Below are 71,942 nucleotides of genomic sequence, written 5' to 3' on the forward strand. Positions count from 1 at the left end.
AGGGAGATTGCTAGTAAAGCGGCTGGAATGGCGAACCCGAGCACAAGGACATGAGAAATGAGGTGCGTTTTAGAAACCTTTCCCGATCACACGGTGTACCATCTTCTGGGTGTCTCATGCATGTTTTCGATGTAGGAAGATGCCCTTGAACCTGGAGATTTGGGACCCATGGGATGGGTACCACGCAGTATTACTTTAAAGGGTCTGCGTTTGCTCACCCAACCTCACCAAACCTCTCAGCCCCAAGAGTGTTCACCCTTATGTCTCAATCAGCAGTGGGTCTAGATATGGTCAATCCAGGTGGCATCACAGCCCCTGAACGAATTTTGTAAGAATTTCTCTCTCTTTCACTGTCTTTGTTTCACGGGTTTTTAAAAGTAGTTGATTTTTATAATGGGGTTTAGCTGCTTTTCACTGCTGTGTTTAGGCCGCTTTACACCCACTTGACTCACTTACAGAGGGATATCAACACATAGGGTTTAAGATTCTTACTAGTCAGATATATTCTTGGGCGTTGAATAGGGGGTGTTGAGTCAAGTTCACTGAGCAAGGAGTAGGTCTTGTCGATTACATATTGGGTTTATGGAACGGTATCTGAGCTAATTTGAAACCCTTCTTTTACGCATCACCCCACCTCACCTTTCCCGTTAAGCAGCCATAGTGTGTTTTCTAAACGTGTGACTCTGTTCTGTTTTGTAATTCAGTTCCAGTGTAGCGGTTTTTACATTCCCTCTATAAGTGATATCTTATGATAAGTGTCGTTTTCTGTTTGACTTATTTCACTTAGAATCGTCGTACCTAAATCCACTCATCATGCTGCCACTAGCCTTATGACGTTGATTTCATGGCTGATTGATATTCCATTGTACATAAGGACCACAACGTCTTTATCCATTTTTCTCTTTCCTGGGATATTTAAGGTGTAAGGAAGTGGAGGTTCTTGTCAGCAGAGCAGCCCTAAACTTTGGGGTGCCTGTGTCTTGCTGATTTTTAGTTTTCCCAATTTATACGCCCATGAGTGGAAGTGCCCTACGCTCTCTAAGCTGCGTTTTTTAGGTGTTTCAGGACACACCGTACACTTCTCCAGAGTGGCTGTTGGCAATTTACATCCCGCCCATCAGCGTAGCAAGGCTCCCGTTTCTCCATGGCCTGCCCTGCATTTCTGGTTTTGACACTTTATTCAGCATGGTCCTTTTGACCGATGGGGAGCGAGACTTCTTTGTATCGCTGATTTGCCTTTCCAGGTTGCTTGGTTGGCCAAAAAGGGCGTATACGTTTTTTCCTGAATATATTCAGGAAAAAACGCATACGCCCTTTTTGGCCAAGGGCATCATTGTCGAGGTTTTGCCGCTTTTCCTGTGCTTTAAAGGCGATTCGAATCTACCTCCTGAAATCAGTTTCCTGCAATTCTGCCTTGCTTTCAAATCCTCTTCGTTGCCTTCCCTCAATATATTTGTGGACGAGAGTTATCAGTTATAACTCTGCAGGTTTGTGAATTGCAGTGCCCCTGAGCTCCCTTTTTCAACTCGCTTTTTTGGGAGCTGGTCGCAAAAGCGCAGGATTGCTTCAGGCCCTATTCTGGTTCCGGGCGGCAAGCTGAGCCTCTGGTTAATTCTTCTTCCTGATGGGAAAATAGAGTGACCTGTGCCTGCCCCAACACCTAGAGCTAGTCTCTCATTGTTTGGCCCTCTTCCCGTTCATCCTCAGGACAAATGGCAACCTGGACGGAACAGGAGGTTAAAGGTGCTGATTCTTCAAGGAGGGAGATTGCTAGTAAAGAGGCTGGAATGGCGAACCCGAGCACAAGGACATGAGAAATGAGGTGCGTTTTAGAAACCTTTCCCGATCACACGGTGTACCATCTTCTGGGTGTCTCATGCATGTTTTCGATGTAGGAAGATTCCCTTGAACCTGGAGATTTGGGACCCATGGGATGGGTACCACGCAGTATTACTTTAAAGGGTCTGCGTTTGCTCACCCAACCTCAGCAAACCTCTCAGCCCCAAGAGTGTTCACCCTTATGTCTCAATCAGCAGTGGGTCTAGATATGGTCAATCCAGGTGGCATCACAGCCCCTGAACGAATTTTGTAAGAATTTCTCTCTCTTTCACTGTCTTTGTTTCACGGGTTTTTAAAAGTAGTTGATTTTTATAATGGGGTTTAGCTGCTTTTCACTGCTGTGTTTAGGCCGCTTTACACCCACTTGACTCACTTACAGAGGGATATCAACACATAGGTTTTAAGATTCTTACTAGTCAGATATATTCTTGGGCGTTGAATAGGGGGTGTTGAGTCCAGTTCACTGAGCAAGGAGTAGGTCTTGTCTATTACATATTGGGTTTATGGAACGGTATCTGAGCTAATTTGAAACCCTTCTTTTACGCATCACCCCACCTCACCTTTCCCGTTAAGCAGCCATAGTGTGTTTTCTAAACGTGTGACTCTGTTCTGTTTTGTAATTCAGTTCCAGTGTAGCGGTTTTTACATTCCCTCTATAAGTGATATCTTATGATAAGTGTCGTTTTCTGTTTGACTTATTTCACTTAAAATCGTCGTACCTAAATCCACTCATCATGCTGCCACTAGCCTTATGACGTTGATTTCATGGCTGAGTGATATTCCATTGTACATAAGGACCACAACGTCTTTATCCATTTTTCTCTTTCCTGGGATATTTAAGGTGTAAGGAAGTGGAGGTTCTTGTCAGCAGAGCAGCCCTAAACTTTGGGGTGCCTGTGTCTTGCTGATTTTTAGTTTTCCCAATTTATACGCCCATGAGTGGAAGTGCCCTACGCTCTCTAAGCTGCGTTTTTTAGGTGTTTCAGGACACACCGTACACTTCTCCAGAGTGGCTGTTGGCAATTTACATCCCGCCCATCAGCGTAGCAAGGCTCCCATTTCTCCATGGCCTGCCCTGCATTTCTGGTTTTGACACTTTATTCAGCATGGTCCTTTTGACCGATGGGAAGCGAGACTTCTTTGTAGCGCTGATTTGCCTTTCCAGGTTGCTTGGTTGGCCAAAAAGGGCGTATGCGTTTTTTCCTGAATATATTCAGGAAAAAACGCATACGCCCTTTTTGGCCAAGGGCATCATTGTCGAGGTTTTGCCGCTTTTCCTGTGCTTTAAAGGCGATTCGAATCTACCTCCTGAAATCAGTTTCCTGCAATTCTGCCTTGCTTTCAAATCCTCTTCGTTGCCTTCCCTCAATATATTTGTGGACGAGAGTTATCAGTTATAACTCTGCAGGTTTGTGAATTGCAGTGCCCCTGAGCTCCATTTTTCAACTCGCTTTTTTGGGAGCTGGCCGCAAAAGCGCAGGATTGCTTCAGGCCCTATTCTGGTTCCGGGCGGCAAGCTGAGCCTCTGGTTAATTCTTCTTCCTGATGGGAAAATAGAGTGACCTGTGCCTGCCCCAACACCTAGAGCTAGTCTCTCATTGTTTGGCCCTCTTCCCGTTCATCCTCAGGACAAATGGCAACCTGGACGGAACAGGAGGTTAAAGGTGCTGATTCTCCAAGGAGGGAGATTGCTAGTAAAGCGGCTGGAATGGCGAACCCGAGCACAAGGACATGAGAAATGAGGTGCGTTTTAGAAACCTTTCCCGATCACACGGTGTACCATCTTCTGGGTGTCTCATGCATGTTTTCGATGTAGGAAGATGCCCTTGAACCTGGAGATTTGGGACCCATGGGATGGGTACCACGCAGTATTACTTTAAAGGGTCTGCGTTTGCTCACCCAACCTCAGCAAACCTCTCAGCCCCAAGAGTGTTCACCCTTATGTCTCAATCAGCAGTGGGTCTAGATATGGTCAATCCAGGTGGCATCACAGCCCCTGAACGAATTTTGTAAGAATTTCTCTCTCTTTCACTGTCTTTGTTTCACGGGTTTTTAAAAGTAGTTGATTTTTATAATGGGGTTTAGCTGCTTTTCACTGCTGTGTTTAGGCCGCTTTACACCCACTTGACTCACTTACAGAGGGATATCAACACATAGGTTTTAAGATTCTTACTAGTCAGATATATTCTTGGGCGTTGAATAGGGGGTGTTGAGTCCAGTTCACTGAGCAAGGAGTAGGTCTTGTCTATTACATATTGGGTTTATGGAACGGTATCTGAGCTAATTTGAAACCCTTCTTTTACGCATCACCCCACCTCACCTTTCCCGTTAAGCAGCCATAGTGTGTTTTCTAAACGTGTGACTCTGTTCTGTTTTGTAATTCAGTTCCAGTGTAGCGGTTTTTACATTCCCTCTATAAGTGATATCTTATGATAAGTGTCGTTTTCTGTTTGACTTATTTCACTTAAAATCGTCGTACCTAAATCCACTCATCATGCTGCCACTAGCCTTATGACGTTGATTTCATGGCTGAGTGATATTCCATTGTACATAAGGACCACAACGTCTTTATCCATTTTTCTCTTTCCTGGGATATTTAAGGTGTAAGGAAGTGGAGGTTCTTGTCAGCAGAGCAGCCGTAAACTTTGGGGTGCCTGTGTCTTGCTGATTTTTAGTTTTCCCAATTTATACGCCCATGAGTGGAAGTGCCCTACGCTCTCTAAGCTGCGTTTTTTAGGTGTTTCAGGACACACTGTACACTTCTCCAGAGTGGCTGTTGGCAATTTACATCCCGCCCATCAGCGTAGCAAGGCTCCCGTTTCTCCATGGCCTGCCCTGCATTTCTGGTTTTGACACTTTATTCAGCATGGTCCTTTTGACCGATGGGAAGCGAGACTTCTTTGTAGCGCTGATTTGCCTTTCCAGGTTGCTTGGTTGGCCAAAAAGGGCGTATGCGTTTTTTCCTGAATATATTCAGGAAAAAACGCATACGCCCTTTTTGGCCAAGGGCATCATTGTCGAGGTTTTGCCGCTTTTCCTGTGCTTTAAAGGCGATTCGAATCTACCTCCTGAAATCAGTTTCCTGCAATTCTGCCTTGCTTTCAAATCCTCTTCGTTGCCTTCCCTCAATATATTTGTGGACGAGAGTTATCAGTTATAACTCTGCAGGTTTGTGAATTGCAGTGCCCCTGAGCTCCATTTTTCAACTCGCTTTTTTGGGAGCTGGCCGCAAAAGCGCAGGATTGCTTCAGGCCCTATTCTGGTTCCGGGCGGCAAGCTGAGCCTCTGGTTAATTCTTCTTCCTGATGGGAAAATAGAGTGACCTGTGCCTGCCCCAACACCTAGAGCTAGTCTCTCATTGTTTGGCCCTCTTCCCGTTCATCCTCAGGACAAATGGCAACCTGGACGGAACAGGAGGTTAAAGGTGCTGATTCTCCAAGGAGGGAGATTGCTAGTAAAGCGGCTGGAATGGCGAACCCGAGCACAAGGACATGAGAAATGAGGTGCGTTTTAGAAACCTTTCCCGATCACACGGTGTACCATCTTCTGGGTGTCTCATGCATGTTTTCGATGTAGGAAGATGCCCTTGAACCTGGAGATTTGGGACCCATGGGATGGGTACCACGCAGTATTACTTTAAAGGGTCTGCGTTTGCTCACCCAACCTCACCAAACCTCTCAGCCCCAAGAGTGTTCACCCTTATGTCTCAATCAGCAGTGGGTCTAGATATGGTCAATCCAGGTGGCATCACAGCCCCTGAACGAATTTTGTAAGAATTTCTCTCTCTTTCACTGTCTTTGTTTCACGGGTTTTTAAAAGTAGTTGATTTTTATAATGGGGTTTAGCTGCTTTTCACTGCTGTGTTTAGGCCGCTTTACACCCACTTGACTCACTTACAGAGGGATATCAACACATAGGTTTTAAGATTCTTACTAGTCAGATATATTCTTGGGCGTTGAATAGGGGGTGTTGAGTCAAGTTCACTGAGCAAGGAGTAGGTCTTGTCGATTACATATTGGGTTTATGGAACGGTATCTGAGCTAATTTGAAACCCTTCTTTTACGCATCACCCCACCTCACCTTTCCCGTTAAGCAGCCATAGTGTGTTTTCTAAACGTGTGACTCTGTTCTGTTTTGTAATTCAGTTCCAGTGTAGCGGTTTTTACATTCCCTCTATAAGTGATATCTTATGATAAGTGTCGTTTTCTGTTTGACTTATTTCACTTAGAATCGTCGTACCTAAATCCACTCATCATGCTGCCACTAGCCTTATGACGTTGATTTCATGGCTGAGTGATATTCCATTGTACATAAGGACCACAACGTCTTTATCCATTTTTCTCTTTCCTGGGATATTTAAGGTGTAAGGAAGTGGAGGTTCTTGTCAGCAGAGCAGCCCTAAACTTTGGGGTGCCTGTGTCTTGCTGATTTTTAGTTTTCCCAATTTATACGCCCATGAGTGGAAGTGCCCTACGCTCTCTAAGCTGCGTTTTTTAGGTGTTTCAGGACACACCGTACACTTCTCCAGAGTGGCTGTTGGCAATTTACATCCCGCCCATCAGCGTAGCAAGGCTCCCGTTTCTCCATGGCCTGCCCTGCATTTCTGGTTTTGACACTTTATTCAGCATGGTCCTTTTGACCGATGGGGAGCGAGACTTCTTTGTAGCGCTGATTTGCGTTTCCAGGTTGCTTGGTTGGCCAAAAAGGGCGTATGCGTTTTTTCCTGAATATATTCAGGAAAAAACGCATACGCCCTTTTTGGCCAAGGGCATCATTGTCGAGTTTTTGCCGCTTTTCCTGTGCTTTAAAGGCGATTCGAATCTACCTCCTGAAATCAGTTTCCTGCAAATCTGCCTTGCTTTCAAATCCTCCTCGTTGCCTTCCCTCAATATATTTGTGGACGAGAGTTATCAGTTATAACTCTGCAGGTTTGTGAATTTCAGTGCCCCGGAGCTCCATTTTTCAACTCGCTTTTTTGGGATCTGGTCGCAAAAGCGCAGGATTGCTTCAGGCCCTATTCTGGTTCCGGGCGGCAAGCTGAGCCTCTGGTTAATTCTTCTTCCTGATGGGAAAATAGAGTGACCTGTGCCTGCCCCAACACCTAGAGCTAGTCTCTCATTGTTTGGCCCTCTTCCCGTTCATCCTCAGGACAAATGGCAACCTGGACGGAACAGGAGGTGAAAGGTGCTGATTCTCCAAGGAGGGAGATTGCTAGTAAAGCGGCTGGAATGGCGAACCCGAGCACAAGGACATGAGAAATGAGGTGCGTTTTAGAAACGTTTCCCGATCACACGGTGTACCATCTTCTGGGTGTCTCATGCATGTTTTCGATGTAGGAAGATGCCCTTGAACCTGGAGATTTGGGACCCATGGGATGGGTACCACGCAGTATTACTTTAAAGGGTCTGCGTTTGCTCACCCAACCTCAGCAAACCTCTCAGCCCCAAGAGTGTTCACCCTTATGTCTCAATCAGCAGTGGGTCTAGATATGGTCAATCCAGGTGGCATCACAGCCCCTGAACGAATTTTGTAAGAATTTCTCTCTCTTTCACTGTCTTTGTTTCACGGGTTTTTAAAAGTAGTTGATTTTTATAATGGGGTTTAGCTGCTTTTCACTGCTGTGTTTAGGCCGCTTTACACCCACTTGACTCACTTACAAAGGGATATCAACACATAGGTTTTAAGATTCTTACTAGTCAGATATATTCTTGGGCGTTGAATAGGGGGTGTTGAGTCCAGTTCACTGAGCAAGGAGTAGGTCTTGTCTATTACATATTGGGTTTATGGAACGGTATCTGAGCTAATTTGAAACCCTTCTTTTACGCATCACCCCACCTCACCTTTCCCGTTAAGCAGCCATAGTGTGTTTTCTAAACGTGTGACTCTGTTCTGTTTTGTAATTCAGTTCCAGTGTAGCGGTTTTTACATTCCCTGTATAAGTGATATCTTATGATAAGTGTCGTTTTCTGTTTGACTTATTTCACTTAAAATCGTCGTACCTAAATCCACTCATCATGCTGCCACTAGCCTTATGACGTTGATTTCATGGCTGAGTGATATTCCATTGTACATAAGGACCACAACGTCTTTATCCATTTTTCTCTTTCCTGGGATATTTAAGGTGTAAGGAAGTGGAGGTTCTTGTCAGCAGAGCAGCCCTAAACTTTGGGGTGCCTGTGTCTTGCTGATTTTTAGTTTTCCCAATTTATACGCCCATGAGTGGAAGTGCCCTACGCTCTCTAAGCTGCGTTTTTTAGGTGTTTCAGGACACACCGTACACTTCTCCAGAGTGGCTGTTGGCAATTTACATCCCGCCCATCAGCGTAGCAAGGCTCCCATTTCTCCATGGCCTGCCCTGCATTTCTGGTTTTGACACTTTATTCAGCATGGTCCTTTTGACCGATGGGAAGCGAGACTTCTTTGTAGCGCTGATTTGCCTTTCCAGGTTGCTTGGTTGGCCAAAAAGGGCGTATGCGTTTTTTCCTGAATATATTCAGGAAAAAACGCATACGCCCTTTTTGGCCAAGGGCATCATTGTCGAGGTTTTGCCGCTTTTCCTGTGCTTTAAAGGCGATTCGAATCTACCTCCTGAAATCAGTTTCCTGCAATTCTGCCTTGCTTTCAAATCCTCTTCGTTGCCTTCCCTCAATATATTTGTGGACGAGAGTTATCAGTTATAACTCTGCAGGTTTGTGAATTGCAGTGCCCCTGAGCTCCATTTTTCAACTCGCTTTTTTGGGAGCTGGCCGCAAAAGCGCAGGATTGCTTCAGGCCCTATTCTGGTTCCGGGCGGCAAGCTGAGCCTCTGGTTAATTCTTCTTCCTGATGGGAAAATAGAGTGACCTGTGCCTGCCCCAACACCTAGAGCTAGTCTCTCATTGTTTGGCCCTCTTCCCGTTCATCCTCAGGACAAATGGCAACCTGGACGGAACAGGAGGTTAAAGGTGCTGATTCTCCAAGGAGGGAGATTGCTAGTAAAGCGGCTGGAATGGCGAACCCGAGCACAAGGACATGAGAAATGAGGTGCGTTTTAGAAACCTTTCCCGATCACACGGTGTACCATCTTCTGGGTGTCTCATGCATGTTTTCGATGTAGGAAGATGCCCTTGAACCTGGAGATTTGGGACCCATGGGATGGGTACCACGCAGTATTACTTTAAAGGGTCTGCGTTTGCTCACCCAACCTCACCAAACCTCTCAGCCCCAAGAGTGTTCACCCTTATGTCTCAATCAGCAGTGGGTCTAGATATGGTCAATCCAGGTGGCATCACAGCCCCTGAACGAATTTTGTAAGAATTTCTCTCTCTTTCACTGTCTTTGTTTCACGGGTTTTTAAAAGTAGTTGATTTTTATAATGGGGTTTAGCTGCTTTTCACTGCTGTGTTTAGGCCGCTTTACACCCACTTGACTCACTTACAGAGGGATATCAACACATAGGTTTTAAGATTCTTACTAGTCAGATATATTCTTGGGCGTTGAATAGGGGGTGTTGAGTCAAGTTCACTGAGCAAGGAGTAGGTCTTGTCGATTACATATTGGGTTTATGGAACGGTATCTGAGCTAATTTGAAACCCTTCTTTTACGCATCACCCCACCTCACCTTTCCCGTTAAGCAGCCATAGTGTGTTTTCTAAACGTGTGACTCTGTTCTGTTTTGTAATTCAGTTCCAGTGTAGCGGTTTTTACATTCCCTCTATAAGTGATATCTTATGATAAGTGTCGTTTTCTGTTTGACTTATTTCACTTAGAATCGTCGTACCTAAATCCACTCATCATGCTGCCACTAGCCTTATGACGTTGATTTCATGGCTGGTTGATATTCCATTGTACATAAGGACCACAACGTCTTTATCCATTTTTCTCTTTCCTGGGATATTTAAGGTGTAAGGAAGTGGAGGTTCTTGTCAGCAGAGCAGCCCTAAACTTTGGGGTGCCTGTGTCTTGCTGATTTTTAGTTTTCCCAATTTATACGCCCATGAGTGGAAGTGCCCTACGCTCTCTAAGCTGCGTTTTTTAGGTGTTTCAGGACACACCGTACACTTCTCCAGAGTGGCTGTTGGCAATTTACATCCCGCCCATCAGCGTAGCAAGGCTCCCGTTTCTCCATGGCCTGCCCTGCATTTCTGGTTTTGACACTTTATTCAGCATGGTCCTTTTGACCGATGGGGAGCGAGACTTCTTTGTAGCGCTGATTTGCCTTTCCAGGTTGCTTGGTTGGCCAAAAAGGGCGTATACGTTTTTTCCTGAATATATTCAGGAAAAAACACATACGCCCTTTTTGGCCAAGGGCATCATTGTCGAGGTTTTGCCGCTTTTCCTGTGCTTTAAAGGCGATTCGAATCTACCTCCTGAAATCAGTTTCCTGCAATTCTGCCTTGCTTTCAAATCCTCTTCGTTGCCTTCCCTCAATATATTTGTGGACGAGAGTTATCAGTTATAACTCTGCAGGTTTGTGAATTGCAGTGCCCCTGAGCTCCCTTTTTCAACTCGCTTTTTTGGGAGCTGGTCGCAAAAGCGCAGGATTGCTTCAGGCCCTATTCTGGTTCCGGGCGGCAAGCTGAGCCTCTGGTTAATTCTTCTTCCTGATGGGAAAATAGAGTGACCTGTGCCTGCCCCAACACCTAGAGCTAGTCTCTCATTGTTTGGCCCTCTTCCCGTTCATCCTCAGGACAAATGGCAACCTGGACGGAACAGGAGGTTAAAGGTGCTGATTCTCCAAGGAGGGAGATTGCTAGTAAAGCGGCTGGAATGGCGAACCCGAGCACAAGGACATGAGAAATGAGGTGCGTTTTAGAAACCTTTCCCGATCACACGGTGTACCATCTTCTGGGTGTCTCATGCATGTTTTCGATGTAGGAAGATTCCCTTGAACCTGGAGATTTGGGACCCATGGGATGGGTACCACGCAGTATTACTTTAAAGGGTCTGCGTTTGCTCACCCAACCTCAGCAAACCTCTCAGCCCCAAGAGTGTTCACCCTTATGTCTCAATCAGCAGTGGGTCTAGATATGGTCAATCCAGGTGGCATCACAGCCCCTGAACGAATTTTGTAAGAATTTCTCTCTCTTTCACTGTCTTTGTTTCACGGGTTTTTAAAAGTAGTTGATTTTTATAATGGGGTTTAGCTGCTTTTCACTGCTGTGTTTAGGCCGCTTTACACCCACTTGACTCACTTACAGAGGGATATCAACACATAGGTTTTAAGATTCTTACTAGTCAGATATATTCTTGGGCGTTGAATAGGGGGTGTTGAGTCCAGTTCACTGAGCAAGGAGTAGGTCTTGTCTATTACATATTGGGTTTATGGAACGGTATCTGAGCTAATTTGAAACCCTTCTTTTACGCATCACCCCACCTCACCTTTCCCGTTAAGCAGCCATAGTGTGTTTTCTAAACGTGTGACTCTGTTCTGTTTTGTAATTCAGTTCCAGTGTAGCGGTTTTTACATTCCCTCTATAAGTGATATCTTATGATAAGTGTCGTTTTCTGTTTGACTTATTTCACTTAGAATCGTCGTACCTAAATCCACTCATCATGCTGCCACTAGCCTTATGACGTTGATTTCATGGCTGAGTGATATTCCATTGTACATAAGGACCACAACGTCTTTATCCATTTTTCTCTTTCCTGGGATATTTAAGGTGTAAGGAAGTGGAGGTTCTTGTCAGCAGAGCAGCCCTAAACTTTGGGGTGCCTGTGTCTTGCTGATTTTTAGTTTTCCCAATTTATACGCCCATGAGTGGAAGTGCCCTACGCTCTCTAAGCTGCGTTTTTTAGGTGTTTCAGGACACACCGTACACTTCTCCAGAGTGGCTATTGGCAATTTACATCCCGCCCATCAGCGTAGCAAGGCTCCCGTTTCTCCATGGCCTGCCCTGCATTTCTGGTTTTGACACTTTATTCAGCATGGTCCTTTTGACCGATGGGGAGCGAGACTTCTTTGTAGCGCTGATTTGCCTTTCCAGGTTGCTTGGTTGGCCAAAAAGGGCGTATGCGTTTTTTCCTGAATATATTCAGGAAAAAACGCATACGCCCTTTTTGGCCAAGGGCATCATTGTCGAGGTTTTGCCGCTTTTCCTGTGCTTTAAAGGCGATTCGAATCTACCTCCTGAAATCAGTTTCCTGCAATTCTGCCTTGCTTTCAAATCCTCTTCGTTGCCTTCCCTCAATATATTTGTGGACGAGAGTTATCAGTTATAACTCTGCAGGTTTGTGAATTGCAGTGCCCCTGAGCTCCATTTTTCAACTCGCTTTTTTGGGAGCTGGCCGCAAAAGCGCAGGATTGCTTCAGGCCCTATTCTGGTTCCGGGCGGCAAGCTGAGCCTCTGGTTAATTCTTCTTCCTGATGGGAAAATAGAGTGACCTGTGCCTGCCCCAACACCTAGAGCTAGTCTCTCATTGTTTGGCCCTCTTCCCGTTCATCCTCAGGACAAATGGCAACCTGGACGGAACAGGAGGTTAAAGGTGCTGATTCTCCAAGGAGGGAGATTGCTAGTAAAGCGGCTGGAATGGCGAACCCGAGCACAAGGACATGAGAAATGAGGTGCGTTTTAGAAACCTTTCCCGATCACACGGTGTACCATCTTCTGGGTGTCTCATGCATGTTTTCGATGTAGGAAGATGCCCTTGAACCTGGAGATTTGGGACCCATGGGATGGGTACCACGCAGTATTACTTTAAAGGGTCTGCGTTTGCTCACCCAACCTCAGCAAACCTCTCAGCCCCAAGAGTGTTCACCCTTATGTCTCAATCAGCAGTGGGTCTAGATATGGTCAATCCAGGTGGCATCACAGCCCCTGAACGAATTTTGTAAGAATTTCTCTCTCTTTCACTGTCTTTGTTTCACAGGTTTTTAAAAGTAGTTGATTTTTATAATGGGGTTTAGCTGCTTTTCACTGCTGTGTTTAGGCCTCTTTACACCCACTTGACTCACTTACAGAGGGATATCAACACATAGGTTTTAAGATTCTTACTAGTCAGATATATTCTTGGGCGTTGAATAGGGGGTGTTGAGTCCAGTTCACTGAGCAAGGAGTAGGTCTTGTCTATTACATATTGGGTTTATGGAACGGTATCTGAGCTAATTTGAAACCCTTCTTTTACGCATCACCCCACCTCACCTTTCCCGTTAAGCAGCCATAGTGTGTTTTCTAAACGTGTGACTCTGTTCTGTTTTGTAATTCAGTTCCAGTGTAGCAGTTTTTACATTCCCTCTATAAGTGATATCTTATGATAAGTGTCGTTTTCTGTTTGACTTATTTCACTTAAAATCGTCGTACCTAAATCCACTCATCATGCTGCCACTAGCCTTATGACGTTGATTTCATGGCTGAGTGATATTCCATTGTACATAAGGACCACAACGTCTTTATCCATTTTTCTCTTTCCTGGGATATTTAAGGTGTAAGGAAGTGGAGGTTCTTGTCAGCAGAGCAGCCCTAAACTTTGGGGTGCCTGTGTCTTGCTGATTTTTAGTTTTCCCAATTTATACGCCCATGAGTGGAAGTGCCCTACGCTCTCTAAGCTGCGTTTTTTAGGTGTTTCAGGACACACCGTACACTTCTCCAGAGTGGCTGTTGGCAATTTACATCCCGCCCATCAGCGTAGCAAGGCTCCCATTTCTCCATGGCCTGCCCTGCATTTCTGGTTTTGACACTTTATTCAGCATGGTCCTTTTGACCGATGGGAAGCGAGACTTCTTTGTAGCGCTGATTTGCCTTTCCAGGTTGCTTGGTTGGCCAAAAAGGGCGTATGCGTTTTTTCCTGAATATATTCAGGAAAAAACGCATACGCCCTTTTTGGCCAAGGGCATCATTGTCGAGGTTTTGCCGCTTTTCCTGTGCTTTAAAGGCGATTCGAATCTACCTCCTGAAATCAGTTTCCTGCAATTCTGCCTTGCTTTCAAATCCTCTTCGTTGCCTTCCCTCAATATATTTGTGGACGAGAGTTATCAGTTATAACTCTGCAGGTTTGTGAATTGCAGTGCCCCTGAGCTCCATTTTTCAACTCGCTTTTTTGGGAGCTGGCCGCAAAAGCGCAGGATTGCTTCAGGCCCTATTCTGGTTCCGGGCGGCAAGCTGAGCCTCTGGTTAATTCTTCTTCCTGATGGGAAAATAGAGTGACCTGTGCCTGCCCCAACACCTAGAGCTAGTCTCTCATTGTTTGGCCCTCTTCCCGTTCATCCTCAGGACAAATGGCAACCTGGACGGAACAGGAGGTGAAAGGTGCTGATTCTCCAAGGAGGGAGATTGCTAGTAAAGCGGCTGGAATGGCGAACCTGAGCACAAGGACATGAGAAATGAGGTGCGTTTTAGAAACCTTTGCTGATCACACGGTGTACCATCTTCTGGGTGTCTCATGCATGTTTTCGATGTAGGAAGATGCCCTTGAACCTGGAGATTTGGGACCCATGGGATGGGTACCACGCAGTATTACTTTAAAGGGTCTGCGTTTGCACACCCAACCTCACCAAACCTCTCAGCCCCAAGAGTGTTCACCCTTATGTCTCAATCAGCAGTGGGTCTAGATATGGTCAATCCAGGTGGCATCACAGCCCCTGAACGAATTTTGTAAGAATTTCTCTCTCTTTCACTGTCTTTGTTTCACGGGTTTTTAAAAGTAGTTGATTTTTATAATGGGGTTTAGCTGCTTTTCACTGCTGTGTTTAGGCCGCTTTACACCCACTTGACTCACTTACAGAGGGATATCAACACATAGGTTTTAAGATTCTTACTAGTCAGATATATTCTTGGGCGTTGAATAGGGGGTGTTGAGTCAAGTTCACTGAGCAAGGAGTAGGTCTTGTCTATTACATATTGGGTTTATGGAACGGTATCTGAACTAATTTGAAACCCTTCTTTTACGCATCACCCCACCTCCCCTTTCCCGTTAAGCAGCCATAGTGTGTTTTCTAAACGTGTGACTCTGTTCTGTTTTGTAATTCAGTTCCAGTGTAGCGGTTTTTACATTCCCTCTATAAGTGATATCTTATGATAAGTGTCGTTTTCTGTTTGACTTATTTCACTTAGAATCGTCGTACCTAAATCCACTCATCATGCTGCCACTAGCCTTATGACGTTGATTTCATGGCTGAGTGATATTCCATTGTACATAAGGACCACAACGTCTTTATCCATTTTTCTCTTTCCTGGGATATTTAAGGTGTAAGGAAGTGGAGGTTCTTGTCAGCAGAGCAGCCCTAAACTTTGGGGTGCCTGTGTCTTGCTGATTTTTAGTTTTCCCAATTTATACGCCCATGAGTGGAAGTGCCCTACGCTCTCTAAGCTGCGTTTTTTAGGTGTTTCAGGACACACCGTACACTTCTCCAGAGTGGCTGTTGGCAATTTACATCCCGCCCATCAGCGTAGCAAGGCTCCCATTTCTCCATGCCCTGCCCTGCATTTCTGGTTTTGACACTTTATTCAGCATGGTCCTTTTGACCGATGGGAAGCGAGACTTCTTTGTAGCGCTGATTTGCCTTTCCAGGTTGCTTGGTTGGCCAAAAAGGGCGTATGCGTTTTTTCCTGAATATATTCAGGAAAAAACGCATACGCCCTTTTTGGCCAAGGGCATCATTGTCGAGGTTTTGCCGCTTTTCCTGTGCTTTAAAGGCGATTCGAATCTACCTCCTGAAATCAGTTTCCTGCAATTCTGCCTTGCTTTCAAATCCTCTTCGTTGCCTTCCCTCAATATATTTGTGGACGAGAGTTATCAGTTATAACTCTGCAGGTTTGTGAATTGCAGTGCCCCTGAGCTCCATTTTTCAACTCGCTTTTTTGGGAGCTGGCCGCAAAAGCGCAGGATTGCTTCAGGCCCTATTCTGGTTCCGGGCGGCAAGCTGAGCCTCTGGTTAATTCTTCTTCCTGATGGGAAAATAGAGTGACCTGTGCCTGCCCCAACACCTAGAGCTAGTCTCTCATTGTTTGGCCCTCTTCCCGTTCATCCTCAGGACAAATGGCAACCTGGACGGAACAGGAGGTGAAAGGTGCTGATTCTCCAAGGAGGGAGATTGCTAGTAAAGCGGCTGGAATGGCGAACCTGAGCACAAGGACATGAGAAATGAGGTGCGTTTTAGAAACCTTTGCTGATCACACGGTGTACCATCTTCTGGGTGTCTCATGCATGTTTTCGATGTAGGAAGATGCCCTTGAACCTGGAGATTTGGGACCCATGGGATGGGTACCACGCAGTATTACTTTAAAGGGTCTGCGTTTGCACACCCAACCTCACCAAACCTCTCAGCCCCAAGAGTGTTCACCCTTATGTCTCAATCAGCAGTGGGTCTAGATATGGTCAATCCAGGTGGCATCACAGCCCCTGAACGAATTTTGTAAGAATTTCTCTCTCTTTCACTGTCTTTGTTTCACGGGTTTTTAAAAGTAGTTGATTTTTATAATGGGGTTTAGCTGCTTTTCACTGCTGTGTTTAGGCCGCTTTACACCCACTTGACTCACTTACAGAGGGATATCAACACATAGGTTTTAAGATTCTTACTAGTCAGATATATTCTTGGGCGTTGAATAGGGGGTGTTGAGTCAAGTTCACTGAGCAAGGAGTAGGTCTTGTCTATTACATATTGGGTTTATGGAACGGTATCTGAACTAATTTGAAACCCTTCTTTTACGCATCACCCCACCTCCCCTTTCCCGTTAAGCAGCCATAGTGTGTTTTCTAAACGTGTGACTCTGTTCTGTTTTGTAATTCAGTTCCAGTGTAGCGGTTTTTACATTCCCTCTATAAGTGATATCTTATGATAAGTGTCGTTTTCTGTTTGACTTATTTCACTTAGAATCGTCGTACCTAAATCCACTCATCATGCTGCCACTAGCCTTATGACGTTGATTTCATGGCTGAGTGATATTCCATTGTACATAAGGACCACCACGTCTTTATCCGTTTTTCTCTTTCCTGGGATATTTAAGGAGTAACGAAGTGGAGGTTCTTGTCAGCAGAGCAGCCCTAAACTTTGGGGTGCCTGTGTCTTGCTGATTTTTAGTTTTCCGAATTTATACGCCCATGAGTGGAAGTGCCCTTCGCTCTCTAAGCTGCGTTTTTTAGGTGTTTCAGGACACACCGTACACTTCTCCAGAGTGGCTGTTGGCAATTTACATCCCGCCCATCAGCGTAGCAAGGCTCCCGTTTCTCCATGGCCTGCCCTGCATTTCTGGTTTTGACACTTTTTTCAGCATGGTCCTTTTGACCGATGGGGAGCGAGACTTCTTTGTAGCGCTGATTTGCCTTTCCAGGTTGCTTGGTTGGCCAAAAAGGGCGTATGCGTTTTTTCCTGAATATATTCAGGAAAAAACGCATACGCCCTTTTTGGCCAAGGGCATCATTGTCGAGGTTTTGCCGCTTTTCCTGTGCTTTAAAGGCGATTCGAATCTACCTCCTGAAATCAGTTTCCTGCAATTCTGCCTTGCTTTCAAATCCTCTTCGTTGCCTTCCCTCAATATATTTGTGGACGAGAGTTATCAGTTATAACTCTGCAGGTTTGTGAATTGCAGTGCCCCTGAGCTCCATTTTTCAACTCGCTTTTTTGGGAGCTGGTCGCAAAAGCGCAGGATTGCTTAAGGCCCTATTCTGGTTCCGGGCGGCAAGCTGAGCCTCTGGTTAATTCTTCTTCCTGATGGGAAAATAGAGTGACCTGTGCCTGCCCCAACACCTAGAGCTAGTCTCTCATTGTTTGGCCCTCTTCCCGTTCATCCTCAGGACAAATGGCAACCTGGACGGAACAGGAGGTGAAAGGTGCTGATTCTCCAAGGAGGGAGATTGCTAGTAAAGCGGCTGGAATGGCGAACCGGAGCACAAGGACATGAGAAATGAGGTGCGTTTTAGAAACCTTTCCCGATCACACGGTGTACCATCTTCTGGGTGTCGCATGCATGTTTTCGATGTAGGAAGATGCCCTTGAACCTGGAGATTTGGGACCCATGGGATGGGTACCACGCAGTATTACTTTAAAGGGTCTGCGTTTGCTCACCCAACCTCAGCAAACCTCTCAGCCCCAAGAGTGTTCACCCTTATGTCTCAAGCAGCAGTGGGTCTAGATATGGTCAATCCAGGTGGCATCACAGCCCCTGAACGAATTTTGTAAGAATTTCTCTCTCTTTCACTGTCTTTGTTTCACGGGTTTTTAAAAGTAGTTGATTTTTATAATGGGGTTTAGCTGCTTTTCACTGCTGTGTTTAGGCCGCTTTACACCCACTTGACTCACTTACAGAGGGATATCATCACATAGGTTTTAAGATTCTTCCTAGTCAGACATATTCTTGGGCGTTGAATAGGGGGTGTTGAGTCAAGTTCACTGAGCAAGGAGTAGGTCTTTTCTATTACATATTGGGTTTATGGAACGGTATCTGAGCTACTTTGAAACCCTTCTTTTACGCATCACCCCACCTCACCTTTCCCGTTAAGCAGCCATAGTGTGTTTTCTAAACGTGTGACTCTGTTCTGTTTTGTAATTCAGTTCCAGTGTAGCGGTTTTTACTTTCCCTCTATAAGTGATATCTTATGATAAGTGTCGTTTTCTGTTTGACTTATTTCACTTAGAATCGTCGTACCTAAATCCACTCATCATGCTGCCACTAGCCTTATGACGTTGATTTCATGGCTGAGTGATATTCCATTGTAAATAAGGACCACAACGTCTTTATCCATTTTTCTCTTTCCTGGGATATTTAAGGTGTAAGGAAGTGGAGGTTCTTGTCAGCAGAGCAGCCCTAAACTTTGGGGTGCCTGTGTCTTGCTGATTTTTAGTTTTCCCAATTTATACGCCCATGAGTGGAAGTGCCCTACGCTCTCTAAGCTGCGTTTTTTAGGTGTTTCAGGACACACCGTACACTTCTCCAGAGTGGCTATTGGCAATTTACATCCCGCCCATCAGCGTAGCAAGGCTCCCGTTTCTCCATGGCCTGCCCTGCATTTCTGGTTTTGACACTTTATTCAGCATGGTCCTTTTGACCGATGGGGAGCGAGACTTCTTTGTAGCGCTGATTTGCCTTTCCAGGTTGCTTGGTTGGCCAAAAAGGGCGTATGCGTTTTTTCCTGAATATATTCAGGAAAAAACGCATACGCCCTTTTTGGCCAAGGGCATCATTGTCGAGGTTTTGCCGCTTTTCCTGTGCTTTAAAGGCGATTCGAATCTACCTCCTGAAATCAGTTTCCTGCAATTCTGCCTTGCTTTCAAATCCTCTTCGTTGCCTTCCCTCAATATATTTGTGGACGAGAGTTATCAGTTATAACTCTGCAGGTTTTTGAATTGCAGTGCCCCTGAGCTCCATTTTTCAACTCGCTTTTTTGGGAGCTGGCCGCAAAAGAGCAGGATTGCTTCAGGCCCTATTCTGGTTCCGGGCGGCAAGCTGAGCCTCTGGTTAATTCTTCTTCCTGATGGGAAAATAGAGTGACCTGTGCCTGCCCCAACACCTAGAGCTAGTCTCTCATTGTTTGGCCCTCTTCCCGTTCATCCTCAGGACAAATGGCAACCTGGACGGAACAGGAGGTGAAAGGTGCTGATTCTCCAAGGAGGGAGATTGCTAGTAAAGCGGCTGGAATGGCGAACCCGAGCACAAGGACATGAGAAATGAGGTGCGTTTTAGAAACCTTTCCCGATCACACGGTGTACCACCTTCTGGGTGTCTCATGCATGTTTTCGATGTAGGAAGATGCCCTTGAACCTGGAGATTTGGGACCCATGGGATGGGTACCACGCAGTATTACTTTAAAGGGTCTGCGTTTGCTCACCCAACCTCAGCAAACCTCTCAGCCCCAAGAGTGTTCACCCTTATGTCTCAATCAGCAGTGGGTCTAGATATGGTCAATCCAGGTGGCATCACAGCCCCTGAACGAATTTTGTAAGAATTTCTCTCTCTTTCACTGTCTTTGTTTCACGGGTTTTTAAAAGTAGTTGATTTTTATAATGGGGTTTAGCTGCTTTTCACTGCTGTGTTTAGGCCGCTTTACACCCACTTGACTCACTTACAGAGGGATATCATCACATAGGTTTTAAGATTCTTCCTAGTCAGACATATTCTTGGGCGTTGAATAGGGGGTGTTGAGTCAAGTTCACTGAGCAAGGAGTAGGTCTTTTCTATTACATATTGGGTTTATGGAACGGTATCTGAGCTACTTTGAAACCCTTCTTTTACGCATCACCCCACCTCACCTTTCCCGTTAAGCAGCCATAGTGTGTTTTCTAAACGTGTGACTCTGTTCTGTTTTGTAATTCAGTTCCAGTGTAGCGGTTTTTACTTTCCCTCTATAAGTGATATCTTATGATAAGTGTCGTTTTCTGTTTGACTTATTTCACTTAGAATCGTCGTACCTAAATCCACTCATCATGCTGCCACTAGCCTTATGACGTTGATTTCATGGCTGAGTGATATTCCATTGTAAATAAGGACCACAACGTCTTTATCCATTTTTCTCTTTCCTGGGATATTTAAGGTGTAAGGAAGTGGAGGTTCTTGTCAGCAGAGCAGCCCTAAACTTTGGGGTGCCTGTGTCTTGCTGATTTTTAGTTTTCCCAATTTATACGCCCATGAGTGGAAGTGCCCTACGCTCTCTAAGCTGCGTTTTTTAGGTGTTTCAGGACACACCGTACACTTCTCCAGAGTGGCTATTGGCAATTTACATCCCGCCCATCAGCGTAGCAAGGCTCCCGTTTCTCCATGGCCTGCCCTGCATTTCTGGTTTTGACACTTTATTCAGCATGGTCCTTTTGACCGATGGGGAGCGAGACTTCTTTGTAGCGCTGATTTGCCTTTCCAGGTTGCTTGGTTGGCCAAAAAGGGCGTATGCGTTTTTTCCTGAATATATTCAGGAAAAAACGCATACGCCCTTTTTGGCCAAGGGCATCATTGTCGAGGTTTTGCCGCTTTTCCTGTGCTTTAAAGGCGATTCGAATCTACCTCCTGAAATCAGTTTCCTGCAATTCTGCCTTGCTTTCAAATCCTCTTCGTTGCCTTCCCTCAATATATTTGTGGACGAGAGTTATCAGTTATAACTCTGCAGGTTTTTGAATTGCAGTGCCCCTGAGCTCCATTTTTCAACTCGCTTTTTTGGGAGCTGGCCGCAAAAGAGCAGGATTGCTTCAGGCCCTATTCTGGTTCCGGGCGGCAAGCTGAGCCTCTGGTTAATTCTTCTTCCTGATGGGAAAATAGAGTGACCTGTGCCTGCCCCAACACCTAGAGCTAGTCTCTCATTGTTTGGCCCTCTTCCCGTTCATCCTCAGGACAAATGGCAACCTGGACGGAACAGGAGGTGAAAGGTGCTGATTCTCCAAGGAGGGAGATTGCTAGTAAAGCGGCTGGAATGGCGAACCCGAGCACAAGGACATGAGAAATGAGGTGCGTTTTAGAAACCTTTCCCGATCACACGGTGTACCACCTTCTGGGTGTCTCATGCATGTTTTCGATGTAGGAAGATGCCCTTGAACCTGGAGATTTGGGACCCATGGGATGGGTACCACGCAGTATTACTTTAAAGGGTCTGCGTTTGCTCACCCAACCTCACCAAACCTCTCAGCCCCAAGAGTGTTCACCCTTATGTCTCAATCAGCAGTGGGTCTAGATATGGTCAATCCAGGTGGCATCACAGCCCCTGAACGAATTTTGTAAGAATTTCTCTCTCTTTCACTGTCTTTGTTTCACGGGTTTTTAAAAGTAGTTGATTTTTATAATGGGGTTTAGCTGCTTTTCACTGCTGTGTTTAGGCCGCTTTACACCCACTTGACTCACTTACAGAGGGATATCAACACATAGGTTTTAAGATTCTTACTAGTCAGATATATTCTTGGGCGTTGAATAGGGGGTGTTGAGTCAAGTTCACTGAGCAAGGAGTAGGTCTTGTCGATTACATATTGGGTTTATGGAACGGTATCTGAGCTAATTTGAAACCCTTCTTTTACGCATCACCCCACCTCACCTTTCCCGTTAAGCAGCCATAGTGTGTTTTCTAAACGTGTGACTCTGTTCTGTTTTGTAATTCAGTTCCAGTGTAGCGGTTTTTACATTCCCTCTATAAGTGATATCTTATGATAAGTGTCGTTTTCTGTTTGACTTATTTCACTTAGAATCGTCGTACCTAAATCCACTCATCATGCTGCCACTAGCCTTATGACGTTGATTTCATGGCTGATTGATATTCCATTGTACATAAGGACCACAACGTCTTTATCCATTTTTCTCTTTCCTGGGATATTTAAGGTGTAAGGAAGTGGAGGTTCTTGTCAGCAGAGCAGCCCTAAACTTTGGGGTGCCTGTGTCTTGCTGATTTTTAGTTTTCCCAATTTATACGCCCATGAGTGGAAGTGCCCTACGCTCTCTAAGCTGCGTTTTTTAGGTGTTTCAGGACACACCGTACACTTCTCCAGAGTGGCTGTTGGCAATTTACATCCCGCCCATCAGCGTAGCAAGGCTCCCGTTTCTCCATGGCCTGCCCTGCATTTCTGGTTTTGACACTTTATTCAGCATGGTCCTTTTGACCGATGGAGAGCGAGACTTCTTTGTAGCGCTGATTTGCCTTTCCAGGTTGCTTGGTTGGCCAAAAAGGGCGTATACGTTTTTTCCTGAATATATTCAGGAAAAAACACATACGCCCTTTTTGGCCAAGGGCATCATTGTCGAGGTTTTGCCGCTTTTCCTGTGCTTTAAAGGCGATTCGAATCTACCTCCTGAAATCAGTTTCCTGCAATTCTGCCTTGCTTTCAAATCCTCTTCGTTGCCTTCCCTCAATATATTTGTGGACGAGAGTTATCAGTTATAACTCTGCAGGTTTGTGAATTGCAGTGCCCCTGAGCTCCATTTTTCAACTCGCTTTTTTGGGATCTGGTCGCAAAAGCGCAGGATTGCTTCAGGCCCTATTCTGGTTCCGGGCGGCAAGCTGAGCCTCTGGTTAATTCTTCTTCCTGATGGGAAAATAGAGTGACCTGTGCCTGCCCCAACACCTAGAGCTAGTCTCTCATTGTTTGGCCCTCTTCCCGTTCATCCTCAGGACAAATGGCAACCTGGACGGAACAGGAGGTTAAAGGTGCTGATTCTCCAAGGAGGGAGATTGCTAGTAAAGCGGCTGGAATGGCGAACCCGAGCACAAGGACATGAGAAATGAGGTGCGTTTTAGAAACCTTTCCCGATCACACGGTGTACCATCTTCTGGGTGTCTCATGCATGTTTTCGATGTAGGAAGATGCCCTTGAACCTGGAGATTTGGGACCCATGGGATGGGTACCACGCAGTATTACTTTAAAGGGTCTGCGTTTGCTCACCCAACCTCAGCAAACCTCTCAGCCCCAAGAGTGTTCACCCTTATGTCTCAATCAGCAGTGGGTCTAGATATGGTCAATCCAGGTGGCATCACAGCCCCTGAACGAATTTTGTAAGAATTTCTCTCTCTTTCACTGTCTTTGTTTCACGGGTTTTTAAAAGTAGTTGATTTTTATAATGGGGTTTAGCTGCTTTTCACTGCTGTGTTTAGGCCGCTTTACACCCACTTGACTCACTTACAGAGGGATATCAACACATAGGTTTTAAGATTCTTACTAGTCAGATATATTCTTGGGCGTTGAATAGGGGGTGTTGAGTCCAGTTCACTGAGCAAGGAGTAGGTCTTGTCGATTACATATTGGGTTTATGGAACGGTATCTGAGCTAATTTGAAACCCTTCTTTTACGCATCACCCCACCTCACCTTTCCCGTTAAGCAGCCATAGTGTGTTTTCTAAACGTGTGACTCTGTTCTGTTTTGTAATTCAGTTCCAGTGTAGCGGTTTTTACTTTCCCTCTATAAGTGATATCTTATGATAAGTGTCGTTTTCTGTTTGACTTATTTCACTTAGAATCGTCGTACCTAAATCCACTCATCATGCTGCCACTAGCCTTATGACGTTGATTTCATGGCTGAGTGATATTCCATTGTAAATAAGGACCACAACGTCTTTATCCATTTTTCTCTTTCCTGGGATATTTAAGGTGTAAGGAAGTGGAGGTTCTTGTCAGCAGAGCAGCCCTAAACTTTGGGGTGCCTGTGTCTTGCTGATTTTTAGTTTTCCCAATTTATACGCCCATGAGTGGAAGTGCCCTACGCTCTCTAAGCTGCGTTTTTTAGGTGTTTCAGGACACACCGTACACTTCTCCAGAGTGGCTATTGGCAATTTACATCCCGCCCATCAGCGTAGCAAGGCTCCCGTTTCTCCATGGCCTGCCCTGCATTTCTGGTTTTGACACTTTATTCAGCATGGTCCTTTTGACCGATGGGGAGCGAGACTTCTTTGTAGCGCTGATTTGCCTTTCCAGGTTGCTTGGTTGGCCAAAAAGGGCGTATGCGTTTTTTCCTGAATATATTCAGGAAAAAACGCATACGCCCTTTTTGGCCAAGGGCATCATTGTCGAGGTTTTGCCGCTTTTCCTGTGCTTTAAAGGCGATTCGAATCTACCTCCTGAAATCAGTTTCCTGCAATTCTGCCTTGCTTTCAAATCCTCTTCGTTGCCTTCCCTCAATATATTTGTGGACGAGAGTTATCAGTTATAACTCTGCAGGTTTGTGAATTGCAGTGCCCCTGAGCTCCATTTTTCAACTCGCTTTTTTGGGAGCTGGCCGCAAAAGAGCAGGATTGCTTCAGGCCCTATTCTGGTTCCGGGCGGCAAGCTGAGCCTCTGGTTAATTCTTCTTCCTGATGGGAAAATAGAGTGACCTGTGCCTGCCCCAACACCTAGAGCTAGTCTCTCATTGTTTGGCCCTCTTCCCGTTCATCCTCAGGACAAATGGCAACCTGGACGGAACAGGAGGTGAAAGGTGCTGATTCTCCAAGGAGGGAGATTGCTAGTAAAGCGGCTGGAATGGCGAACCCGAGCACAAGGACATGAGAAATGAGGTGCGTTTTAGAAACCTTTCCCGATCACACGGTGTACCACCTTCTGGGTGTCTCATGCATGTTTTCGATGTAGGAAGATGCCCTTGAACCTGGAGATTTGGGACCCATGGGATGGGTACCACGCAGTATTACTTTAAAGGGTCTGCGTTTGCTCACCCAACCTCACCAAACCTCTCAGCCCCAAGAGTGTTCACCCTTATGTCTCAATCAGCAGTGGGTCTAGATATGGTCAATCCAGGTGGCATCACAGCCCCTGAACGAATTTTGTAAGAATTTCTCTCTCTTTCACTGTCTTTGTTTCACGGGTTTTTAAAAGTAGTTGATTTTTATAATGGGGTTTAGCTGCTTTTCACTGCTGTGTTTAGGCCGCTTTACACCCACTTGACTCACTTACAGAGGGATATCAACACATAGGTTTTAAGATTCTTACTAGTCAGATATATTCTTGGGCGTTGAATAGGGGGTGTTGAGTCAAGTTCACTGAGCAAGGAGTAGGTCTTGTCGATTACATATTGGGTTTATGGAACGGTATCTGAGCTAATTTGAAACCCTTCTTTTACGCATCACCCCACCTCACCTTTCCCGTTAAGCAGCCATAGTGTGTTTTCTAAACGTGTGACTCTGTTCTGTTTTGTAATTCAGTTCCAGTGTAGCGGTTTTTACATTCCCTCTATAAGTGATATCTTATGATAAGTGTCGTTTTCTGTTTGACTTATTTCACTTAGAATCGTCGTACCTAAATCCACTCATCATGCTGCCACTAGCCTTATGACGTTGATTTCATGGCTGATTGATATTCCATTGTACATAAGGACCACAACGTCTTTATCCATTTTTCTCTTTCCTGGGATATTTAAGGTGTAAGGAAGTGGAGGTTCTTGTCAGCAGAGCAGCCCTAAACTTTGGGGTGCCTGTGTCTTGCTGATTTTTAGTTTTCCCAATTTATACGCCCATGAGTGGAAGTGCCCTACGCTCTCTAAGCTGCGTTTTTTAGGTGTTTCAGGACACACCGTACACTTCTCCAGAGTGGCTGTTGGCAATTTACATCCCGCCCATCAGCGTAGCAAGGCTCCCGTTTCTCCATGGCCTGCCCTGCATTTCTGGTTTTGACACTTTATTCAGCATGGTCCTTTTGACCGATGGAGAGCGAGACTTCTTTGTAGCGCTGATTTGCCTTTCCAGGTTGCTTGGTTGGCCAAAAAGGGCGTATACGTTTTTTCCTGAATATATTCAGGAAAAAACACATACGCCCTTTTTGGCCAAGGGCATCATTGTCGAGGTTTTGCCGCTTTTCCTGTGCTTTAAAGGCGATTCGAATCTACCTCCTGAAATCAGTTTCCTGCAATTCTGCCTTGCTTTCAAATCCTCTTCGTTGCCTTCCCTCAATATATTTGTGGACGAGAGTTATCAGTTATAACTCTGCAGGTTTGTGAATTGCAGTGCCCCTGAGCTCCATTTTTCAACTCGCTTTTTTGGGATCTGGTCGCAAAAGCGCAGGATTGCTTCAGGCCCTATTCTGGTTCCGGGCGGCAAGCTGAGCCTCTGGTTAATTCTTCTTCCTGATGGGAAAATAGAGTGACCTGTGCCTGCCCCAACACCTAGAGCTAGTCTCTCATTGTTTGGCCCTCTTCCCGTTCATCCTCAGGACAAATGGCAACCTGGACGGAACAGGAGGTTAAAGGTGCTGATTCTCCAAGGAGGGAGATTGCTAGTAAAGCGGCTGGAATGGCGAACCCGAGCACAAGGACATGAGAAATGAGGTGCGTTTTAGAAACCTTTCCCGATCACACGGTGTACCATCTTCTGGGTGTCTCATGCATGTTTTCGATGTAGGAAGATGCCCTTGAACCTGGAGATTTGGGACCCATGGGATGGGTACCACGCAGTATTACTTTAAAGGGTCTGCGTTTGCTCACCCAACCTCAGCAAACCTCTCAGCCCCAAGAGTGTTCACCCTTATGTCTCAATCAGCAGTGGGTCTAGATATGGTCAATCCAGGTGGCATCACAGCCCCTGAACGAATTTTGTAAGAATTTCTCTCTCTTTCACTGTCTTTGTTTCACGGGTTTTTAAAAGTAGTTGATTTTTATAATGGGGTTTAGCTGCTTTTCACTGCTGTGTTTAGGCCGCTTTACACCCACTTGACTCACTTACAGAGGGATATCAACACATAGGTTTTAAGATTCTTACTAGTCAGATATATTCTTGGGCGTTGAATAGGGGGTGTTGAGTCCAGTTCACTGAGCAAGGAGTAGGTCTTGTCGATTACATATTGGGTTTATGGAACGGTATCTGAGCTAATTTGAAACCCTTCTTTTACGCATCACCCCACCTCACCTTTCCCGTTAAGCAGCCATAGTGTGTTTTCTAAACGTGTGACTCTGTTCTGTTTGGTAATTCAGTTCCAGTGTAGCGGTTTTTACTTTCCCTCTATAAGTGATATCTTATGATAAGTGTCGTTTTCTGTTTGACTTATTTCACTTAGAATCGTCGTACCTAAATCCACTCATCATGCTGCCACTAGCCTTATGACGTTGATTTCATGGCTGAGTGATATTCCATTGTACATAAGGACCACAACGTCTTTATCCATTTTTCTCTTTCCTGGGATATTTAAGGTGTAAGGAAGTGGAGGTTCTTGTCAGCAGAGCAGCCCTAAACTTTGGGGTGCCTGTGTCTTGCTGATTTTTAGTTTTCCCAATTTATACGCCCATGAGTGGAAGTGCCCTACGCTCTCTAAACTGCGTTTTTTAGGTGTTTCAGGACACACCGTACACTTCTCCAGAGTGGCTGTTGGCAATTTACATCCCGCCCATCAGCGTAGCAAGGCTCCCGTTTCTCCATGGCCTGCCCTGCATTTCTGGTTTTGACACTTTATTCAGCATGGTCCTTTTGACTGATGGGGAGCGAGACTTCTTTGTATCGCTGATTTGCCTTTCCAGGTTGCTTGGTTGGCCAAAAAGGGCGTATACGTTTTTTCCTGAATATATTCAGGAAAAAACACATACGCCCTTTTTGGCCAAGGGCATCATTGTCGAGGTTTTGCCGCTTTTCCTGTGCTTTAAAGGCGATTCGAATCTACCTCCTGAAATCAGTTTCCTGCAATTCTGCCTTGCTTTCAAATCCTCTTCGTTGCCTTCCCTCAATATATTTGTGGACGAGAGTTATCAGTTATAACTCTGCAGGTTTGTGAATTGCAGTGCCCCTGAGCTCCCTTTTTCAACTCGCTTTTTTGGGAGCTGGTCGCAAAAGCGCAGGATTGCTTCAGGCCCTATTCTGGTTCCGGGCGGCAAGCTGAGCCTCTGGTTAATTCTTCTTCCTGATGGGAAAATAGAGTGACCTGTGCCTGCCCCAACACCTAGAGCTAGTCTCTCATTGTTTGGCCCTCTTCCCGTTCATCCTCAGGACAAATGGCAACCTGGATGGAACAGGAGGTTAAAGGTGCTGATTCTCCAAGGAGGGAGATTGCTAGTGCAGCGGCTGGAATGGCGAACCCGAGCACAAGGACATGAGAAATGAGGTGCGTTTTAGAAACCTTTCCCGATCACACGGTGTACCATCTTCTGGGTGTCTCATGCATGTTTTCGATGTAGGAAGATGCCCTTGAACCTGGAGATTTGGGACCCATGGGATGGGTACCACGCAGTATTACTTTAAAGGGTCTGCGTTTGCTCACCCAACCTCAGCAAACCTCTCAGCCCCAAGAGTGTTCACCCTTATGTCTCAATCAGCAGTGGGTCTAGATATGGTCAATCCAGGTGGCATCACAGCCCCTGAACGAATTTTGTAAGAATTTCTCTCTCTTTCACTGTCTTTGTTTCACGGGTTTTTAAAAGTAGTTGATTTTTATAATGGGGTTTAGCTGCTTTTCACTGCTGTGTTTAGGCCGCTTTACACCCACTTGACTCACTTACAGAGGGATATCAACACATAGGTTTTAAGATTCTTACTAGTCAGATATATTCTTGGGCGTTGAATAGGGGGTGTTGAGTCCAGTTCACTGAGCAAGGAGTAGGTCTTGTCTATTACATATTGGGTTTATGGAACGGTATCTGAGCTAATTTGAAACCCTTCTTTTACGCATCACCCCACCTCACCTTTCCCGTTAAGCAGCCATAGTGTGTTTTCTAAACGTGTGACTCTGTTCTGTTTTGTAATTCAGTTCCAGTGTAGCGGTTTTTACATTCCCTCTATAAGTGATATCTTATGATAAGTGTCGTTTTCTGTTTGACTTATTTCACTTAAAATCGTCGTACCTAAATCCACTCATCATGCTGCCACTAGCCTTATGACGTTGATTTCATGGCTGAGTGATATTCCATTGTACATAAGGACCACAACGTCTTTATCCATTTTTCTCTTTCCTGGGATATTTAAGGTGTAAGGAAGTGGAGGTTCTTGTCAGCAGAGCAGCCCTAAACTTTGGGGTGCCTGTGTCTTGCTGATTTTTAGTTTTCCCAATTTATACGCCCATGAGTGGAAGTGCCCTACGCTCTGTAAGCTGCGTTTTTTAGGTGTTTCAGGACACACCGTACACTTCTCCAGAGTGGCTGTTGGCAATTTACATCCCGCCCATCAGCGTAGCAAGGCTCCCGTTTCTCCATGGCCTGCCCTGCATTTCTGGTTTTGACACTTTATTCAGCATGGTCCTTTTGACCGATGGAGAGCGAGACTTCTTTGTAGCGCTGATTTGCCTTTCCAGGTTGCTTGGTTGGCCAAAAAGGGCGTATACGTTTTTTCCTGAATATATTCAGGAAAAAACACATACGCCCTTTTTGGCCAAGGGCATCATTGTCGAGGTTTTGCCGCTTTTCCTGTGCTTTAAAGGCGATTCGAATCTACCTCCTGAAATCAGTTTCCTGCAATTCTGCCTTGCTTTCAAATCCTCTTCGTTGCCTTCCCTCAATATATTTGTGGACGAGAGTTATCAGTTATAACTCTGCAGGTTTGTGAATTGCAGTGCCCCTGAGCTCCATTTTTCAACTCGCTTTTTTGGGAGCTGGCCGCAAAAGCGCAGGATTGCTTCAGGCCCTATTCTGGTTCCGGGCGGCAAGCTGAGCCTCTGGTTAATTCTTCTTCCTGATGGGAAAATAGAGTGACCTGTGCCTGCCCCAACACCTAGAGCTAGTCTCTCATTGTTTGGCCCTCTTCCCGTTCATCCTCAGGACAAATGGCAACCTGGACGGAACAGGAGGTTAAAGGTGCTGATTCTCCAAGGAGGGAGATTGCTAGTAAAGCGGCTGGAATGGCGAACCCGAGCACAAGGACATGAGAAATGAGGTGCGTTTTAGAAACCTTTCCCGATCACACGGTGTACCATCTTCTGGGTGTCTCATGCATGTTTTCGATGTAGGAAGATGCCCTTGAACCTGGAGATTTGGGACCCATGGGATGGGTTCCACGCAGTATTACTTTAAAGGGTCTGCGTTTGCTCACCCAACCTCAGCAAACCTCTCAGCCCCAAGAGTGTTCACCCTTATGTCTCAATCAGCAGTGGGTCTAGATATGGTCAATCCAGGTGGCATCACAGCCCCTGAACGAATTTTGTAAGAATTTCTCTCTCTTTCACTGTCTTTGTTTCACGGGTTTTTAAAAGTAGTTGATTTTTATAATGGGGTTTAGCTGCTTTTCACTGCTGTGTTTAGGCCGCTTTACACCCACTTGACTCACTTACAGAGGGATATCAACACATAGGTTTTAAGATTCTTACTAGTCAGATATATTCTTGGGCGTTGAATAGGGGGTGTTGAGTCCAGTTCACTGAGCAAGGAGTAGGTCTTGTCTATTACATATTGGGTTTATGGAACGGTATCTGAGCTAATTTGAAACCCTTCTTTTACGCATCACCCCACCTCACCTTTCCCGTTAAGCAGCCATAGTGTGTTTTCTAAACGTGTGACTCTGTTCTGTTTTGTAATTCAGTTCCAGTGTAGCGGTTTTTACATTCCCTCTATAAGTGATATCTTATGATAAGTGTCGTTTTCTGTTTGACTTATTTCACTTAAAATCGTCGTACCTAAATCCACTCATCATGCTGCCACTAGCCTTATGACGTTGATTTCATGGCTGAGTGATATTCCATTGTACATAAGGACCACAACGTCTTTATCCATTTTTCTCTTTCCTGGGATATTTAAGGTGTAAGGAAGTGGAGGTTCTTGTCAGCAGAGCAGCCCTAAACTTTGGGGTGCCTGTGTCTTGCTGATTTTTAGTTTTCCCAATTTATACGCCCATGAGTGGAAGTGCCCTACGCTCTCTAAGCTGCGTTTTTTAGGTGTTTCAGGACACACCGTACACTTCTCCAGAGTGGCTGTTGGCAATTTACATCCCGCCCATCAGCGTAGCAAGGCTCCCATTTCTCCATGGCCTGCCCTGCATTTCTGGTTTTGACACTTTATTCAGCATGGTCCTTTTGACCGATGGGAAGCGAGACTTCTTTGTAGCGCTGATTTGCCTTTCCAGGTTGCTTGGTTGGCCAAAAAGGGCGTATGCGTTTTTTCCTGAATATATTCAGGAAAAAACGCATACGCCCTTTTTGGCCAAGGGCATCATTGTCGAGGTTTTGCCGCTTTTCCTGTGCTTTAAAGGCGATTCGAATCTACCTCCTGAAATCAGTTTCCTGCAATTCTGCCTTGCTTTCAAATCCTCTTCGTTGCCTTCCCTCAATATATTTGTGGACGAGAGTTATCAGTTATAACTCTGCAGGTTTGTGAATTGCAGTGCCCCTGAGCTCCATTTTTCAACTCGCTTTTTTGGGAGCTGGCCGCAAAAGCGCAGGATTGCTTCAGGCCCTATTCTGGTTCCGGGCGGCAAGCTGAGCCTCTGGTTAATTCTTCTTCCTGATGGGAAAATAGAGTGACCTGTGCCTGCCCCAACACCTAGAGCTAGTCTCTCATTGTTTGGCCCTCTTCCCGTTCATCCTCAGGACAAATGGCAACCTGGACGGAACAGGAGGTGAAAGGTGCTGATTCTCCAAGGAGGGAGATTGCTAGTAAAGCGGCTGGAATGGCGAACACGAGCACAAGGACATGAGAAATGAGGTGCGTTTTAGAAACCTTTCCCGATCACACGGTGTACCATCTTCTGGGTGTCTCATGCATGTTTTCTATGTAGGAAGATGCCCTTGAACCTGGAGATTTGGGACCCATGGGATGGGTACCACGCAGTATTACTTTAAAGGGTCTGTGTTTGCTCACCCAACCTCAGCAAACCTCTCAGCCCCAAGAGTGTTCACCCTTATGTCTCAATCAGCAGTGGGTCTAGATATGGTCAATCCAGGTGGCATCACAGCCCCTGAACGAATTTTGTAAGAATTTCTCTCTCTTTCACTGTCTTTGTTTCACGGGTTTTTAAAAGTAGTTGATTTTTATAATGGGGTTTAGCTGCTTTTCACTGCTGTGTTTAGGCCGCTTTACACCCACTTGACTCACTTACAGAGGGATATCATCACATAGGTTTTAAGATTCTTACTAGTCAGACATATTCTTGGGCGTTGAATAGGGGGTGTTGAGTCAAGTTCACTGAGCAAGGAGTAGGTCTTTTCTATTACATATTGGGTTTATGGAACGGTATCTGAGCTACTTTGAAACCCTTCTTTTACGCATCACCCCACCTCACCTTTCCCGTTAAGCAGCCATAGTGTGTTTTCTAAACGTGTGACTCTGTTCTGTTTTGTAATTCAGTTCCAGTGTAGCGGTTTTTACTTTCCCTCTATAAGTGATATCTTATGATAAGTGTCGTTTTCTGTTTGACTTATTTCACTTAGAATCGTCGTACCTAAATCCACTCATCATGCTGCCACTAGCCTTATGACGTTGATTTCATGGCTGAGTGATATTCCATTGTAAATAAGGACCACAACGTCTTTATCCATTTTTCTCTTTTCTGGGATATTTAAGGTGTAAGGAAGTGGAGGTTCTTGTCAGCAGAGCAGCCCTAAACTTTGGGGTGCCTGTGTCTTGCTGATTTTTAGTTTTCCCAATTTATACGCCCATGAGTGGAAGTGCCCTACGCTCTCTAAGCTGCGTTTTTTAGGTGTTTCAGGACACACCGTACACTTCTCCAGAGTGGCTGTTGGCAATTTACATCCCGCCCATCAGCGTAGCAAGGCTCCCGTTTCTCCATGGCCTGCCCTGCATTTCTGGTTTTGACACTTTATTCAGCATGGTCCTTTTGACCGATGGGGAGCGAGACTTCTTTGTAGCGCTGATTTGCCTTTCCAGGTTGCTTGGTTGGCCAAAAAGGGCGTATGCGTTTTTTCCTGAATATATTCAGGAAAAAACGCATACGCCCTTTTTGGCCAAGGGCATCATTGTCGAGGTTTTGCCGCTTTTCCTGTGCTTTAAAGGCGATTCGAATCTACCTCCTGAAATCAGTTTCCTGCAATTCTGCCTTGCTTTCAAATCCTCTTCGTTGCCTTCCCTCAATATATTTGTGGACGAGAGTTATCAGTTATAACTCTGCAGGTTTGTGAATTGCAGTGCCCCTGAGCTCCATTTTTCAACTCGCTTTTTTGGGAGCTGGCCACAAAAGCGCAGGATTGCTTCAGGCCCTATTCTGGTTCCGGGCGGCAGGCTGTGCCTCTGGTTAATTCTTCTTCCTGATGGGAAAATAGAGTGACCTGTGCCTGCCCCAACACCTAGAGCTAGTCTCTCATTGTTTCGCCCTCTTCCCGTTCATCCTCAGGACAAATGGCAACCTGGACGGAACAGGAGGTTAAAGGTGCTGATTCTCCAAGGAGGGAGATTGCTAGTGCAGCGGCTGGAATGGCGAACCCGTGCACAAGGAGATGAGAAATGAGGTGCGTTTTAGAAACCTTTCCCGATCACACGGTGTACCATCTTCTGGGTGTCTCATGCATGTTTTCGATGTAGGAAGATGCCCTTGAACCTGGAGATTTGGGACCCATGGGATGGGTACCACGCAGTATTACTTTAAAGGGTCTGCGTTTGCTCACCCAACCTCACCAAACCTATCAGCCCCAAGAGAGTTCACCCTTATGTCTCAATCAGCAGTGGGTCTAGATATGGTCAATCCAGGTGGCATCACAGCCCCTGAACGAATTTTGTAAGAATTTCTCTCTCTTTCACTGTCTTTGTTTCACGGGTTTTTAAAAGTAGTTGATTTTTATAATGGGGTTTAGCTGCTTTTCACTGCTGTGTTTAGGCCGCTTTACACCCACTTGACTCACTTACAGAGGGATATCAACACATAGGTTTTAAGATTCTTACTAGTCAGATATATTCTTGGGCGTTGAATAGGGGGTGTTGAGTCCAGTTCACTGAGCAAGGAGTAGGTCTTGTCTATTACATATTGGGTTTATGGAACGGTATCTGAACTAAGTTGAAACCCTTCTTTTACGCATCACCCCACCTCCCCTTTCCCGTTAAGCAGCCATAGTGTGTTTTCTAAACGTGTGACTCTGTTCTGTTTTGTAATTCAGTTCCAGTGTAGCGGTTTTTACATTCCCTCTATAAGTGATATCTTATGATAAGTGTCGTTTTCTGTTTGACTTATTTCACTTAGAATCGTCGTACCTAAATCCACTCATCATGCTGCCACTAGCCTTATGACGTTGATTTCATGGCTGAGTGATATTCCATTGTACATAAGGACCACAACGTCTTTATCCGTTTTTCTCTTTCCTGGGATATTTAAGGAGTAACGAAGTGGAGGTTCTTGTCAGCAGAGCAGCCCTAAACTTTGGGGTGCCTGTGTCTTGCTGATTTTTAGTTTTCCGAATTTATACGCCCATGAGTGGAAGTGCCCTTCGCTCTCTAAGCTGCGTTTTTTAGGTGTTTCAGGACACACCGTACACTTCTCCAGAGTGGCTGTTGGCAATTTACATCCCGCCCATCAGCGTAGCAAGGCTCCCGTTTCTCCATGGCCTGCCCTGCATTTCTGGTTTTGACACTTTATTCAGCATGGTCCTTTTGACCGATGGGGAGCGAGACTTCTTTGTAGCGCTGATTTGCCTTTCCAGGTTGCTTGGTTGGCCAAAAAGGGCGTATGCGTTTTTTCCTGAATATATTCAGGAAAAAACGCATACGCCCTTTTTGGCCAAGGGCATCATTGTCGAGGTTTTGCCGCTTTTCCTGTGCTTTAAAGGCGATTCGAATCTACCTCCTGAAATCAGTTTCCTGCAATTCTGCCTTGCTTTCAAATCCTCTTCGTTGCCTTCCCTCAATATATTTGTGGACGAGAGTTATCAGTTATAACTCTGCAGGTTTGTGAATTGCAGTGCCCCTGAGCTCCATTTTTCAACTCGCTTTTTTGGGAGCTGGCCACAAAAGCGCAGGATTGCTTCAGGCCCTATTCTGGTTCCGGGCGGCAGGCTGTGCCTCTGGTTAATTCTTCTTCCTGATGGGAAAATAGAGTGACCTGTGCCTGCCCCAACACCTAGAGCTAGTCTCTCATTGTTTCGCCCTCTTCCCGTTCATCCTCAGGACAAATGGCAACCTGGACGGAACAGGAGGTTAAAGGTGCTGATTCTCCAAGGAGGGAGATTGCTAGTGCAGCGGCTGGAATGGCGAACCCGAGCACAAGGACATGAGAAATGAGGTGTGTTTTAGAAACTTTTCCCGATCACACGGTGTACCATCTTCTGGGTGTCTCATGCATATTTTCGATGTAGGAAGATGCCCTTGAACCTGGAGATTTGGGACCCATGGGATGGGTACCACGCAGTATTACTTTAAAGGGTCTGCGTTTGCTCACCCAACCTCACCAAACCTCTCAGCCCCAAGAGTGTTCACCCTTATGTCTCCATCAGCAGTGGGTCTAGATATGGTCAATCCAGGTGGCATCACAGCCCCTGAACGAATTTTGTAAGAATTTCTCTCTTTCAGTGTCTTTGTTTCACGGGTTTTTAAAAGTAGTTGATTTTTATAATGGGGTTTAGCTGCTTTTCACTGCTGTGTTTAGGCCACTTTACACCCACTTGACTCACTTACAGAGGGATATCAACACATAGGTTTTAAGATTCTTACTAGTCAGATATATTCTTGGGCGTTGAATAGGGGGTGTTGAGTCAAGTTCACTGAGCAAGGAGTAGGTCTTGTCGATTACATATTGGGTTTATGGAACGGTATCTGAGCTAATTTGAAACCCTTCTTTTACGCATCACCCCACCTCACCTTTCCCGTTAAGCAGCCATAGTGTGTTTTCTAAACGTGTGACTCTGTTCTGTTTTGTAATTCAGTTCCAGTGTAGCGGTTTTTACATTCCCTCTATAAGTGATATCTTATGATAAGTGTCGTTTTCTGTTTGACTTATTTCACTTAGAATCGTCGTACCTAAATCCACTCATCATGCTGCCACTAGCCTTATGACGTTGATTTCATGGCTGAGTGATATTCCATTGTACATAAGGACCACAACGTCTATCCCATTTTCTCTTTCCTGGGATATTTAAGGTGTAACGAAGTGGAGGTTCTTGTCAGCAGAGCAGCCCTAAACTTTGGGGTGCCTGTGTCTTGCTGATTTTTAGTTTTCCCAATTTATACGCCCATGAGTGGAAGTGCCCTACGCTCTCTAAGCTGCGTTTTTTAGGTGTTTCAGGACACACCGTACACTTCTCCAGAGTGGCTGTTGGCAATTTACATCCCGCCCATCAGCGTAGCAAGGCTCCCGTTTCTCCATGGCCTGCCCTGCATTTCTGGTTTTGACACTTTATTCAGCATGGTCCTTTTGACCGATGGGGAGCGAGACTTCTTTGTAGCGCTGATTTGCCTTTCCAGGTTGCTTGGTTGGCCAAAAAGGGCGTATGCGTTTTTTCCTGAATATATTCAGGAAAAAACGCATACGCCCTTTTTGGCCAAGGGCATCATTGTCGAGGTTTTGCCGCTTTTCCTGTGCTTTAAAGGCGATTCGAATCTACCTCCTGAAATCAGTTTCCTGCAATTCTGCCTTGCTTTCAAATCCTCTTCGTTGCCTTCCCTCAATATATTTGTGGACGAGAGTTATCAGTTATAACTCTGCAGGTTTGTGAATTGCAGTGCCCCTGAGCTCCATTTTTCAACTCGCTTTTTTGGGAGCTGTCCGCAAAAGCGCAGGATTGCTTCAGGCCCTATTCTGGTTCCGGGCGGCAAGCTGAGCCTCTGGTTAATTCTTCTTCCTGATGGGAAAATAGAGTGACCTGTGCCTGCCCCAACACCTAGAGCTAGTCTCTCATTGTTTGGCCCTCTTCCCGTTCATCCTCAGGACAAATGGCAACCTGGACGGAACAGGAGGTTAAAGGGGCTGATTCTCCAAGGAGGGAGACTGCTAGTAAAGCGGCTGGAATGGCGAACCCGAGCACAAGGACATGAGAAATGAGGTGCGTTTTAGAAACCTTTCCCGATCACACGGTGTACCATCTTCTGGGTGTCTCATGCATTTTTCGATGTAGGAAGATGCCCTTGAACCTGGAGATTTGGGACCCATGGGATGGGTACCACGCAGTATTACTTTAAAGGGTCTGCGTTTGCTCACCCAACCTCAACAAACCTCTCAGCCCCAAGAGAGTTCACCCTTATGTCTCAATCAGCAGTGGGTCTAGATATGGTCAATCCAGGTGGCATCACAGCCCCTGAACGAATTTTGTAAGAATTTCTCTCTCTTTCACTGTCTTTGTTTCACGGGTTTTTAAAAGTAGTTGATTTTTATAATGGGGTTTAGCTGCTTTTCACTGCTGTGTTTAGGCCGCTTTACACCCACTTGACTCACTTACAGAGGGATATCAACACATAGGTTTTAAGATTCTTACTAGTCAGATATATTCTTGGGCGTTGAATAGGGGGTGTTGAGTCAAGTTCACTGAGCAAGGAGTAGGTCTTGTCTATTACATATTGGGTTTATGGAACGGTATCTGAACTAATTTGAAACCCTTCTTTTACGCATCACCCCACCTCCCCTTTCCCGTTAAGCAGCCATAGTGTGTTTTCTAAACGTGTGACTCTGTTCTGTTTTGTAATTCAGTTCCAGTGTAGCGGTTTTTACATTCCCTCTATAAGTGATATCTTATGATAAGTGTCGTTTTCTGTTTGACTCATTTCACTTAGAATCGTCGTACCTAAATCCACTCATCATGCTGCCACTAGCCTTATGACGTTGATTTCATGGCTGAGTGATATTCCATTGTACATAAGGACCACAACGTCTTTATCCGTTTTTCTCTTTCCTGGGATATTTAAGGAGTAACGAAGTGGAGGTTCTTGTCAGCAGAGCAGCCCTAAACTTTGGGGTGCCTGTGTCTTGCTGATTTTTAGTTTTCCGAATTTATACGCCCATGAGTGGAAGTGCCCTTCGCTCTCTAAGCTGCGTTTTTTAGGTGTTTCAGGACACACCGTACACTTCTCCAGAGTGGCTGTTGGCAATTTACATCCCGCCCATCAGCGAAGCAAGGCTCCCGTTTCTCCATGGCCTGCCCTGCATTTCTGGTTTTGACACTTTATTCAGCATGGTCCTTTTGACCGATGGGGAGCGAGACTGCTTTGTAGCGCTGATTTGCCTTTCCAGGTTGCTTGGTTGGCCAAAAAGGGCGTATGCGTTTTTTCCTGAATATATTCAGGAAAAAACGCATACGCCCTTTTTGGCCAAGGGCATCATTGTCGAGGTTTTGCCGCTTTTCCTGTGCTTTAAAGGCGATTCGAATCTACCTCCTGAAATCAGTTTCCTGCAATTCTGCCTTGCTTTCAAATCCTCCTCGTTGCCTTCCCTCAATATATTTGTGGACGAGAGTTATCAGTTATAACTCTGCAGGTTTGTGAATTGCAGTGCCCCTGAGCTCCATTTTTCAACTCGCTTTTTTGGGATCTGGTCGCAAAAGCGCAGGATTGCTTCAGGCCCTATTCTGGTTCCGGGCGGCAAGCTGAGCCTCTGGTTAATTCTTCTTCCTGATGGGAAAATAGAGTGACCTGTGCCTGCCCCAACACCTAGAGCTAGTCTCTCATTGTTTGGCCCTCTTCCCGTTCATCCTCAGGACAAATGGCAACCTGGACGGAACAGGAGGTGAAAGGTGCTGATTCTCCAAGGAGGGAGATTGCTAGTAAAGCGGCTGGAATGGCGAACCCGAGCACAAGGACATGAGAAATGAGGTGCGTTTTAGAAACCTTTCCCGATCACACGGTGTACCATCTTCTGGGTGTCTCATGCATGTTTTCGATGTAGGAAGATGCCCTTGAACCTGGAGATTTGGGACCCATGGGATGGGTACCACGCAGTATTACTTTAAAGGGTCTGCGTTTGCTCACCCAACCTCAGCAAACCTCTCAGCCCCAAGAGTGTTCACCCTTATGTCTCAATCAGCAGTGGGTCTTGATATGGTCAATCCAGGTGGCATCACAGCCCCTGAACGAATTTTGTAAGAATTTCTCTCTCTTTCACTGTCTTTGTTTCACGGGTTTTTAAAAGTAGTTGATTTTTATAATGGGGTTTAGCTGCTTTTCACTGCTGTGTTTAGGCCGCTTTACACCCACTTGACTCACTTACAGAGGGATATCATCACATAGGTTTTAAGATTCTTCCTAGTCAGACATATTCTTGGGCGTTGAATAGGGGGTGTTGAGTCAAGTTCACTGAGCAAGGAGTAGGTCTTTTCTATTACATATTGGGTTTATGGAACGGTATCTGAGCTACTTTGAAACCCTTCTTTTACGCATCACCCCACCTCACCTTTCCCGTTAAGCAGCCATAGTGTGTTTTCTATACGTGTGACTCTGTTCTGTTTTGTAATTCAGTTCCAGTGTAGCGGTTTTTACTTTCCCTCTATAAGTGATATCTTATGATAAGTGTCGTTTTCTGTTTGACTTATTTCACTTAGAATCGTCGTACCTAAATCCACTCATCATGCTGCCACTAGCCTTATGACGTTGATTTCATGGCTGAGTGATATTCCATTGTACATAAGGACCACAACGTCTTTATCCATTTTTCTCTTTCCTGGGATATTTAAGGTGTAAGGAAGTGGAGGTTCTTGTCAGCAGAGCAGCCCTAAACTTTGGGGTGCCTGTGTCTTGCTGATTTTTAGTTTTCCCAATTTATACGCCCATGAGTGGAAGTGCCCTACGCTCTCTAAGCTGCGTTTTTTAGGTGTTTCAGGACACACCGTACACTTCTCCAGAGTGGCTGTTGGCAATTTACATCCCGCCCATCAGCGTAGCAAGGCTCCCGTTTCTCCATGGCCTGCCCTGCATTTCTGGTTTTGACACTTTATTCAGCATGGTCCTTTTGACCGATGGGGAGCGAGACTTCTTTGTAGCGCTGATTTGCCTTTCCAGGTTGCTTGGTTGGCCAAAAAGGGCGTATGCGTTTTTTCCTGAATATATTCAGGAAAAAACGCATACGCCCTTTTTGGCCAAGGGCATCATTGTCGAGGTTTTGCCGCTTTTCCTGTGCTTTAAAGGCGATTCGAATCTACCTCCTGAAATCAGTTTCCTGCAATTCTGCCTTGCTTTCAAATCCTCTTCGTTGCCTTCCCTCAATATATTTGTGGACGAGAGTTATCAGTTATAACTCTGCAGGTTTGTGAATTGCAGTGCCCCTGAGCTCCATTTTTCAACTCGCTTTTTTGGGAGCTGGTCGCAAAAGCGCAGGATTGCTTCAGGCCCTATTCTGGTTCCGGGCGGCAAGCTGAGCCTCTGGTTAATTCTTCTTCCTGATGGGAAAATAGATTGACCTGTGCCTGCCCCAACAGCTAGAGCTAGTCTCTCATTGTTTGGCCCTCTTCCCGTTCATCCTCAGGACAAATGGCAACCTGGACGGAACAGGAGGTGAAAGGTGCTGATTCTCCAAGGAGGGAGATTGCTAGTAAAGCGGCTGGAATGGCGAACCCGAGCACAAGGACATGAGAAATGAGGTGCGTTTTAGAAACCTTTCCCGATCACACGGTGTACCATCTTCTGGGTGTCTCATGCATGTTTTCGATGTAGGAAGATGCCCTTGAACCTGGAGATTTGGGACCCATGGGATGGGTACCACGCAGTATTACTTTAAAGGGTCTGCGTTTGCTCACCCAACCTCACCAAACCTCTCAGCCCCAAGAGTGTTCACCCTTATGTCTCCATCAGCAGTGGGTCTAGATATGGTCAATCCAGGTGGCATCACAGCCCCTGAACGAATTTTGTAAGTATTTCTCTCTCTTTCACTGTCTTTGTTTCACGGGTTTTTAAAAGTAGTTGATTTTTATAATGGGGTTTAGCTGCTTTTCACTGCTGTGTTTAGGCCGCTTTACACCCACTTGACTCACTTACAGAGGGATATCAACACATAGGTTTTAAGATTCTTACTAGTCAGATATATTCTTGGGCGTTGAATAGGGGGTGTTGAGTCAAGTTCACTGAGCAAGGAGTAGGTCTTGTCTATTACATATTGGGTTTATGGAACGGTATCTGAGCTAATTTGAAACCCTTCTTTTACGCATCACCCCACCTCACCTTTCCCGTTAAGCAGCCATAGTGTGTTTTCTAAACGTGTGACTCTGTTCTGTTTTGTAATTCAGTTCCAGTGTAGCGGTTTTTACTTTCCCTCTATAAGTGATATCTTATGATAAGTGTCGTTTTCTGTTTGACTTATTTCACTTAGAATCGTCGTACCTAAATCCACTCATCATGCTGCCACTAGCCTTATGACGTTGATTTCATGGCTGAGTGATATTCCATTGTACATAAGGACCACAACGTCTTTATCCATTTTTCTCTTTCCTGGGATATTTAAGGTGTAAGGAAGTGGAGGTTCTTGTCAGCAGAGCAGCCCTAAACTTTGGGGTGCCTGTGTCTTGCTGATTTTTAGTTTTCCCAATTTATACGCCCATGAGTGGAAGTGCCCTACGCTCTCTAAGCTGCGTTTTTTAGGTGTTTCAGGACACACCGTACACTTCTCCAGAGTGGCTGTTGGCAATTTACATCCCGCCCATCAGCGTAGCAAGGCTCCCGTTTCTCCATGGCCTGCCCTGCATTTCTGGTTTTGACACTTTATTCAGCATGGTCCTTTTGACCGATGGGAAGTGAGACTTCTTTGTAGCGCTGATTTGCCTTTCCAGGTTGCTTGGTTGGCCAAAAAGGGCGTATGCGTTTTTTCCTGAATATATTCAGGAAAAAACGCATACGCCCTTTTTGGCCAAGGGCATCATTGTCGAGGTTTTGCCGCTTTTCCTGTGCTTTAAAGGCGATTCGAATCTACCTCCTGAAATCAGTTTCCTGCAATTCTGCCTTGCTTTCAAATCCTCTTCGTTGCCTTCCCTCAATATATTTGTGGACGAGAGATATCAGTTATAACTCTGCAGGTTTGTGAATTGCAGTGCCCCTGAGCTCCATTTTTCAACTCGCTTTTTTGGGAGCTGGCCGCAAAAGCGCAGGATTGCTTCAGGCCCTATTCTGGTTCCGGGCGGCAGGCTGAGCCTGTGGTTAATTCTTCTTTCTGATGGGAAAATAGAGTGACCTGTGCCTGCCCCAACTTCTTGAGCTAGTCTCTCATTGTTTCGCCCTCTTCCCGTTCATCCTCAGGACAAATGCAACCGGTACGGAACAGGAGGTTAAAGGTGCTGATTCTCCAAGGAGGGAGATTGCTAGTAAAGCGGCTGGAATGGCGAACCCGAGCACAAGGACATGAGAAATGAGGTGCGTTTTAGAAACCTTTCCCGATCACACGGTGTACCATCTTCTGGGTGTCTCATGCATATTTTCAATGTAGGAAGATGCCCTTGAACCTGGAGATTTGGGACCCATGGGATGGGTACCACGCAGTATTACTTTAAAGGGTCTGCGTTTGCTCACCCAACCTCAGCAAACCTCTCAGCCCCAAGAGTGTTCACCCTTATGTCTCAATCAGCAGTGGGTCTAGATATGGTCAATCCAGGTGGCATCACAGCCCCTGAACGAATTTTGTAAGAATTTCTCTCTCTTTCACTGTCTTTGTTTCACGGGTTTTTAAAAGTAGTTGATTTTTATAATGGGGTTTAGCTGCTTTTCACTGCTGTGTTTAGGCCGCTTTACACCCACTTGACTCACTTACAGAGGGATATCAACACATAGGTTTTAAGATTCTTACTAGTCAGATATATTCTTGGGTGTTGAATAGGGGGTGTTGAGTCAAGTTCACTGAGCAAGGAGTAGGTCTTGTCTATTACATATTGGGTTTATGGAACGCTTTTCTGAGCTAATTTGAAACCCTTCTTTTACGCATCACCCCACCTCACCTTTCCCGTTAAGCAGCCATAGTTTGTTTTCTAAACGTGTGACTCTGTTCTGTTTTGTAATTCAGTTCAAGTGTAGCGGTTTTTACATTCCCTCTATAAGTGATATCTTATGATAAGTGTCGTTTTCTGTTTGACTTATTTCACTTAGAATTGTCGTACCTAAATCCACTCATCATGCTGCCACTAGCCTTATGACGTTGATTTCATGGCTGAGTGATATTCCATTGTACATAAGGACCACAACGTCTTTATCCATTTTTCTCTTTCCTGGGATATTTAAGGTGTAACGAAGTAGAGGTTCTTGTCAGCAGAGCAGCCCTAAACATTGGGGTGCCTGTGTCTTGCTGATTTTTAGTTTTCCCAATTTATACGCCCATGAGTGGAAGTGCCCTATGCTCTCTGAGCTGAGTTTTTTAGGTGTTTCAGGACACACCGTACACTTCTCCAGAGTGGCTGTTGGCAATTTACATCCCGCCCATCAGCGTAGCAAGGCTCCCGTTTCTCCATGGCCTGCCCTGCATTTCTGGTTTTGACAATTTATTCAGCATGGTCCTTTTGACCGATGGGAAGCAAGACTTCTTTGTAGCGCTGATTTGCCTTTCCAGGTTGCTTGGTTGGCCAAAAAGGGCGTATGCGTTTTTTCCTGAATATATTCAGGAAAAAACGCATACGCCCTTTTTGGCCAAGGGCATCATTGTCGAGGTTTTGCCACTTTTCCTGTGCTTTAAAGGCGATTCGAATCTACCTCCTGAAATCAGTTTCCTGCAATTCTGCCTTGCTTTCAAATCCTCTTCGTTGCCTTCCCTCAATATATTTATGGACGAGAGTTATCAGTTATAACTCTGCAGGTTTGTGAATTGCAGTGCCCCTGAGCTCCATTTTTCAACTCGCTTTTTGGGAGCTGGTCGCAAAAGCGCAGGATTGCTTCAGGCCCTATTCTGCTTCCGGGCGGCAGGCTGAGCCTCTGGTTAATTCTTCTTCCTGATGGGAAAATAGAGTGACCTGTGCCTGCCCCAACACCTAGAGCTAGTCTCTCATTGTTTGGCCCTCTTCCCGTTCATCCTCAGGACAAATGGCAACCTGGACGGAACAGGAGATAAAGGTGCTGATTCTCCAAGGAGGGAGATTGCTAGTAAAGCGGCTGGAATGGCGAACCCGAGCACAAGGACATGAGAAATGAGGTGCGTTTTAGAAACCTTTCCCGATCACACGGTGTACCATCTTCTGGGTGTCTCATGCATGTTTTCGATGTAGGAAGATGCCCTTGAACCTGGAGATTTGGGACCCATGGGATGGGTACCACGCAGTATTACTTTAAAGGGTCTGCGTTTGCTCACCCAACCTCACCAAACCTCTCAGCCCCAAGAGTGTTCACCCTTATGTCTCAATCAGCAGTGGGTCTAGATATGGTCAATCCAGGTGGCATCACAGCCCCTGAACGAATTTTGTAAGAATTTCTCTCTTTCACTGTCTTTGTTTCACGGGTTTTTAAAAGTAGTTGATTTTTATAATGGGGTTTAGCTGCTTTTCACTGCTGTGTTTAGGCCGCTTTACACCCACTTGACTCACTTACAGAGGGATATCAACACATAGGTTTTAAGATTCTTACTAGTCAGATATATTCTTGGGCGTTGAATAGGGGGTGTTGAGTCCAGTTCACTGAGCAAGGAGTAGGTCTTGTCGATTACATATTGGGTTTATGGAACGGTATCTGAGCTAATTTGAAACCCTTCTTTTACGCATCACCCCACCTCACCTTTCCCGTTAAGCAGCCATAGTGTGTTTTCTAAACGTGTGACTCTGTTCTGTTTTGTAATTCAGTTCCAGTGTAGCGGTTTTTACATTCCCTCTATAAGTGATATCTTATGATAAGTGTCGTTTTCTGTTTGACTTATTTCACTTAGAATCGTCGTACCTAAATCCACTCATCATGCTGCCACTAGCCTTATGACGTTGATTTCATGGCTGAATGATATTCCATTGTACATAAGGACCACAACGTCTTTATCCATTTTTCTCTTTCCTGGGATATTTAAGGTGTAAGGAAGTGGAGGTTCTTGTCAGCAGAGCAGCCCTAAACTTTGGGGTGCCTGTGTCTTGCTGATTTTTAGTTTTCCGAATTTATACGCCCATGAGTGGAAGTGCCCTACGCTCTCTAAGCTGCATTTTTTAGGTGTTTCAGGACACACCGTACACTTCTCCAGAGTGGCTGTTGGCAATTTACATCCCGCCCATCAGCGTAGCAAGGCTCCCGTTTCTCCATGGCCTGCCCTGCATTTCTGGTTTTGACACTTTATTCAGCATGGTCCTTTTGACCGATGGGGAGCGAGACTTCTTTGTAGCGCTGATTTGCCTTTCCAGGTTGCTTGGTTGGCCAAAAAGGGCGTATGCGTTTTTTCCTGAATATATTCAGGAAAAAACGCATACGCCCTTTTTGGCCAAGGGCATCATTGTCGAGTTTTTGCCGCTTTTCCTGTGCTTTAAAGGCGATTCGAATCTACCTCCTGAAATCAGTTTCCTGCAAATCTGCCTTGCTTTCAAATCCTCCTCGTTGCCTTCCCTCAATATATTTGTGGACGAGAGTTATCAGTTATAACTCTGCAGGTTTGTGAATTTCAGTGCCCCGGAGCTCCATTTTTCAACTCGCTTTTTTGGGATCTGGTCGCAAAAGCGCAGGATTGCTTCAGGCCCTATTCTGGTTCCGGGCGGCAAGCTGAGCCTCTGGTTAATTCTTCTTCCTGATGGGAAAATAGAGTGACCTGTGCCTGCCCCAACACCTAGAGCTAGTCTCTCATTGTTTGGCCCTCTTCCCGTTCATCCTCAGGACAAATGGCAACCTGGACGGAACAGGAGGTGAAAGGTGCTGATTCTCCAAGGAGGGAGATTGCTAGTAAAGCGGCTGGAATGGCGAACCCGAGCACAAGGACATGAGAAATGAGGTGCGTTTTAGAAACCTTTCCCGATCACACGGTGTACCATCTTCTGGGTGTCTCATGCATGTTTTCGATGTAGGAAGATGCCCTTGAACCTGGAGATTTGGGACCCATGGGATGGGTACCACGCAGTATTACTTTAAAGGGTCTGCGTTTGCTCACCCAACCTCACCAAACCTCTCAGCCCCAAGAGTGTTCACCCTTATGTCTCAATCAGCAGTGGGTCTAGATATGGTCAATCCAGGTGGCATCACAGCCCCTGAACGAATTTTGTAAGAATTTCTCTCTCTTTCACTGTCTTTGTTTCACGGGTTTTTAAAAGTAGTTGATTTTTATAATGGGGTTTAGCTGCTTTTCACTGCTGTGTTTAGGCCGCTTTACACCCACTTGACTCACTTACAGAGGGATATCAACACATAGGTTTTAAGATTCTTACTAGTCAGATATATTCTTGGGCGTTGAATAGGGGGTGTTGAGTCAAGTTCACTGAGCAAGGAGTAGGTCTTGTCGATTACATATTGGGTTTATGGAACGGTATCTGAGCTAATTTGAAACCCTTCTTTTACGCATCACCCCACCTCACCTTTCCCGTTAAGCAGCCATAGTGTGTTTTCTAAACGTGTGACTCTGTTCTGTTTTGTAATTCAGTTCCAGTGTAGCGGTTTTTACTTTCCCTCTATAAGTGATATCTTATGATAAGTGTCGTTTTCTGTTTGACTTATTTCACTTAGAATCGTCGTACCTAAATCCACTCATCATGCTGCCACTAACCTTATGACGTTGATTTCATGGCTGAGTGATATTCCATTGTACATAAGGACCACAACGTCTTTATCCATTTTTCTCTTTCCTGGGATATTTAAGGTGTAAGAAGTGGAGGATCTTGTCAGCAGAGCAGCCCTAAACTTTGGGAGTGCCTGTGTCTTGCTGATTTTTAGTTTTCCCAATTTATACGCCCATGAGTGGAAGTGCCCTACGCTCTCTAAGCTGCGTTTTTTAGGTGTTTCAGGACACACCGTACACTTCTCCAGAGTGGCTGTTGGCAATTTACATCCCGCCCATCAGCGTAGCAAGGCTCCCGTTTCTCCATGGCCTGCCCTGCATTTCTGGTTTTGACACTTTATTCAGCATGGTCCTTTTGACCGATGGGGAGCGAGACTTCTTTGTAGCGCTGATTTGCCTTTCCAGGTTGCTTGGTTGGCCAAAAAGGGCGTATGCGTTTTTTCCGGAATATATTCAGGAAAAAACTCATACGCCCTTTTTGGCCAAGGGCATCATTGTCGAGGTTTTGCCGCTTTTCCTGTGCTTTAAAGGCGATTCGAATCTACCTCCTGAAATCAGTTTCCTGCAATTCTGCCTTGCTTTCAAATCCTCTTCGTTGCCTTCCCTCAATATATTTGTGGACGAGAGTTATCAGTTATAACTCTGCAGGTTTGTGAATTGCAGTGCCCCTGAGCTCCATTTTTCAACTCGCTTTTTTGGGAGCTGGTCGCAAAAGCGCAGGATTGCTTCAGGCCCTATTCTGGTTCCGGGCGGCAAGCTGAGCCTCTGGTTTATTCTTCTTCCTGATGGGAAAATAGAGTGACCTGTGCCTGCCCCAACACCTAGAGCTAGTCTCTCATTGTTTGGCCCTCTTCCCGTTCATCCTCAGGACAAATGGCAACCTGGACGGAACAGGAGGTGAAAGGTGCTGATTCTCCAAGGAGGGAGATTGCTAGTAAAGCGGCTGGAATGGCGAACCCGAGCACAAGGACATGAGAAATGAGGTGCGTTTTAGAAACCTTTCCCGATCACACGGTGTACCATCTTCTGGGTGTCTCATGCATGTTTTCGATGTAGGAAGATGCCCTTGAACCTGGAGATTTGGGACCCATGGGATGGGTACCACGCAGTATTACTTTAAAGGGTCTGCGTTTGCTCACCCAACCTCACCAAACCTCTCAGCCCCAAGAGTGTTCACCCTTATGTCTCAATCAGCAGTGGGTCTAGATATGGTCAATCCAGGTGGCATCACAGCCCCTGAACGAATTTTGTAAGAATTTCTCTCTCTTTCACTGTCTTTGTTTCACGGGTTTTTAAAAGTAGTTGATTTTTATAATGGGGTTTAGCTGCTTTTCACTGCTGTGTTTAGGCCGCTTTACACCCACTTGACTCACTTACAGAGGGATATCAACACATAGGTTTTAAGATTCTTACTAGTCAGATATATTCTTGGGCGTTGAATAGGGGGTGTTGAGTCCAGTTCACTGAGCAAGGAGTAGGTCTTGTCTATTACATATTGGGTTTATGGAACGGTATCTGAGCTAATTTGAAACCCTTCTTTTACGCATCACCCCACCTCACCTTTCCCGTTAAGCAGCCATAGTGTGTTTTCTAAACGTGTGACTCTGTTCTGTTTTGTAATTCAGTTCCAGTGTAGCGGTTTTTACTTTCCCTCTATAAGTGATATCTTATGATAAGTGTCGTTTTCTGTTTGACTTATTTCACTTAGAATCGTCGTACCTAAATCCACTCATCATGCTGCCACTAGCCTTATGACGTTGATTTCATGGCTGAGTGATATTCCATTGTACATAAGGACCACAACGTCTTTATCCATTTTTCTCTTTCCTGGGATATTTAAGGTGTAAGGAAGTGGAGGTTCTTGTCAGCAGAGCAGCCCTAAACTTTGGGGTGCCTGTGTCTTGCTGATTTTTAGTTTTCCCAATTTATACGCCCATGAGTGGAAGTGCCCTACGCTCTCTAAGCTGCGTTTTTTAGGTGTTTCAGGACACACCGTACACTTCTCCAGAGTGGCTGTTGGCAATTTATATCCCGCCCATCAGCGTAGCAAGGCTCCCGTTTCTCCATGGCCTGCCCTGCATTTCTGGTTTTGACACTTTATTCAGCATGGTCCTTTTGACCGATGGGGAGCGAGACTTCTTTGTAGCGCTGATTTGCCTTTCCAGGTTGCTTGGTTGGCCAAAAAGGGCGTATGCGTTTTTTCCTGAATATATTCAGGAAAAAACACATACGCCCTTTTTGGCCAAGGGCATCATTGTCGAGGTTTTGCCGCTTTTCCTGTGCTTTAAAGGCGATTCGAATCTACCTCCTGAAATCAGTTTCCTGCAATTCTGCCTTGCTTTCAAATCCTCTTCGTTGCCTTCCCTCAATATATTTGTGGACGAGAGTTATCAGTTATAACTCTGCAGGTTTGTGAATTGCAGTGCCCCTGAGCTCCATTTTTCAACTCGCTTTTTTGGGAGCTGGTCGCAAAAGCGCAGGATTGCTTCAGGCCCTATTCTGGTTCCGGGCGGCAAGCTGAGCCTCTGGTTAATTCTTCTTCCTGATGGGAAAATAGAGTGACCTGTGCCTGCCCCAACACCTAGAGCTAGTCTCTCATTGGTTCCCCCTCTTCTCGTTCATCCTCAGGACAAATGGCAACCTGGACGGAACAGGAGGTTAAAGGGGCTGATTCTCCAAGGAGGGAGACTGCTAGTAAAGCGGCTGGAATGGCGAACCCGAGCACAAGGACATGAGAAATGAGGTGCGTTTTAGAAACCTTTCCCGATCACACGGTGTACCATCTTCTGGGTGTCTCATGCATGTTTTCGATGTAGGAAGATGCCCTTGAACCTGGAGATTTGGGACCCATGGGATGGGTACCACGCAGTATTACTTTAAAGGGTCTGCGTTTGCTCACCCAACCTCACCAAACCTCTCAGCCCCAAGAGAGTTCACCCTTATGTCTCAATCAGCAGTGGGTCTAGATATGGTCAATCCAGGTGGCATCACAGCCCCTGAACGAATTTTGTAAGAATTTCTCTCTCTTTCACTGTCTTTGTTTCACGGGTTTTTAAAAGTAGTTGATTTTTATAATGGGGTTTAGCTGCTTTTCACTGCTGTGTTTAGGCCGCTTTACACCCACTTGACTCACTTACAGAGGGATATCAACACATAGGTTTTAAGATTCTTACTAGTCAGATATATTCTTGGGCGTTGAATAGGGGGTGTTGAGTCAAGTTCACTGAGCAAGGAGTAGGTCTTGTCTATTACATATTGGGTTTATGGAACGGTATCTGAACTAATTTGAAACCCTTCTTTTACGCATCACCCCACCTCCCCTTTCCCGTTAAGCAGCCATAGTGTGTTTTCTAAACGTGTGACTCTGTTCTGTTTTGTAATTCAGTTCCAGTGTAGCGGTTTTTACATTCCCTCTATAAGTGATATCTTATGATAAGTGTCGTTTTCTGTTTGACTCATTTCACTTAGAATCGTCGTACCTAAATCCACTCATCATGCTGCCACTAGCCTTATGACGTTGATTTCATGGCTGAGTGATATTCCATTGTACATAAGGACCACAACGTCTTTATCCGTTTTTCTCTTTCCTGGGATATTTAAGGAGTAACGAAGTGGAGGTTCTTGTCAGCAGAGCAGCCCTAAACTTTGGGGTGCCTGTGTCTTGCTGATTTTTAGTTTTCCGAATTTATACGCCCATGAGTGGAAGTGCCCTTCGCTCTCTAAGCTGCGTTTTTTAGGTGTTTCAGGACACACCGTACACTTCTCCAGAGTGGCTGTTGGCAATTTACATCCCGCCCATCAGCGTAGCAAGGCTCCCGTTTCTCCATGGCCTGCCCTGCATTTCTGGGTTTGACACTTTATTCAGCATGGTCCTTTTGACCGATGGGGAGCGAGACTGCTTTGTAGCGCTGATTTGCCTTTCCAGGTTGCTTGGTTGGCCAAAAAGGGCGTATGCGTTTTTTCCTGAATATATTCAGGAAAAAACGCATACGCCCTTTTTGGCCAAGGGCATCATTGTCGAGGTTTTGCCGCTTTTCCTGTGCTTTAAAGGCGATTCGAATCTACCTCCTGAAATCAGTTTCCTGCAATTCTGCCTTGCTTTCAAATCCTCCTCGTTGCCTTCCCTCAATATATTTGTGGACGAGAGTTATCAGTTATAACTCTGCAGGTTTGTGAATTGCAGTGCCCCTGAGCTCCATTTTTCAACTCGCTTTTTTGGGATCTGGTCGCAAAAGCGCAGGATTGCTTCAGGCCCTATTCTGGTTCCGGGCGGCAAGCTGAGCCTCTGGTTAATTCTTCTTCCTGATGGGAAAATAGAGTGACCTGTGCCTGCCCCAACACCTAGAGCTAGTCTCTCATTGTTTGGCCCTCTTCCCGTTCATCCTGAGGACAAATGGCAACCTGGACGGAACAGGAGGTTAAAGGTGCTGATTCTCCAAGGAGGGAGATTGCTAGTAAAGCGGCTGGAATGGCGAACCCGAGCACAAGGACATGAGAAATGAGGTGCGTTTTAGAAACCTTTCCCGATCACACGGTGTACCATCTTCTGGGTGTCTCATGCATGTTTTCGATGTAGGAAGATGCCCTTGAACCTGGAGATTTGGGACCCATGGGATGGGTACCACGCAGTATTACTTTAAAGGGTCTGCGTTTGCTCACCCAACCTCAGCAAACCTCTCAGCCCCAAGAGTGTTCACCCTTATGTCTCAATCAGCAGTGGGTCTTGATATGGTCAATCCAGGTGGCATCACAGCCCCTGAACGAATTTTGTAAGAATTTCTCTCTCTTTCACTGTCTTTGTTTCACGGGTTTTTAAAAGTAGTTGATTTTTATAATGGGGTTTAGCTGCTTTTCACTGCTGTGTTTAGGCCGCTTTACACCCACTTGACTCACTTACAGAGGGATATCATCACATAGGTTTTAAGATTCTTCCTAGTCAGACATATTCTTGGGCGTTGAATAGGGGGTGTTGAGTCAAGTTCACTGAGCAAGGAGTAGGTCTTTTCTATTACATATTGGGTTTATGGAACGGTATCTGAGCTACTTTGAAACCCTTCTTTTACGCATCACCCCACCTCACCTTTCCCGTTAAGCAGCCATAGTGTGTTTTCTAAACGTGTGACTCTGTTCTGTTTTGTAATTCAGTTCCAGTGTAGCGGTTTTTACTTTCCCTCTATAAGTGATATCTTATGATAAGTGTCGTTTTCTGTTTGACTTATTTCACTTAGAATCGTCGTACCTAAATCCACTCATCATGCTGCCACTAGCCTTATGACGTTGATTTCATGGCTGAGTGATATTCCATTGTACATAAGGACCACAACGTCTTTATCCCTTTTTCTCTTTCCTGGGATATTTAAGGTGTAACGAAGTGGAGGTTCTTGTCAGCAGAGCAGCCCTAAACTTTGGGGTGCCTGTGTCTTGCTGATTTTTAGTTTTCCGAATTTATACGCCCATGAGTGGAAGTGCCCTACGCTCTCTAAGCTGCGTTTTTTAGGTGTTTCAGGACACACCGTACACTTTTCCAGAGTGGCTGTTGGCAATTTACATCTCGCCCATCAGCGTAGCAAGGCTCCCGTTTCTCCATGGCCTGCCCTGCATTTCTGGTTTTGACACTTTATTCAGCATGGTCCTTTTGACCGATGGGGAGCGAGACTTCTTTGTAGCGCTGATTTGCCTTTCCAGGTTGCTTGGTTGGCCAAAAAGGGCGTATGCGTTTTTTCCTGAATATATTCAGGAAAAAACGCATACGCCCTTTTTGGCCAAGGGCATCATTGTCGAGGTTTTGCCGCTTTTCCTGTGCTTTAAAGGCGATTCGAATCTACCTCCTGAAATCAGTTTCCTGCAATTCTGCCTTGCTTTCAAATCCTCTTCGTTGCCTTCCCTCAATATATTTGTGGACGAGAGTTATCAGTTATAACTCTGCAGGTTTGTGAATTGCAGTGCCCCTGAGCTCCATTTTTCAACTCGCTTTTTTGGGAGCTGGTCGCAAAAGCGCAGGATTGCTTCAGGCCCTATTCTGGTTCCGGGCGGCAAGCTGAGCCTCTGGTTAATTCTTCTTCCTGATGGGAAAATAGAGTGACCTGTGCCTGCCCCAACACCTAGAGCTAGTCTCTCATTGTTTGGCTCTCTTCCCGTTCATCCTCAGGACAAATGGCAACCTGGACGGAACAGGAGGTTAAAGGTGCTGATTCTCCAAGGAGGGAGATTGCTAGTAAAGCGGCTGGAATGGCGAACCCGAGCACAAGGACATGAGAAATGAGGTGCGTTTTAGAAACCTTTCCCGATCACACGGTGTACCATCTTCTGGGTGTCTCATGCATATTTTCGATGTAGGAAGATGCCCTTGAACCTGGAGATTTGGGACCCATGGGATGGGTACCACGCAGTATTACTTTAAAGGGTCTGCGTTTGCTCACCCAACCTCACCAAACCTCTCAGCCCCAAGAGTGTTCACCCTTATGTCTCCATCAGCAGTGGGTCTAGATATGGTCAATCCAGGTGGCATCACAGCCCCTGAACGAATTTTGTAAGAATTTCTCTCTCTTTCACTGTCTTTGTTTCACGGGTTTTTAAAAGTAGTTGATTTTTATAATGGGGTTTAGCTGCTTTTCACTGCTGTGTTTAGGCCGCTTTACACCCACTTGACTCACTTACAGAGGGATATCAACACATAGGTTTTAAGATTCTTACTAGTCAGATATATTCTTGGGCGTTGAATAGGGGGTGTTGAGTCCAGTTCACTGAGCAAGGAGTAGGTCTTGTCGATTACATATTGGGTTTATGGAACGGTATCTGAGCTAATTTGAAACCCTTCTTTTACGCATCACCCCACCTCACCTTTCCCGTTAAGCAGCCATAGTGTGTTTTCTAAACGTGTGACTCTGTTCTGTTTTGTAATTCAGTTCCAGTGTAGCGGTTTTTACATTCCCTCTATAAGTGATATCTTATGATAAGTGTCGTTTTCTGTTTGACTTATTTCACTTAGAATCGTCGTACCTAAATCCACTCATCATGCTGCAACTAGCCTTATGACGTTGATTTCATGGCTGAGTGATATTCCATTGTACATCAGGACCACAACGTCTTTATCCATTTTTCTCTTTCCTGGGATATTTAAGGTGTAAGGAAGTGGGGGTTCTTGTCAGCAGAGCAGCCCAAACTTTGGGGTGCCTGTGTCTTGCTGATTTTTAGTTTTCCCACTTTATACGCCCATGAGTGGAAGTGCCCTACGCTCTCTAAGCTGCGTTTTTTAGGTGTTTCAGGACACACCGTACACTTCTCCAGAGTGGCTGTTGGCAATTTACATCCCGCCCATCAGCGTAGCAAGGCTCCCGTTTCTCCATGGCCTGCCCTGCATTTCTGGTTTTGACACTTTATTCAGCATGGTCCTTTTGACCGATGGGGAGCGAGACTTCTTTGTAGCGCTGATTTGCCTTTCCAGGTTGCTTGGTTGGCCAAAAAGGGCGTATGCGTTTTTTCCTGAATATATTCAGGAAAAAACGCATACGCCCTTTTTGGCCAAGGGCATCATTGTCGAGGTTTTGCCGCTTTTCCTGTGCTTTAAAGGCGATTCGAATCTACCTCCTGAAATCAGTTTCCTGCAATTCTGCCTTGCTTTCAAATCCTCTTCGTTGCCTTCCCTCAATATATTTGTGGACGAGAGTTATCAGTTATAACTCTGCAGGTTTGTGAATTGCAGTGCCCCTGAGCTCCATTTTTCAACTCGCTTTTTTGGGAGCTGTCCGCAAAAGCGCAGGATTGCTTCAGGCCCTATTCTGGTTCCGGGCGGCAAGCTGAGCCTCTGGTTAATTCTTCTTCCTGATGGGAAAATAGAGTGACCTGTGCCTGCCCCAACACCTAGAGCTAGTCTCTCATTGGTTCCCCCTCTTCCCGTTCATCCTCAGGACAAATGGCAACCTGGACGGAACAGGAGGTTAAAGGGGCTGATTCTCCAAGGAGGGAGACTGCTAGTAAAGCGGCTGGAATGGCGAACCCGAGCACAAGGACATGAGAAATGAGGTGCGTTTTAGAAACCTTTCCCGATCACACGGTGTACCATCTTCTGGGTGTCTCATGCATGTTTTCGATGTAGGAAGATGCCCTTGAACCTGGAGATTTGGGACCCATGGGATGGGTACCACGCAGTATTACTTTAAAGGGTCTGCGTTTGCTCACCCAACCTCACCAAACCTCTCAGCCCCAAGAGAGTTCACCCTTATGTCTCAATCAGCAGTGGGTCTAGATATGGTCAATCCAGGTGGCATCACAGCCCCTGAACGAATTTTGTAAGAATTTCTCTCTCTTTCACTGTCTTTGTTTCACGGGTTTTTAAAAGTAGTTGATTTTTATAATGGGGTTTAGCTGCTTTTCACTGCTGTGTTTAGGCCGCTTTACACCCACTTGACTCACTTACAGAGGGATATCAACACATAGGTTTTAAGATTCTTACTAGTCAGATATATTCTTGGGCGTTGAATAGGGGGTGTTGAGTCCAGTTCACTGAGCAAGGAGTAGGTCTTGTCTATTACATATTGGGTTTATGGAACGGTATCTGAGCTAATTTGAAACCCTTCTTTTACGCATCACCCCACCTCACCTTTCCCGTTAAGCAGCCATAGTGTGTTTTCTAAACGTGTGACTCTGTTCTGTTTTGTAATTCAGTTCCAGTGTAGCGGTTTTTACTTTCCCTCTATAAGTGATATCTTATGATAAGTGTCGTTTTCTGTTTGACTCATTTCACTTAGAATCGTCGTACCTAAATCCACTCATCATGCTGCCACTAGCCTTATGACGTTGATTTCATGGCTGAGTGATATTCCATTGTACATAAGGACCACAACGTCTTTATCCGTTTTTCTCTTTCCTGGGATATTTAAGGAGTAACGAAGTGGAGGTTCTTGTCAGCAGAGCAGCCCTAAACTTTGGGGTGCCTGTGTCTTGCTGATTTTTAGTTTTCCGAATTTATACGCCCATGAGTGGAAGTGCCCTTCGCTCTCTAAGCTGCGTTTTTTAGGTGTTTCAGGACACACCGTACACTTCTCCAGAGTGGCTGTTGGCAATTTACATCCCGCCCATCAGCGTAGCAAGGCTCCCGTTTCTCCATGGCCTGCCCTGCATTTCTGGTTTTGACACTTTATTCAGCATGGTCCTTTTGACCGATGGGGAGCGAGACTGCTTTGTAGCGCTGATTTGCCTTTCCAGGTTGCTTGGTTGGCCAAAAAGGGCGTATGCGTTTTTTCCTGAATATATTCAGGAAAAAACGCATACGCCCTTTTTGGCCAAGGGCATCATTGTCGAGTTTTTGCCGCTTTTCCTGTGCTTTAAAGGCGATTCGAATCTACCTCCTGAAATCAGTTTCCTGCAATTCTGCCTTGCTTTCAAATCCTCCTCGTTGCCTTCCCTCAATATATTTGTGGACGAGAGTTATCAGTTATAACTCTGCAGGTTTGTGAATTGCAGTGCCCCTGAGCTACATTTTTCAACTCGGTTTTTTGGGATCTGGTCGCAAAAGCGCAGGATTGCTTCAGGCCCTATTCTGGTTCCGGGCGGCAAGCTGAGCCTCTGGTTAATTCTTCTTCCTGATGGGAAAATAGAGTGACCTGTGCCTGCCCCAACACCTAGAGCTAGTCTCTCATTGTTTGGCCCTCTTCCCGTTCATCCTCAGGACAAATGGCAACCTGGACGGAACAGGAGGTTAAAGGTGCTGATTCTCCAAGGAGGGAGATTGCTAGTAAAGCGGCTGGAATGGCGAACCCGAGCACAAGGACATGAGAAATGAGGTGCGTTTTAGAAACCTTTCCCGATCACACGGTGTACCATCTTCTGGGTGTCTCATGCATGTTTTCGATGTAGGAAGATGCCCTTGGACCTGGAGATTTGGGACCCATGGGATGGGTACCACGCAGTATTACTTTAAAGGGTCTGCGTTTGCTCACCCAACCTCAGCAAACCTCTCAGCCCCAAGAGTGTTCACCCTTATGTCTCAATCAGCAGTGGGTCTTGATATGGTCAATCCAGGTGGCATCACAGCCCCTGAACGAATTTTGTAAGAATTTCTCTCTCTTTCACTGTCTTTGTTTCACGGGTTTTTAAAAGTAGTTGATTTTTATAATGGGGTTTAGCTGCTTTTCACTGCTGTGTTTAGGCCGCTTTACACCCACTTGACTCACTTACAGAGGGATATCATCACATAGGTTTTAAGATTCTTCCTAGTCAGACATATTCTTGGGCGTTGAATAGGGGGTGTTGAGTCAAGTTCACTGAGCAAGGAGTAGGTCTTTTCTATTACATATTGGGTTTATGGAACGGTATCTGAGCTACTTTGAAACCCTTCTTTTACGCATCACCCCACCTCACCTTTCCCGTTAAGCAGCCATAGTGTGTTTTCTAAACGTGTGACTCTGTTCTGTTTTGTAATTCAGTTCCAGTGTAGCGGTTTTTACTTTCCCTCTATAAGTGATATCTTATGATAAGTGTCGTTTTCTGTTTGACTTATTTCACTTAGAATCGTCGTACCTAAATCCACTCATCATGCTGCCACTAGCCTTATGACGTTGATTTCATGGCTGAGTGATATTCCATTGTACATAAGGACCACAACGTCTTTATCCATTTTTCTCTTTCCTGGGATATTTAAGGTGTAAGGAAGTGGAGGTTCTTGTCAGCAGAGCAGCCCTAAACTTTGGGGTGCCTGTGTCTTGCTGATTTTTAGTTTTCCCACTTTATACGCCCATGAGTGGAAGTGCCCTACGCTCTCTAAGCTGCGTTTTTTAGGTGTTTCAGGACACACCGTACACTTCTCCAGAGTGGCTGTTGGCAATTTACATCCCGCCCATCAGCGTAGCAAGGCTCCCGTTTCTCCATGGCCTGCCCTGCATTTCTGGTTTTGACACTTTATTCAGCATGGTCCTTTTGACCGATGGGGAGCGAGACTTCTTTGTAGCGCTGATTTGCCTTTCCAGGTTGCTTGGTTGGCCAAAAAGGGCGTATGCGTTTTTTCCTGAATATATTCAGGAAAAAACGCATACGCCCTTTTTGGCCAAGGGCATCATTGTCGAGGTTTTGCCGCTTTTCCTGTGCTTTAAAGGCGATTCGAATCTACCTCCTGAAATCAGTTTCCTGCAATTCTGCCTTGCTTTCAAATCCTCTTCGTTGCCTTCCCTCAATATATTTGTGGACGAGAGTTATCAGTTATAACTCTGCAGGTTTGTGAATTGCAGTGCCCCTGAGCTCCATTTTTCAACTCGCTTTTTTGGGAGCTGACCACAAAAGCGCAGGATTGCTTCAGGCCCTATTCTGGTTCCGGGCGGCAGGCTGTGCCTCTGGTTAATTCTTCTTCCTGATGGGAAAATAGAGTGACCTGTGCCTGCCCCAACACCTAGAGCTAGTCTCTCATTGTTTCGCCCTCTTCCCGTTCATCCTCAGGACAAATGGCAACCTGGACGGAACAGGAGGTTAAAGGTGCTGATTCTCCAAGGAGGGAGATTGCTAGTGCAGCGGCTGGAATGGCGAACCCGTGCACAAGGAGATGAGAAATGAGGTGCGTTTTAGAAACCTTTCCCGATCACACGGTGTACCATCTTCTGGGTGTCTCATGCATGTTTTCGATGTAGGAAGATGCCCTTGAACCTGGAGATTTGGGACCCATGGGATGGGTACCACGCAGTATTACTTTAAAGGGTCTGCGTTTGCTCACCCAACCTCACCAAACCTCTCAGCCCCAAGAGAGTTCACCCTTATGTCTCCATCAGCAGTGGGTCTAGATATGGTCAATCCAGGTGGCATCACATCCCCTGAACGAATTTTGTAAGAATTTCTCTCTCTTTCACTGTCTTTGTTTCACGGGTTTTTAAAAGTAGTTGATTTTTATAATGGGGTTTAGCTGCTTTTCACTGCTGTGTTTAGGCCGCTTTACACCCACTTGACTCACTTACAGAGGGATATCAACACATAGGTTTTAAGATTCTTACTAGTCAGATATATTCTTGGGCGTTGAATAGGGGGTGTTGAGTCAAGTTCACTGAGCAAGGAGTAGGTCTTGTCTATTACATATTGGGTTTATGGAACGGTATCTGAACTAATTTGAAACCCTTCTTTTACGCATCACCCCACCTCCCCTTTCCCGTTAAGCAGCCATAGTGTGTTTTCTAAACGTGTGACTCTGTTCTGTTTTGTAATTCAGTTCCAGTGTAGCGGTTTTTACATTCCCTCTATAAGTGATATCTTATGATAAGTGTCGTTTTCTGTTTGACTTATTTCACTTAGAATCGTCGTACCTAAATCCACTCATCATGCTGCCACTAGCCTTATGACGTTGATTTCATGGCTGAGTGATATTCCATTGTACATAAGGACCACAACGTCTTTATCCGTTTTTCTCTTTCCTGGGATATTTAAGGAGTAACGAAGTGGAGGTTCTTGTCAGCAGAGCAGCCCTAAACTTTGGGGTGCCTGTGTCTTGCTGATTTTTAGTTTTCCCAATTTATACGCCCAGGAGTGGAAGTGCCCTTCGCTCTCGAAGCTGCGTTTTTTAGGTGTTTCAGGACACACCGTACACTTCTCCAGAGTGGCTGTTGGCAATTTACATCCCGCCCATCAGCGTAGCAAGGCTCCCGTTTCTCCATGGCCTGCCCTGCATTTCTGGGTTTGACACTTTATTCAGCATGGTCCTTTTGACCGATGGGGAGCGAGACTGCTTTGTAGCGCTGATTTGCCTTTCCAGGTTGCTTGGTTGGCCAAAAAGGGCGTATGCGTTTTTTCCTGAATATATTCAGGAAAAAACGCATACGCCCTTTTTGGCCAAGGGCATCATTGTCGAGGTTTTGCCGCTTTTCCTGTGCTTTAAAGGCGATTCGAATCTACCTCCTGAAATCAGTTTCCTGCAATTCTGCCTTGCTTTCAAATCCTCCTCGTTGCCTTCCCTCAATATATTTGTGGACGAGAGTTATCAGTTATAACTCTGCAGGTTTGTGAATTGCAGTGCCCCTGAGCTCCATTTTTCAACTCGCTTTTTTGGGATCTGGTCGCAAAAGCGCAGGATTGCTTCAGGCCCTATTCTGGTTCCGGGCGGCAAGCTGAGCCTCTGGTTAATTCTTCTTCCTGATGGGAAAATAGAGTGACCTGTGCCTGCCCCAACACCTAGAGCTAGTCTCTCATTGTTTGGCCCTCTTCCCGTTCATCCTGAGGACAAATGGCAACCTGGACGGAACAGGAGGTTAAAGGTGCTGATTCTCCAAGGAGGGAGATTGCTAGTAAAGCGGCTGGAATGGCGAACCCGAGCACAAGGACATGAGAAATGAGGTGCGTTTTAGAAACCTTTCCCGATCACACGGTGTACCATCTTCTGGGTGTCTCATGCATGTTTTCGATGTAGGAAGATGCCCTTGAACCTGGAGATTTGGGACCCATGGGATGGGTACCACGCAGTATTACTTTAAAGGGTCTGCGTTTGCTCACCCAACCTCAGCAAACCTCTCAGCCCCAAGAGTGTTCACCCTTATGTCTCAATCAGCAGTGGGTCTTGATATGGTCAATCCAGGTGGCATCACAGCCCCTGAACGAATTTTGTAAGAATTTCTCTCTCTTTCACTGTCTTTGTTTCACGGGTTTTTAAAAGTAGTTGATTTTTATAATGGGGTTTAGCTGCTTTTCACTGCTGTGTTTAGGCCGCTTTACACCCACTTGACTCACTTACAGAGGGATATCATCACATAGGTTTTAAGATTCTTCCTAGTCAGACATATTCTTGGGCGTTGAATAGGGGGTGTTGAGTCAAGTTCACTGAGCAAGGAGTAGGTCTTTTCTATTACATATTGGGTTTATGGAACGGTATCTGAGCTACTTTGAAACCCTTCTTTTACGCATCACCCCACCTCACCTTTCCCGTTAAGCAGCCATAGTGTGTTTTCTAAACGTGTGACTCTGTTCTGTTTTGTAATTCAGTTCCAGTGTAGCGGTTTTTACTTTCCCTCTATAAGTGATATCTTATGATAAGTGTCGTTTTCTGTTTGACTTATTTCACTTAGAATCGTCGTACCTAAATCCACTCATCATGCTGCCACTAGCCTTATGACGTTGATTTCATGGCTGAGTGATATTCCATTGTACATAAGGACCACAACGTCTTTATCCCTTTTTCTCTTTCCTGGGATATTTAAGGTGTAACGAAGTGGAGGTTCTTGTCAGCAGAGCAGCCCTAAACTTTGGGGTGCCTGTGTCTTGCTGATTTTTAGTTTTCCGAATTTATACGCCCATGAGTGGAAGTGCCCTACGCTCTCTAAGCTGCGTTTTTTAGGTGTTTCAGGACACACCGTACACTTTTCCAGAGTGGCTGTTGGCAATTTACATCTCGCCCATCAGCGTAGCAAGGCTCCCGTTTCTCCATGGCCTGCCCTGCATTTCTGGTTTTGACACTTTATTCAGCATGGTCCTTTTGACCGATGGGGAGCGAGACTTCTTTGTAGCGCTGATTTGCCTTTCCAGGTTGCTTGGTTGGCCAAAAAGGGCGTATGCGTTTTTTCCTGAATATATTCAGGAAAAAACGCATACGCCCTTTTTGGCCAAGGGCATCATTGTCGAGGTTTTGCCGCTTTTCCTGTGCTTTAAAGGCGATTCGAATCTACCTCCTGAAATCAGTTTCCTGCAATTCTGCCTTGCTTTCAAATCCTCTTCGTTGCCTTCCCTCAATATATTTGTGGACGAGAGTTATCAGTTATAACTCTGCAGGTTTGTGAATTGCAGTGCCCCTGAGCTCCATTTTTCAACTCGCTTTTTTGGGAGCTGGTCGCAAAAGCGCAGGATTGCTTCAGGCCCTATTCTGGTTCCGGGCGGCAAGCTGAGCCTCTGGTTAATTCTTCTTCCTGATGGGAAAATAGAGTGACCTGTGCCTGCCCCAACACCTAGAGCTAGTCTCTCATTGTTTGGCTCTCTTCCCGTTCATCCTCAGGACAAATGGCAACCTGGACGGAACAGGAGGTTAAAGGTGCTGATTCTCCAAGGAGGGAGATTGCTAGTAAAGCGGCTGGAATGGCGAACCCGAGCACAAGGACATGAGAAATGAGGTGCGTTTTAGAAACCTTTCCCGATCACACGGTGTACCATCTTCTGGGTGTCTCATGCATATTTTCGATGTAGGAAGATGCCCTTGAACCTGGAGATTTGGGACCCATGGGATGGGTACCACGCAGTATTACTTTAAAGGGTCTGCGTTTGCTCACCCAACCTCACCAAACCTCTCAGCCCCAAGAGTGTTCACCCTTATGTCTCCATCAGCAGTGGGTCTAGATATGGTCAATCCAGGTGGCATCACAGCCCCTGAACGAATTTTGTAAGAATTTCTCTCTCTTTCACTGTCTTTGTTTCACGGGTTTTTAAAAGTAGTTGATTTTTATAATGGGGTTTAGCTGCTTTTCACTGCTGTGTTTAGGCCGCTTTACACCCACTTGACTCACTTACAGAGGGATATCAACACATAGGTTTTAAGATTCTTACTAGTCAGATATATTCTTGGGCGTTGAATAGGGGGTGTTGAGTCCAGTTCACTGAGCAAGGAGTAGGTCTTGTCGATTACATATTGGGTTTATGGAACGGTATCTGAGCTAATTTGAAACCCTTCTTTTACGCATCACCCCACCTCACCTTTCCCGTTAAGCAGCCATAGTGTGTTTTCTAAACGTGTGACTCTGTTCTGTTTTGTAATTCAGTTCCAGTGTAGCGGTTTTTACATTCCCTCTATAAGTGATATCTTATGATAAGTGTCGTTTTCTGTTTGACTTATTTCACTTAGAATCGTCGTACCTAAATCCACTCATCATGCTGCAACTAGCCTTATGACATTGATTTCATGGCTGAGTGATATTCCATTGTACATCAGGACCACAACGTCTTTATCCATTTTTCTCTTTCCTGGGATATTTAAGGTGTAAGGAAGTGGGGGTTCTTGTCAGCAGAGCAGCCCAAACTTTGGGGTGCCTGTGTCTTGCTGATTTTTAGTTTTCCCACTTTATACGCCCATGAGTGGAAGTGCCCTACGCTCTCTAAGCTGCGTTTTTTAGGTGTTTCAGGACACACCGTACACTTCTCCAGAGTGGCTGTTGGCAATTTACATCCCGCCCATCAGCGTAGCAAGGCTCCCGTTTCTCCATGGCCTGCCCTGCATTTCTGGTTTTGACACTTTATTCAGCATGGTCCTTTTGACCGATGGGGAGCGAGACTTCTTTGTAGCGCTGATTTGCCTTTCCAGGTTGCTTGGTTGGCCAAAAAGGGCGTATGCGTTTTTTCCTGAATATATTCAGGAAAAAACGCATACGCCCTTTTTGGCCAAGGGCATCATTGTCGAGGTTTTGCCGCTTTTCCTGTGCTTTAAAGGCGATTCGAATCTACCTCCTGAAATCAGTTTCCTGCAATTCTGCCTTGCTTTCAAATCCTCTTCGTTGCCTTCCCTCAATATATTTGTGGACGAGAGTTATCAGTTATAACTCTGCAGGTTTGTGAATTGCAGTGCCCCTGAGCTCCATTTTTCAACTCGCTTTTTTGGGAGCTGTCCGCAAAAGCGCAGGATTGCTTCAGGCCCTATTCTGGTTCCGGGCGGCAAGCTGAGCCTCTGGTTAATTCTTCTTCCTGATGGGAAAATAGAGTGACCTGTGCCTGCCCCAACACCTAGAGCTAGTCTCTCATTGGTTCCCCCTCTTCCCGTTCATCCTCAGGACAAATGGCAACCTGGACGGAACAGGAGGTTAAAGGGGCTGATTCTCCAAGGAGGGAGACTGCTAGTAAAGCGGCTGGAATGGCGAACCCGAGCACAAGGACATGAGAAATGAGGTGCGTTTTAGAAACCTTTCCCGATCACACGGTGTACCATCTTCTGGGTGTCTCATGCATGTTTTCGATGTAGGAAGATGCCCTTGAACCTGGAGATTTGGGACCCATGGGATGGGTACCACGCAGTATTACTTTAAAGGGTCTGCGTTTGCTCACCCAACCTCACCAAACCTCTCAGCCCCAAGAGAGTTCACCCTTATGTCTCAATCAGCAGTGGGTCTAGATATGGTCAATCCAGGTGGCATCACAGCCCCTGAACGAATTTTGTAAGAATTTCTCTCTCTTTCACTGTCTTTGTTTCACGGGTTTTTAAAAGTAGTTGATTTTTATAATGGGGTTTAGCTGCTTTTCACTGCTGTGTTTAGGCCGCTTTACACCCACTTGACTCACTTACAGAGGGATATCAACACATAGGTTTTAAGATTCTTACTAGTCAGATATATTCTTGGGCGTTGAATAGGGGGTGTTGAGTCCAGTTCACTGAGCAAGGAGTAGGTCTTGTCTATTACATATTGGGTTTATGGAACGGTATCTGAGCTAATTTGAAACCCTTCTTTTACGCATCACCCCACCTCACCTTTCCCGTTAAGCAGCCATAGTGTGTTTTCTAAACGTGTGACTCTGTTCTGTTTTGTAATTCAGTTCCAGTGTAGCGGTTTTTACTTTCCCTCTATAAGTGATATCTTATGATAAGTGTCGTTTTCTGTTTGACTCATTTCACTTAGAATCGTCGTACCTAAATCCACTCATCATGCTGCCACTAGCCTTATGACGTTGATTTCATGGCTGAGTGATATTCCATTGTACATAAGGACCACAACGTCTTTATCCGTTTTTCTCTTTCCTGGGATATTTAAGGAGTAACGAAGTGGAGGTTCTTGTCAGCAGAGCAGCCCTAAACTTTGGGGTGCCTGTGTCTTGCTGATTTTTAGTTTTCCGAATTTATACGCCCATGAGTGGAAGTGCCCTTCGCTCTCTAAGCTGCGTTTTTTAGGTGTTTCAGGACACACCGTACACTTCTCCAGAGTGGCTGTTGGCAATTTACATCCCGCCCATCAGCGTAGCAAGGCTCCCGTTTCTCCATGGCCTGCCCTGCATTTCTGGTTTTGACACTTTATTCAGCATGGTCCTTTTGACCGATGGGGAGCGAGACTGCTTTGTAGCGCTGATTTGCCTTTCCAGGTTGCTTGGTTGGCCAAAAAGGGCGTATGCGTTTTTTCCTGAATATATTCAGGAAAAAACGCATACGCCCTTTTTGGCCAAGGGCATCATTGTCGAGTTTTTGCCGCTTTTCCTGTGCTTTAAAGGCGATTCGAATCTACCTCCTGAAATCAGTTTCCTGCAATTCTGCCTTGCTTTCAAATCCTCCTCGTTGCCTTCCCTCAATATATTTGTGGACGAGAGTTATCAGTTATAACTCTGCAGGTTTGTGAATTGCAGTGCCCCTGAGCTCCATTTTTCAACTCGCTTTTTTGGGATCTGGTCGCAAAAGCGCAGGATTGCTTCAGGCCCTATTCTGGTTCCGGGCGGCAAGCTGAGCCTCTGGTTAATTCTTCTTCCTGATGGGAAAATAGAGTGACCTGTGCCTGCCCCAACACCTAGAGCTAGTCTCTCATTGTTTGGCCCTCTTCCCGTTCATCCTCAGGACAAATGGCAACCTGGACGGAACAGGAGGTTAAAGGTGCTGATTCTCCAAGGAGGGAGATTGCTAGTAAAGCGGCTGGAATGGCGAACCCGAGCACAAGGACATGAGAAATGAGGTGCGTTTTAGAAACCTTTCCCGATCACACGGTGTACCATCTTCTGGGTGTCTCATGCATGTTTTCGATGTAGGAAGATGCCCTTGGACCTGGAGATTTGGGACCCATGGGATGGGTACCACGCAGTATTACTTTAAAGGGTCTGCGTTTGCTCACCCAACCTCAGCAAACCTCTCAGCCCCAAGAGTGTTCACCCTTATGTCTCAATCAGCAGTGGGTCTTGATATGGTCAATCCAGGTGGCATCACAGCCCCTGAACGAATTTTGTAAGAATTTCTCTCTCTTTCACTGTCTTTGTTTCACGGGTTTTTAAAAGTAGTTGATTTTTATAATGGGGTTTAGCTGCTTTTCACTGCTGTGTTTAGGCCGCTTTACACCCACTTGACTCACTTACAGAGGGATATCATCACATAGGTTTTAAGATTCTTCCTAGTCAGACATATTCTTGGGCGTTGAATAGGGGGTGTTGAGTCAAGTTCACTGAGCAAGGAGTAGGTCTTTTCTATTACATATTGGGTTTATGGAACGGTATCTGAGCTACTTTGAAACCCTTCTTTTACGCATCACCCCACCTCACCTTTCCCGTTAAGCAGCCATAGTGTGTTTTCTAAACGTGTGACTCTGTTCTGTTTTGTAATTCAGTTCCAGTGTAGCGGTTTTTACTTTCCCTCTATAAGTGATATCTTATGATAAGTGTCGTTTTCTGTTTGACTTATTTCACTTAGAATCGTCGTACCTAAATCCACTCATCATGCTGCCACTAGCCTTATGACGTTGATTTCATGGCTGAGTGATATTCCATTGTACATAAGGACCACAACGTCTTTATCCATTTTTCTCTTTCCTGGGATATTTAAGGTGTAAGGAAGTGGAGGTTCTTGTCAGCAGAGCAGCCCTAAACTTTGGGGTGCCTGTGTCTTGCTGATTTTTAGTTTTCCCACTTTATACGCCCATGAGTGGAAGTGCCCTACGCTCTCTAAGCTGCGTTTTTTAGGTGTTTCAGGACACACCGTACACTTCTCCAGAGTGGCTGTTGGCAATTTACATCCCGCCCATCAGCGTAGCAAGGCTCCCGTTTCTCCATGGCCTGCCCTGCATTTCTGGTTTTGACACTTTATTCAGCATGGTCCTTTTGACCGATGGGGAGCGAGACTTCTTTGTAGCGCTGATTTGCCTTTCCAGGTTGCTTGGTTGGCCAAAAAGGGCGTATGCGTTTTTTCCTGAATATATTCAGGAAAAAACGCATACGCCCTTTTTGGCCAAGGGCATCATTGTCGAGGTTTTGCCGCTTTTCCTGTGCTTTAAAGGCGATTCGAATCTACCTCCTGAAATCAGTTTCCTGCAATTCTGCCTTGCTTTCAAATCCTCTTCGTTGCCTTCCCTCAATATATTTGTGGACGAGAGTTATCAGTTATAACTCTGCAGGTTTGTGAATTGCAGTGCCCCTGAGCTCCATTTTTCAACTCGCTTTTTTGGGAGCTGGCCACAAAAGCGCAGGATTGCTTCAGGCCCTATTCTGGTTCCGGGCGGCAGGCTGTGCCTCTGGTTAATTCTTCTTCCTGATGGGAAAATAGAGTGACCTGTGCCTGCCCCAACACCTAGAGCTAGTCTCTCATTGTTTCGCCCTCTTCCCGTTCATCCTCAGGACAAATGGCAACCTGGACGGAACAGGAGGTTAAAGGTGCTGATTCTCCAAGGAGGGAGATTGCTAGTGCAGCGGCTGGAATGGCGAACCCGTGCACAAGGAGATGAGAAATGAGGTGCGTTTTAGAAACCTTTCCCGATCACACGGTGTACCATCTTCTGGGTGTCTCATGCATGTTTTCGATGTAGGAAGATGCCCTTGAACCTGGAGATTTGGGACCCATGGGATGGGTACCACGCAGTATTACTTTAAAGGGTCTGCGTTTGCTCACCCAACCTCACCAAACCTCTCAGCCCCAAGAGAGTTCACCCTTATGTCTCCATCAGCAGTGGGTCTAGATATGGTCAATCCAGGTGGCATCACATCCCCTGAACGAATTTTGTAAGAATTTCTCTCTCTTTCACTGTCTTTGTTTCACGGGTTTTTAAAAGTAGTTGATTTTTATAATGGGGTTTAGCTGCTTTTCACTGCTGTGTTTAGGCCGCTTTACACCCACTTGACTCACTTACAGAGGGATATCAACACATAGGTTTTAAGATTCTTACTAGTCAGATATATTCTTGGGCGTTGAATAGGGGGTGTTGAGTCAAGTTCACTGAGCAAGGAGTAGGTCTTGTCTATTACATATTGGGTTTATGGAACGGTATCTGAACTAATTTGAAACCCTTCTTTTACGCATCACCCCACCTCCCCTTTCCCGTTAAGCAGCCATAGTGTGTTTTCTAAACGTGTGACTCTGTTCTGTTTTGTAATTCAGTTCCAGTGTAGCGGTTTTTACATTCCCTCTATAAGTGATATCTTATGATAAGTGTCGTTTTCTGTTTGACTCATTTCACTTAGAATCGTCGTACCTAAATCCACTCATCATGCTGCCACTAGCCTTATGACGTTGATTTCATGGCTGAGTGATATTCCATTGTACATAAGGACCACAACGTCTTTATCCGTTTTTCTCTTTCCTGGGATATTTAAGGAGTAACGAAGTGGAGGTTCTTGTCAGCAGAGCAGCCCTAAACTTTGGGGTGCCTGTGTCTTGCTGATTTTTAGTTTTCCGAATTTATACGCCCATGAGTGGAAGTGCCCTTCGCTCTCTAAGCTGCGTTTTTTAGGTGTTTCAGGACACACCGTACACTTCTCCAGAGTGGCTGTTGGCAATTTACATCCCGCCCATCAGCGTAGCAAGGCTCCCGTTTCTCCATGGCCTGCCCTGCATTTCTGGTTTTGACACTTTATTCAGCATGGTCCTTTTGACCGATGGGGAGCGAGACTGCTTTGTAGCGCTGATTTGCCTTTCCAGGTTGCTTGGTTGGCCAAAAAGGGCGTATGCGTTTTTTCCTGAATATATTCAGGAAAAAACGCATACGCCCTTTTTGGCCAAGGGCATCATTGTCGAGTTTTTGCCGCTTTTCCTGTGCTTTAAAGGCGATTCGAATCTACCTCCTGAAATCAGTTTCCTGCAATTCTGCCTTGCTTTGAAATCCTCCTCGTTGCCTTCCCTCAATATATTTGTGGACGAGAGTTATCAGTTATAACTCTGCAGGTTTGTGAATTGCAGTGCCCCTGAGCTCCATTTTTCAACTCGCTTTTTTGGGATCTGGCCGCAAAAGCGCAGGATTGCTTCAGGCCCTATTCTGGTTCCGGGCGGCAAGCTGAGCCTCTGGTTAATTCTTCTTCCTGATGGGAAAATAGAGTGACCTGTGCCTGCCCCAACACCTAGAGCTAGTCTCTCATTGTTTGGCCCTCTTCCCGTTCATCCTCAGGACAAATGGCAACCTGGACGGAACAGGAGGTTAAAGGTGCTGATTCTCCAAGGAGGGAGATTGCTAGTAAAGCGGCTGGAATGGCGAACCCGAGCACAAGGACATGAGAAATGAGGTGCGTTTTAGAAACCTTTCCCGATCACACGGTGTACCATCTTCTGGGTGTCTCATGCATGTTTTCGATGTAGGAAGATGCCCTTGAACCTGGAGATTTGGGACCCATGGGATGGGTACCACGCAGTATTACTTTAAAGGGTCTGCGTTTGCTCACCCAACCTCAGCAAACCTCTCAGCCCCAAGAGTGTTCACCCTTATGTCTCAATCAGCAGTGGGTCTTGATATGGTCAATCCAGGTGGCATCACAGCCCCTGAACGAATTTTGTAAGAATTTCTCTCTCTTTCACTGTCTTTGTTTCACGGGTTTTTAAAAGTAGTTGATTTTTATAATGGGGTTTAGCTGCTTTTCACTGCTGTGTTTAGGCCGCTTTACACCCACTTGACTCACTTACAGAGGGATATCATCACATAGGTTTTAAGATTCTTCCTAGTCAGACATATTCTTGGGCGTTGAATAGGGGGTGTTGAGTCAAGTTCACTGAGCAAGGAGTAGGTCTTTTCTATTACATATTGGGTTTATGGAACGGTATCTGAGCTACTTTGAAACCCTTCTTTTACGCATCACCCCACCTCACCTTTCCCGTTAAGCAGCCATAGTGTGTTTTCTAAACGTGTGACTCTGTTCTGTTTTGTAATTCAGTTCCAGTGTAGCGGTTTTTACTTTCCCTCTATAAGTGATATCTTATGATAAGTGTCGTTTTCTGTTTGACTTATTTCACTTAGAATCGTCGTACCTAAATCCACTCATCATGCTGCCACTAGCCTTATGACGTTGATTTCATGGCTGAGTGATATTCCATTGTACATAAGGACCACAACGTCTTTATCCATTTTTCTCTTTCCTGGGATATTTAAGGTGTAAGGAAGTGGAGGTTCTTGTCAGCAGAGCAGCCCTAAACTTTGGGGTGCCTGTGTCTTGCTGATTTTTAGTTTTCCCACTTTATACGCCCATGAGTGGAAGTGCCCTACGCTCTCTAAGCTGCGTTTTTTAGGTGTTTCAGGACACACCGTACACTTCTCCAGAGTGGCTGTTGGCAATTTACATCCCGCCCATCAGCGTAGCAAGGCTCCCGTTTCTCCATGGCCTGCCCTGCATTTCTGGTTTTGACACTTTATTCAGCATGGTCCTTTTGACCGATGGGGAGCGAGACTTCTTTGTAGCGCTGATTTGCCTTTCCAGGTTGCTTGGTTGGCCAAAAAGGGCGTATGCGTTTTTTCCTGAATATATTCAGGAAAAAACGCATACGCCCTTTTTGGCCAAGGGCATCATTGTCGAGGTTTTGCCGCTTTTCCTGTGCTTTAAAGGCGATTCGAATCTACCTCCTGAAATCAGTTTCCTGCAATTCTGCCTTGCTTTCAAATCCTCTTCGTTGCCTTCCCTCAATATATTTGTGGACGAGAGTTATCAGTTATAACTCTGCAGGTTTGTGAATTGCAGTGCCCCTGAGCTCCATTTTTCAACTCGCTTTTTTGGGAGCTGGCCACAAAAGCGCAGGATTGCTTCAGGCCCTATTCTGGTTCCGGGCGGCAGGCTGTGCCTCTGGTTAATTCTTCTTCCTGATGGGAAAATAGAGTGACCTGTGCCTGCCCCAACACCTAGAGCTAGTCTCTCATTGTTTCGCCCTCTTCCCGTTCATCCTCAGGACAAATGGCAACCTGGACGGAACAGGAGGTTAAAGGTGCTGATTCTCCAAGGAGGGAGATTGCTAGTGCAGCGGCTGGAATGGCGAACCCGTGCACAAGGAGATGAGAAATGAGGTGCGTTTTAGAAACCTTTCCCGATCACACGGTGTACCATCTTCTGGGTGTCTCATGCATGTTTTCGATGTAGGAAGATGCCCTTGAACCTGGAGATTTGGGACCCATGGGATGGGTACCACGCAGTATTACTTTAAAGGGTCTGCGTTTGCTCACCCAACCTCACCAAACCTCTCAGCCCCAAGAGAGTTCACCCTTATGTCTCAATCAGCAGTGGGTCTAGATATGGTCAATCCAGGTGGCATCACAGCCCCTGAACGAATTTTGTAAGAATTTCTCTCTCTTTCACTGTCTTTGTTTCACGGGTTTTTAAAAGTAGTTGATTTTTATAATGGGGTTTAGCTGCTTTTCACTGCTGTGTTTAGGCCGCTTTACACCCACTTGACTCACTTACAGAGGGATATCAACACATAGGTTTTAAGATTCTTACTAGTCAGATATATTCTTGGGCGTTGAATAGGGGGTGTTGAGTCAAGTTCACTGAGCAAGGAGTAGGTCTTGTCTATTACATATTGGGTTTATGGAACGGTATCTGAACTAATTTGAAACCCTTCTTTTACGCATCACCCCACCTCCCCTTTCCCGTTAAGCAGCCATAGTGTGTTTTCTAAACGTGTGACTCTGTTCTGTTTTGTAATTCAGTTCCAGTGTAGCGGTTTTTACATTCCCTCTATAAGTGATATCTTATGATAAGTGTCGTTTTCTGTTTGACTTATTTCACTTAGAATCGTCGTACCTAAATCCACTCATCATGCTGCCACTAGCCTTATGACGTTGATTTCATGGCTGAGTGATATTCCATTGTACATAAGGACCACAACGTCTTTATCCGTTTTTCTCTTTCCTGGGATATTTAAGGAGTAACGAAGTGGAGGTTCTTGTCAGCAGAGCAGCCCTAAACTTTGGGGTGCCTGTGTCTTGCTGATTTTTAGTTTTCCCAATTTATACGCCCAGGAGTGGAAGTGCCCTTCGCTCTCGAAGCTGCGTTTTTTAGGTGTTTCAGGACACACCGTACACTTCTCCAGAGTGGCTGTTGGCAATTTACATCCCGCCCATCAGCGTAGCAAGGCTCCCGTTTCTCCATGGCCTGCCCTGCATTTCTGGTTTTGACACTTTATTCAGCATGGTCCTTTTGACCGATGGGGAGCGAGACTTCTTTGTAGCGCTGATTTGCCTTTCCAGGTTGCTTGGTTGGCCAAAAAGGGCGTATGCGTTTTTTCCTGAATATATTCAGGAAAAAACGCATACGCCCTTTTTGGCCAAGGGCATCATTGTCGAGGTTTTGCCGCTTTTCCTGTGCTTTAAAGGCGATTCGAATCTACCTCCTGAAATCAGTTTCCTGCAATTCTGCCTTGCTTTCAAATCCTCTTCGTTGCCTTCCCTCAATATATTTGTGGACGAGAGTTATCAGTTATAACTCTGCAGGTTTGTGAATTGCAGTGCCCCTGAGCTCCATTTTTCAACTCGCTTTTTTGGGAGCTGTCCGCAAAA

This window comes from Eschrichtius robustus, chromosome 1 (genome assembly GCF_028021215.1).
Source record: "Eschrichtius robustus isolate mEscRob2 chromosome 1, mEscRob2.pri, whole genome shotgun sequence".
NCBI lineage: Eukaryota > Metazoa > Chordata > Mammalia > Artiodactyla > Eschrichtiidae > Eschrichtius > Eschrichtius robustus.